General features: G+C 38.7%; 2 protein-coding genes across 4 annotated transcripts; one reads left to right on the top strand and one right to left on the bottom strand.

The window, feature by feature from the left end:
* Nucleotides 1–17070: 17070 nt before the first annotated feature.
* On the top strand, nt 17071–23867 carry LOC110696869 (NPL4-like protein 2). The gene is made up of 2 exons (XM_021874204.1): nt 17071–18231; nt 23157–23867. Exons 1-2 carry the CDS (start codon nt 17227–17229, stop codon nt 23412–23414), a joined length of 1263 nt encoding a protein of 420 aa, XP_021729896.1. The 5' UTR covers nt 17071–17226; the 3' UTR covers nt 23415–23867.
* A 1074-nt stretch (nt 23868–24941) lies between these two features.
* On the bottom strand, nt 24942–49465 carry LOC110696870 (CBBY-like protein). 3 transcript variants are annotated; one of them, XM_021874205.1, is made up of 11 exons: nt 49139–49464; nt 47348–47397; nt 47195–47258; nt 46791–46839; nt 38406–38474; nt 35906–35967; nt 35606–35686; nt 33212–33366; nt 33050–33134; nt 28077–28220; nt 24942–25372 (listed from the first exon to the last, which is right to left on the bottom strand). In XM_021874205.1, exons 1-11 carry the CDS (start codon nt 49390–49392, stop codon nt 25261–25263), a joined length of 1125 nt encoding a protein of 374 aa, XP_021729897.1. In that variant the 5' UTR covers nt 49393–49464; the 3' UTR covers nt 24942–25260. The 3 variants fall into 3 exon arrangements, with proteins under 3 accessions (XP_021729897.1, XP_021729898.1, XP_021729899.1); XM_021874206.1 differs by lacking the exon at nt 35606–35686 and having other exon boundaries at nt 49139–49465; XM_021874207.1 differs by lacking the exon at nt 28077–28220 and having other exon boundaries at nt 49139–49465.
* Nucleotides 49466–72089: the final 22624 nt, after the last annotated feature.

Below are 72089 nucleotides of genomic sequence, written 5' to 3' on the forward strand. Positions count from 1 at the left end.
AGTGAATTCGAAGTTGAAGCTCATACAGCTTCAGACGGGACCCTAAGGGCCCGACGTACCCGTCATACCGAAAGGAGGGAACGAGAGCATCTTCAAACAGGAAGCGAGCCAGCAGGCGCACCGCCTGTTCGGCAACAGCCGACTGATGGGTCTGCTCCCATCACAAGGAACGAACTCATGACCTTCATGAGGGACTTCAAGGGAGAGATTCAAGAGTTGATGAACAAGAAGCCGCCTGCTTCAGTCAAGGAGCAGTCAGCCAAGAAACCCTCCACTTCACTGAAGAGGAAGCCAGTTCAAGGGCGAGAGGCGACTCCTCATCCTAAATCTAGGAAGCGGGAGCCACCTGCCCTTGATTTCACAAAATTTCGTTATCCTACTGGAAATAGGAAACCTGTTCGTCATATTCAGGCGGACGGGTCGAAGAAAACATTCACAGATGCTCGGCTACTGCTAGAGTAGAAGAAGAGTGACCGGTTGTCAGAGTCGGCCTCTACTTCAAACTTTCAAGACAGTTTGCAAAATTCCTCGATGAGGCATACTCAGTCGTATCATGAGAGTCAGTCAGGCGGCACCTCCCGTCAGTCCGGCTTTCATAGCGACCAGGCGGTACCAAACTTACCATTTGTGCCGCAACAACAATATTTTTTACAGCCACCTCCGTTTGGTGGACCTGCAGCAAAAAACGTCCAACCTATGGACTGGCAGCTACGGTTGCTTAGACTTGGTGAACAGCCGTCGGCCTTCTCCAAGGAAATTACTGAAGCCGCTCAGCCGGCCAAAGTGAAAAATGTACTAGTAGGCGCCTATGACGGCACTACTAACCCAGAAGACCATCTGATGGCATTCACCAACCTGATGTACCTTCAAGGGTTGGATGATCCCACTTGGTGCAAGTGTTTCCCAGCGACTCTCAAAGGAATCGCACAGCAATGGTTCGGCAACCTGCCGACTGGTTGTGTAAATAGCTTCAGGACGCTTGCTTACTTATTTGCCTCCAACTTTGCCATGAACATCCCTGCGAAGAAAATGACCCTTGATTTGGGAACAATTCAGCAGGGCGAGAAGGAGGGGCTTCGTTCTTACATCAGGCGGTTTAACCTGATGAGAATACAGATTCAAGGGTTACCGGATGAGGTAGCTTATACTGACTTTTTCAGAGGTCTCAAAGACGGGTCTACCTTCAAATTTGATTTGGTTCGAAAAAGGGTGGCGACTCTTCAAGAGGCCTTGATTGAAGCAGAAGCCTATATACAGGCGACTGATCTTTGTACGATAAAACAGTCGGACGGGAAAAGGTTCGACAAAAGAGAAGGACGACAGAAACAGTCGTCAAACAAAGATGAGAAAAGAAAAGAGGTCTGGGCGGCTGATTCCTCTAAACAGCCGGCCCAGAAAAAGAAAAAAGAATTCAAACCATACTCCCCAAAGTATGCGTTTAACAAGGATAACCAGTTTATCCTAAAAGAAATCAAGGGACGGATCTCAATTGAGAAGCCGGTCCCCATGAAGGGTTCTGCAAACAACCGGAACCAAGATAAATTCTGTTCTTATCATGATGATGTTGGTCATCACACCAATGACTGCATCAGTCTCATGCGGTATCTAGACCGCCTGGCTGAGCAAGGTGATCTTGACACTTATGTCAAGAAATCTACGGGGAACACTTCCTCAAAAAAGCAGTCGGCCAAAAAGCATCAGCAGGCCGACAACACTGATACAGATGATGCAGTCGTCTACACCATTGCAGGCGGCTTCTCAGGAGGCGGCCCCACTATTAGGGGCAACAAAGACAATATCAGGCGGTTAGATATAAATTCCGTTCACCAAGAACGGTCGCCCAAATATTCATTTCCTGAGATTGTCATCACTGAAGAAGATCTAGGAGGGGTAAGAGGGCCGCATGACGACCCTCTCGTCATTGAATGTAAAGTGGCCAACCAGAGAGTTGGCCGAATCCTCATAGATACCGGAAGCTCCTCAGATCTCATTAGTAGCAAATGTCTGTCGAAACTAAAATATCAGACTGATTGCATACATCCGGCCTCCCACCCTTTAGTAGGGTTTGGAGGAGGGTTCGTCCACCCACTGGGACGAGTAGATTTACCCATCCGTCTGGGCGAAAAAGGGGAAGGACGACACATGGTAGTCCGGTTCCTGGTAGTAGAGGAACTCTCGGCCTACAACATGATTCTGGGTCGACCTACCCTGAATAATTCCAAGGCTGTTATAATCCCATCTCTTATGTTGCTCAAGTTTGAGAGGGATAATGGAACAGTCGGCTCCCTAAGGGGAGATCAGAGGATGGCCCGAGAGTGCTATCTCTCGGATGTCAAGCCCACTGTTATGGCCACTGGGTCAAGCGGTGAAAAAACAGACCTTGACAATGTCAAGGAGAGTGCGCCTGTTCAAGAAGCAGGCGGAAAAAAGAGAAAGGCATCCCAGACAGGGGCCGCAAGAAAAGAAAGAAAATAGCAATCATTGGCAGAGGAGCGGTCGGATGATTTCCGCCCTCAGCCGGCTGGTGAGCATACGGACCTGATCTTAGACGACTCACGTCCTGACCGAACAGTCAAAGTTGGGACGACTGCTCTGAGAGACCTTGGTGACGACTTTCACAAACTATTGAAAGAATACAAGGACATCTTTGCATTCGAAGTCCATGAAATGCCAGGCATTAGTCCTGATCTGGCGGTACATAAACTGGCTGTGGATCCAAAAAATAAGCCGGTACGGCAGAAGAAACGGAACCATGGCGAAGAAAGAAGTCAGGCGGCAGCCGCCGAAGTTAAAAAATTACTTGATGTAGGGTTCATTCGGCAATGTTACTTCCCAGACTGGGTTGCAAATGTGGTGCTTGTTAAAAAGCCGAATGGCACCTGGCAAATGTGTGTAGACTACACAGACTTAAACAAGGTGTGCCCCAAAGACAGTTACCCTCTGCCTAAAATTGATAACCTGGTCGACTCAACAGCCGGCCATGCCTTGATGAGTTTTATGGACGCCTATTTTGGTTTCCATTAAATTCCTTTATAGAAGAAAGATCAGGAGAAGACGGCCTTCGTCACTGATCAGGGGTTATACTGCTACACGGTCATGCCGTTTGGTCTTAAGAATGCCCCGGCTACCTTCCAACGAATGATAAACACTGTGTTCTTTGATCAGATTAGGAGAAACGTCGAGGCATACATTGATGATATGATTGTCAAGACTAAACTTCAGAAAGATCATCTGTCGGACCTCCGAGAAACTTTCGCCACACTCAGGCGGCACCATGTCATGCTCAATCCCAAGAAATGTGTATTTGGAGTTGAGTCTGGGAAATTTCTCGGATTCCTTATCAATCAGAGAGGAATAGAGGCAAACCCTTAGAAGGTGCAGGCGGTCATTGACATGCAGTCGCCTCGTACCATTCGAGAGGTTCAGAAGTTAACAGGTTGTCTGGCGGCCTTGGGAAGATTTCTAAGCCGATCAGGCGACAAATGCCTATACTTTTTCCAGGCAATTAAGAAAAAGGCAAGGTTTGAATGGGGGCCGGATGCTGAGGCCGCCTTCAAGAAATTAAAAGTTCACTTGCATTCCTTGCCGAGGCTGGTCAGCCCTTTGCCCAAAGAGGTTCTCTACATGTACCTGGCCGTCTCTTATCATGCGTTAAGCGCTGTTCTCCTTGCTGAAAGGGACGGCTGTCAGCTCCCGGTCTACTTTGTCAGTCACGTACTGAAAAATGCCGAGTTGAGGTATCCCCTAGTGGAGAAATTTGGTCTTGCACTCTTCATGGCTGTTAAAAAATTGAAGCCCTACTTTTTGGCACATGCAGTCGTCGTGTATACTGACCAACCTATCAAGCGGCCACTTACCATCATGGAGTCTTCAGGCCGCATGATCAAATGGGCCATAGAAATACAGAGCCTCGAAGTTACATTCGAGCCTAGAAAAGCAGTGAAGGGGCAAGCCTTTGCTGACTTTATTGTAGAGATGACTCGTCCTCCTGACTCTCAAGTTCCAGACCAAGTATGGAAGGTATATGTGGACGGAAGCTCTACTTCAAATGGTTGTGGAGCAGGCGTCATATGTCAGTCGCCAGAGGGCGACAGGTACGAGTATGCTCTACGCTTCAGTTTTCAGGCTTCAAACAATGAGGCAGAATATGAAGCTTTACTAGCCGGGATCCGCATGTGCAAGGCGGCAGGGGCAAGAAAAATAGACGCATGTTCCGATTCACAATTGATAGTGAGTCAGTACAATGGTAAATACGAAGCAACCCATTCGGCCATGATCAAGTATTTACAGGCGGTCCGACAAGCAGTCGGCTCCCTTGAGGATTTCCATCTGATCCAAGTGCCGAGATCAGAAAACAACCAGGCGGATGCACTGTCAAAATTAGCATCATCCGCCTCCTCTGATACTCCTCGAACTGTTTTTTGGGAAGTAATGGAGAAGAGAAGCATCGAGGAAAACCCTATTGGAATCCTAGACAGAAGCTCAACCTGGATGGATTCAATCAGGGCATATCTGACAAACGGTACACTGCCGGATGATGCTCAACAGGCGGCAGCACTGAAAAAACGAGCCACCTGTTTTGAAATGATAAAGGGAGAACTTCACAAAAAGGGGTACCTTCAACCCTTCTTAAAGTGTGTTACTCCAGAGAAGGGACGAGAGATACTAGACGATCTTCACTCTGGTTACTGTGCTTCTCATATAGGTGGTAGGATGCTTGCTCAAAGGGCAAGGCGGCAGGGCTACTTTTGGCCTACTTTGGAAGCAGATGCAATGGAGATGGTGAAAAAATGTGACAAGTGCCAAAGGTTTGGCAAACTAATTCACCGTCCGGCTACTGACCTCACTACCATTCACAGCCCACTACCGTTTGCTAAGTGGGGCATGGACATTCTGGGTCCATATACGCCTGCTACAGGCGCAAGAAGGTACATACTTGTTGCCGTCGACTACTTCACTAAATGGGTAGAGGCGGAGGCTGTAAAGGGAATCAAGACGAAAGATGTAATTTCATTCATTTGGAGAAATGTCATCACTCGGTTCGGGGTTCCCATGTCTATGGTTTTTGATAATGGTCCCCAATTTGAGACGCCTGTTCTCAAAAGCTGGTTGGGTGACCAAGGAATTGCAAACTACTTTGCATCTATCGGCCGTCCACAAGAAAACGGCCAGGTAGAAGCCTTTAATAAAATCATCTCAGACGGCCTCAAGAAAAAGATTGAACGAGCAGGCGGCCTATGGGCGGATGAACTACCACATGTTCTCTGGGCCATTAGGACGACTGAAAAAGGGGCGACTGGAGAAACTCCATTCCTCCTAACTTACGGTGCGGAAGCTGTTTTTCCAATAGAACACTACGAGTCGACTCTTCGAGTAATGCTATATGACGAAGAGGCAAACTGGGAAGCCATGCGCCTGGCATTAGACTCACTTCCTGAAAAGAGGGGTAATGCTGTCTTGCGCCATGAGATATATCGCCTAAGAATGACTAGATCATACAACAAAAAAGTACACAGGCGTCCACTCAAAGTAGGGGACTTTGTACTTAGAAAAATGGAAGCAGTTAGTAGGGCTAATGAGTCTGGCAAACTAACTCCCAACTGGGAAGGACCCTACCGAATCTATGAGGAAGTCAGGGACGGTACCTACCGTTTGGAAACACCAGACGGACAACCGTTGCCTCGAACTTGGAATGTAGATAATCTTAAGAAATATTTCTTTTGAATGATGTAAAGTAAAGAGCTACTTAATAAAAGTTTGCACTTACTATTCAATTTTGTACTACGAGGGGCATGTCGTCTGTACCTTTACAGTCGGTTACTCTCCATTGAGTTTTTCACTCTATCTTCAGAGGGGCATGCCGTCTGTACCTTTACAGTCGGCTACTCTCCATTGAGTTTTTCACTCTATCTTCAGAGGGGCATGCCGTCTGTAACTTTACAGTCGGCTACTCTCCATTGAGTATTTTACTCACAATAGGGGCATGTCGTCTGGGCATATAGTCGGCTACTCTCCATAAGAAGATGGCCGACTGGTTCCAAACACATAGCCACCCCCCTAATACTTAGCTAAAAAGATTAGGGCCTGGCCGACCCTGTGCCTAACAGGCGGCTACCCTCCTTTTACTTAGCACCTACGTTCACCAAGAACTTACCAAGGCCACAGGCCGAATGATCAGACCAGGCGCCAAGCCAACTGATCAAATCTACAAAACTAATACGACCTGTCCCAACATCATAGCAGGCGTCCGACGGCATCCCTCCGGATGAAATTCTTCGCAGAGAGCAGCTCCCTTTTGGGTGGAACATTTTTCTATAAACTAATTACACGGCACCTATACGACTGTCCCCAAGGGCAACCACGTAGCCGTTTTTGAGACAAGGATAACTCTATCACTAACCAAACCAGTGGTAGCAGTTGACATCTGAGTCAGATGACCGCCTGTATTACTTGGGATAAATGCAGGGGGTACCTCTTGAGTTAATAGCCAACATTGGCGAATCAAGGGGTCTAGCCGGCCTCCGCCGCCTGGTACCTCTACTACTCAATCAAGAGTGACGGCGACTGAGTAACTCCAACGTTAACTCATAGTCACTCCCTCAAATTTGGTATGGAACCTAAAAGGTTTGAGTAGACCGCCTGTTTTTTGACAAACAGGGGCACTCAAACCACTATTCCTACTAGGTAACCTATTGAGTTAATAGCCCACAAACATTGGCAAATCAAGGGGATCAGCCGGCATCCGCCGCCATGTACCTCTACTACTCAATCTAGATTGTGACGAAGACTAAGTAACTCCTATGTTAACTTAATAGTCACTCAACTTAGTTAAGGCCTAAAAGGTATGAGTCGTCCGCCTGTTTTTAACAAACAGGGGCTCTCAACCACTACTCTTGCTAGGTTAACAAATTATGAGTTAAAAGCCAACAAACAATTGGCAATAAAGGGAAACAACCGGTACCCGCCGCTTGTTATCTCTACTACTCAGTTCCTTGGCGACTAGGTAATACTCTATTTACTTGGTCAGACCACTTTCCTACTTGGTTAAATTTACAAATGACAGGACCACCTGCCTTAAAAGGATCCAGACAAAATAGTTCGAATACTGATTGGATAAATGGCCGACTGATCGTCTATCCTGGAAACAGACAACCAGTCGTCCAGGGGCATAGGCGGCGTACTAACTCTCCGTACCTGTCTGCAACGTTCGGCCATGTAAAACAGTCGGTCTAGTGAACAATTGGATATTAGATATGGAATACTTAGACAAATTTGAAGCAAAACAAAAATTCATTAAAAATAAGCCGGTCATTAAAGACCAGCAAAATATTCAAAGCCCCGGCCCCCTGGCCGGGTAAATACAAAGCAAACGGCATGCAGGCCGTGGAAAGAATACATAAAGCTTAAGAAGGGGGCAGTTCAGTATTAGCAGCTGCCGCCTGGTCAGCACTCTTCTTGCTGGACTCGGCTTCAGCTGCATCCTTTTTTGATGCCTTACCCCCAAGCGGCACAAGCGCCACTACCGGCTCCTCCTCCTCCTCCAACGCTTCCCCCAACGCCTCTTCTTCAGCAGCCGCCAGGATCTCTTGATTATATGTTTCCGAACACTGGCGGTACGTTCTTTCCCAAGAGGCAAAGTCGGCACTGGGGAAGAGGCGGCCCCAGGTCATGCGCTGGATTTGAGCGGAGTCTTCCATCATCTCCCGGACCAGCTCTTTCTTCTCTTGCTTGGCCTTTTCCGAGAGCTCTTGGGTAAGAGTCTTCTCCTGGGTCACCAGGCGTTCCTTTACGCTGGCCAAGGATTTCTCCATGGCTTCGTAAGAGTACATTTTCAGGCGAAGAGGTTTCAGCTCGGCCTTGAGATTTGTGATGGTCGCCTCCAGCTCGTCATTCTTCTTCTGGGCCGCCTCTAACTGAGCCTGAATAGCGGCGGTAGCCTGCGCCTGATAATAAAGAATATCAATGGTCAGTACTTCATTTTGGGCAATTTGAAACATTGTCTTATCACAGTCAGAGGCGGCCATAGCTTTTGCAGCCTTTACCTCTTTGTTCTTCCGATCAAGCGGCTTGCGAAGGCCGTTAACTCGGAGCAGGGCCTAAGTACAAAAAAACAGGCGTCAGTTTCCAAACAAAAAAGAAAACAGGCGTCCAGAAATTCAAATACTCAAAAATATGCTAAGTATACCTCAGCAAGGATCCCTGCAATCCCGTCAAGGTCAAGGGTGCCGACACCCCTGACCACCTCCCTTTCAGCTGGAGGAACTGCCCTGATCATAGACTTGGCCATCTCTACCAAGTCAGGCTCCTGGGGGCCGGCTGCATCAAGCATAAACAAACGGATTAGACTTAGTAACAAAGGGAGCAAGTCTAAAATTTACAAGGACAACTTCATACCTCTAGGCGGCCCAGTTGGAGTTTTAGAAGAAGTGGCCGGCTGTTTCTCAGCCGCCACCTGTTTCCTGGCAGAACCAGGAGAGCTCCCAACAGTCGTCTTCCGGGCCTTGGGGTCCGGCTGTTGAGAAGATGAAGCTCTTGGAGCACCCGTCTAAAAAAGAAGAAAAAAGTCAGTATATGCATAAACACTCTAAAAAGAGGGTGAAAGGTTCGGAGCTCACCAAGGGTGCCCCCTTCTTGGGGGAGTCGGTTGAAGCTTGTTGCATAATAGAGGCCCGCAACATGGCCGCCGCAGTCTTGGAGGCGGTGATTTTGCTCATGGCGTCAGCTGCAAAAACAAACAGCAAAGTTAATAAAAGATAAACAACAAATGTATGGAACAACAGAGTATTCGACAGGCCGACTACCTCTTGAGCACCGACTGCTGAGGCCGCAGGCGGCCAAAAAGTACTCCTCATAGAGCCACTTGAAGCTTGGGACGCAGTGCAGGGGTACTTGCTCTCGTACCCCTGAAGTAGAGTCGACCCTCGACTCTACTTTAAAGAGTCCTTTATCAAGGATCTCTTTCTTAGCCTTGGGGGGAACAGGCGGCATGCTACGGCCGCCTGCAAGAAGGGGCGGATTCCTGTTCCACCTGTTGAAGCGCTTGTTCTGCTCAATGTCAGAACTCTCAATGATGAGGAAGGTGCTCCGCCAGTCCTTCCACTTGTTTGCTTTACCTCTTGTCATGAGGTAGCCCCTGTGGCTTGTCAATTGATACCAGCCGGTACCGCCTGTCTTAGGGGTCCGGCTGAGATAGTTCATATGGGCGAAAGCCTCGAAGCTCGGCTCCACCCCGTGCAGTTCGCACCCGGCCACATAGCCGAGTATGTTGACCCAGGAGTTTGGGGCTAACTGCCATAACCCCAACTCATACCCATCCAAAATCCGCTGAACAGCCGGATGTAATGGGAAGCGAAGCCCTGCCCTGATGGCCGCCTCGTAGCAGCCAAAGCAGGAGCTTTCATAACTGGAACTAGCCGGCCAGACGACTGTGTCTTCTGGATCCGGCACAAACACTAGAAAGTCGGGGCCCATGGTGTGGTTTGCAATAAAGCTCTCCACTTTCTCTTGCATGGCTGTGATTCGGCCCCGAGGTACCGTGCAGTAGTAGGGGGTATTTAGCTCTCGGTAAGAGGCGGATGGTTCCGCCCAATTGTCCCCCTTCTCAACTGCGTGAGAAAGTCTCGCCTCTTGTAGGCGGCTGTTTTTCTCTTCTGTACCCAAAGAAGCATGGCCAGAAGAGCTTGACTCGGAATCGTCCTCCGACGAGTCCGAGGAGGACGACTCCTCCCCTCTCCCGGAGGGGCTCGCCTCCTCTCTTTGAAAAGGAGCAGATTTGTTAACTGTTAAATGGGAAGGGGTCACTATGACCCCCCCCCCCCCACAGAATTGCCGGCATCCAGGCCGCCTTGTTTCACTTCCACATCTGGCGCCTTGTCAGATGTTTCACTAAGCGGCACCCTATGGGAGGAGCCGTCTGAATTTGAGATCCTAGCTGTCTTTTTCGTTCTGGCCATCCTGCTCTGCATAGACACAGATACAATCGGAATTTGTATAAAGGGCAAAGATGGGTCCGGAAAAGGGCAGGCGGCACTCCTAGTCCTAGATTCAGCCGTCCCCGGTGACCGGCTGATCACTAACCTAGGTCGTGTCGTGTGCTTCCGTGGTGCCATTTCAAAAAATAAAAAGAAAATTAAGAGTAAGAGAACTGAGTTACCTGAACGAGTGACGGTTGATGAAGTTCTGAAAATCCTGTGCAGTCGGCTTGTCAGAACAGGCGGTAGGCAGAAAAGGTCCAAAATGTCATAGCAAGTTCAGGGGTCCGAATGTTCTCAAAAAGTTCTTAAAGTGTGAAAATGACTCAAGGCAACTCTCCCTTATATAGGCGAAGTGAGAAGGCGAAGGGTCACTTTCAGAATTCAAAATTTGGGCGGGAAAATCTCTCGTCCTTTCGCCAACTGACACCTGTAGCAGGCCGTCGCCCGTCACAGTGCGACACCTGTCACAGGTAACACGTGACCAATCACGTGCCACCTGTGAGGGGCAAATGATTAGGGGATTTTGCTCCCACCAATCGGAATGTGCCACGTGGACCAATCAGGTCCTGCCAAGTGTCCCCTAGTTGGAACTGTCAAGGCTTGCCACGTGGCACGCGCTTATTCGTCCACCTTGGACCTGTTATGTCACGACATGTGGCATAATCCATGCCTAATGGAGAAACCGGCCACCCAGGCCCAACTTCCGAGGGAAGCCCAATCGGCCCTAGGTTAACCTAAACCTAGGATGGGCACGTTTTTCCAAGGTTATAAATACCTCCCTTAATCCTCATTAAGGGGGATTACAAAAAAAAGAGAACAGAAACATTATGGAAAAAACACATTAATTACACACAGTAATAACCGGCTGATCTTGCTAACAAAGGAGATTACCTACGTTAATCACTCTCACCTAGAGAGACCTAATCACTTTAATTTCCGCATTAATTACTCCTTAATCAAGTACTAACTTGACCGTTGGAGGCGGAGCTCCCAGGAGTCTCCGTTATTTTGCAGGTACAGGCGTCCGGTTCCAGTCTCGGAATTGTAACTCTCCCGCAGGACATCAGAAAACCCCGAAACACTTTGAGGGTCATCACCAAGTCTAATAATATGTAAATAACGTAAAGTGAAAGAGATTACGCACCAAAACTCTTGGAACATATATAACTTGAGTATGAACATATGGGGGGAGTTATGTGACTTTATATTTGATCATAACTTCTAATGGAGTACAGAACGTTGTATATTCCTTTTTATTGTTATTATGCGCTGGGATTCCGCCACCTATGTGTGGCACAGGTTTGTTGCTGGCACGGTTAGCTCCCGTGTCAGTTAACCTCAATTTATTGGGGGAGGTATAGTTGGAAACCCGTTCGATGCGTAATCAACGCTAAATGAATTATTTAGTGTCTAGTTAAAGTGTGTTGTTGATTGTTGTGTGTGCTTGTAAACAGGTGCAATAAGGTAAGTGTGTGTGATGATAGGAGAATGCATGTTAGTGCGTTTAATTACGCTTATGTACTCAGCTTTGCTGATTGTGTGTGTTGTTTGTGTCTGGCCATGTCTTTATCTTGGCCCTATGATGATCCATTTTAATGGAGAGTAGTGGGGGCAAGTAGAGATACACTTTTCAGGTATTGAAGCATGTTCATGACGGGGCATGAGTGAAGAGAGAATCATACTAGCTTCCATTAGGATATGATGCGTTTTATGCATTGAATATTTTATTATATTACTTTATGGACTAACACAAAAGTTTGGTTGTTTCGGTTTTGAATAAGGGCCTTAAATGGTTCCAAGTTGTAGTGGATTTTATTTGACTTTGGTTTTGTTGATTTTCAACTTTACTTTCGTTGGTTTGGTTTTTAAATTGTGTTATTTAAATAGTTTTGGTTTACAAGTCTTCCGCTGTGTATCTTTGATAGTTGCCTTAGCCGTTTTCACGGTGGCGGTAATGTCTTAGATATTCCTAAAACGTATTTTAAAAAGAGTAAAGTGTGTATTTAAAGGAAAGGAATTTCTAGGGTGTTACAGGCGCGCCTCCGGGCGCCAGCCTCTTTGGCCGGGCGGCTCACTTGGGCCACTATTTGGACTATGATTGGGCTCCAATTCTTCTGGCCAATCTGGGTTTCCTCTTCCGGTCTAGAATACTCGGTCCAAATGCCCCGGTATCATCTATACCGAGCCCTTAATCACCGGTTCAAATGCTCTAACCGGCCTTGGGCTATAGAATCTGGTCGTGTTTCTCCAGTGCTCGCAATTGCTCCAAAATATGCCAGGAAAATACTCCAAAAGCATAAATCCCTGCAAAAGTCAACCAAATCTACGAAAACACTGAAAACACCAATTAGTAATAAAAGTGGCTCTAAAGAGCCAAAAACACTACCAATTATGACCAAGGGACGGGGGTAAAATACTATATAAAATAGACACATCATTTAGGTACCAAAAGAAACGAATTTAGTTTCATGTTTAGAGAACACTTAGATGAAAATTGTTTGGATATAAATTTAATTAATTCATGTGCTTATGTTTATGAGACAGGTTTTTGTGAATTGATTATGTTTGTATGGGATTATAGATGTAAGCATGTTGAATTATATTGGATTAATTGTTTGTACGGAATGTTGATACAAGCATGTTTTTATTGAGTTGATTTATTAACCATATTTTGATTATTGAAGGATTGAAATTAAATTGTTTAAGTGGAATGAATTTATTAATTATTCCACAAGGTCATTATTATTTTTTTTATTACTCAAGCATGACTTGTTATATGTTGAGTAAAAGTGGATTAAGCCAAAATGGCTAGGTGGGTTGACTATGTTCAACAAATTTGGATAATTTGGAAATTTAATGGAATTAAAGGTCAATTTGTGATGTGATCACCATTGTCCTAAATAAAATTTAAAGTGAATTGATGTATGATTGCTATGCATGGTCTACTTGAATGAGTCGGCTATTAGTTAAAATTGTAATCACGTAAAGTGAAAAATGAGTGAGCAATAAAACTCTGGAAAGCGTGCACTTCTAGTGTATTGACAATTATGTGTTGGGGTACACGGTGGTAGCCCGTGGCTTTTCGAGGTTTGTTTGATCAACATGTCCTCTTCTCTTTTGGTATTTACATTTTTATTCTATAATGAAAGTTAGATGAGATCCTAGACTAACTTTGTGAGAATGGAGTCACGCCCATTCTTGCATTGCGCTAAACTTTTATTTTAAATGGTTATTTGGTACCAAAATGATTTAGTGGGTTGGATAACCTCGTCTATTGCTTACTCCAAATTAAATTAAATTAATCAAATTAAATATAAAGAGTTAAGTGTTTGGAATTGATTAGTAAGTATGTTGAGTCAATTGAATTGTCTAAGTGTGGAGTCTTGATTAATGAATTCATGTTGTATGTTTATTTACTTTAATTAATTGAGCATGCTAGGTATTGTACGTTGTAGCTTGTATGTACTCAGCTTTGCTGATTGCGTGCTTTTGTGTGTGTTATTTTTGGTCATGGCCTTCGCCTTTCAATGACCCTGTGATGATCAATTATTACACTTGTATTGTTGGGGAGCATTATTGCACAGGTTAGCTTGATGATGTGAAGTTCGGGGATTTGACATACGTATTGTCAAGGGATTGATGTGATAAAGAGTATTTGTCCTTTATGTTGAACTTATTTATGTTTTACTATTTCAATTATGTTTTGGGATTTTGAATATTGGTTTGGTTTTAATAAGGGCCTTTATGGTTCCAATTTGTAAGCTTTAACTTATTGGTTTTCTAAATGATATTATTTTAAGATTTAATAAGTTGGATTTTCGCTGCGATACTTTGATAAAGCCTTAACGTTTTAACACATGGCGGTAACATGTCAATGGTTCTCCTCTATTTTATTTAAATTAAGTGGTTTGGAAAATGGAGAATTATTAGAGTGTTACACGTAGGAGAATAAAAAAGGTGCGGAAAGTAAAGAGTGTTCTCGGATTCCGAGATCAGGTGTTTTCTCTTATGTAAGAGAATGTAAGGTAGGTGTATAAATAATTGAATGTGTCTCAAAAATGGGGGATATCTCCCTATTTATAGTGTCGTTGGGAAAAGTGCCCTCTATTAGGTCACTTGACCTAGATTTGGCGGGCAGCGTCGTTTTGCGGCGTTCTTGGGAATTAGGCCTTCAAAACCGCAATTCTAGAAGGTATCTAAGGCTGACACGTGTTAGTTGGCAATTGGCTCAAATGGACCTGCCTAGGCTGGACACGTGGCCCTCTCTGATTGGTCCACATGGACAGGGTATTTTTACCGAAAACAGGTTCTATGATGAATTGTGCAAATAAAAAACACTATTCATGGTAGAACCGCTATTGGTGTTAGCGGTTTACGATGAACATTTTTTTTTTTGGCATTTATAAACAAATTTTCCATTTGATAAACAACTCATGTTTATCAAGGTGATAAATCGGGCAAGCCTCTATAAATATGTTGATATAGATAGATTAGATTGACTCGATTCCAACCCAAACTTGTCAAGCAAACATGTCTTGTCTTGTGTGGTACTCCATCAAATAAGCCAAACACTAAAACACCTATATAATCTATATCTGTCATAATATTAAAACTCAAAGGGACAATATGCTATCGCCATGTGTTACCGTTCCTACCATATGACTTGGCACCACATGAACAATATGTATCACATTATGTGTCATCATTAATTACTCTAAAACTCTTCATATGTGTAACCTTTTTACTTAATATTCCCATATAATGTAACTTCTAAATAATTGCACATTAAGACATTAATATGAATAAAAACTAGCATCTGTTAATCTTAAAATTATTATAATATTTTATTCACTTATAAATATTGTTGAACGCTATCCTTTTAAATTCAGTTTTAATCAAAACTTACAACTTTACATTGATCAGGGGCATTGCCTAGGCCAATAATTAGTGTTGTTGTAAATCATCTCATGTCTTTCGTTTCTTCTTACCCTCAGTAACACAAACTTTACGGCGAGACAAAGCAAGTACAACGATTAGACATTTTTCCTCTCTAATTTATATCAAATCTTTGAAAATAATATGAAACATACATAAAATAAGAATTTTATATTATATTTTAATAAACAATTCGAACATCATCCGAAAACAAAACTAATCATATCATATAACTAATATATAAAGCTAAACTTTTTAGCCAAGTCACGAGGCAGCGACACTTGGTGTTCTAACTTTTCGCCAAGTGTCACGCCACGTTGGCTAGATTTAAAGAGACTTCATAGGTAAAAAAGTTGGTTTATAATTTTATTTGGATAAAATTTTAGGATAAAATTATTAGTTTAGAGTTTTATTTTCGATAAAATACCAACATTTCATATTTATGTACAAATTAAATTATAATTTTATTCAAAAAAATTATTAGATTATAATTCTCAAAAATTATCATATGAATTTATTTTATATATCATAATATTTTTTTAGCGAAGAAAGTAGTTTAAATCATAAAACATCCATTTATAATATATACCAATCAGTTAAAATAATATATATACTTCACAATATAATTGAATTTATTACTATGTAGACCTGTCAATTAGTGTCGGGTCATGAGTCATCTCTAATTGAGTCACTTCAGGTTACGAGTTAAGAAATGTTCAACTTTGCCCAAAGTTTTGGGTTTGGGTCAACCCAACGGGCTTTGAACATTTATTTTATTTAATTTAGTTTTTGCTAATTTTTAATATTTTAATGTATTAATATAAACCCAACATTTTCACTAACATTATTATTAGTCATTACATGCCTACTAGATAGCAAATTATCACAAAAGCACATCAATTCCTAACTAATTTTTCATCAATGATATAATTTAAAATTTGGCATATAGATTAAAAATTCATCTTAAAATTCAATAAATAATCCGAGCATCGCACGGGCTCAAAACCAGTAACTAATATATAAAGCTAAACTTTTATCCAGGTCACGAGGCAGCGACACTTGGCGTTCCAACTTTTCGCCAAGTGTTGCGCCACATTGGATAAATTTAAATAGATTTCATAAGATAAAAAAAAAGTTACTTTAGATTTCTATTTGGATAGAATGTTAGGATAAAATTGTTAGTTTAGAGTTTTATTTTCGATAAAATACCAATATTTCAGATGTACAAATTGAATTATAATTTTATTCAAAAAAATTATTAGATTATAATTCACAAAAATTATCATATAAACTTATTTTATATCATAATATATATATATATATATATATATATATATATATATATATATATATATATATATATATATATATATATATATATATATATATATATATATATATATATATATATATATATATTTGCAGTGAAGGAAGTAGTATAAAGCGTAAAACATCCATTTATAATATATACCGGTTAAAATAATATACTTCACAATCTAATAGAATTTTATTACTATGTAGCTCTGTGAATTAGGGTTGGGTCATGAGTCATCACGAATTGGGTCATTTCAAGTTACGAGTCACGAAATGTTTAACCCTTGCCCAAAGTTTTGGGTTCGACGAGCGTTGAACATTTTATTTATTTTTTGCTATTTTTTTTTAATTTTTGATGTATTAAATCGAACATTTCCACCAATTCCTACTAGATAACAAATCATCACAACAACACTTCAATTCCTAACTAATTTTGTATCAAGATACATTTTAAAATTTGACATATAAATTAAAAATTTATCTTAAAATTCAATAAACCATTCGGAATTGATTGGTATAAATTAGTACTACGTATAAAATTAGTACTACGTATAAACTAGTACTCCTTCCATCTCTAAATTAAAATACTTTTTCTTTATATTATTTGAATAATTAAAGCTAAGAAGAGACTTTGTATCAATGGACGGAAGAAGTAGTAAATATGTTACAGTTGTAGATAGATTCGATTGACTCGATCCCTCCCCCAAACTCGTTTAATGGGTTATCCAACCCAAAAGTAATTCAACTTATACGTAGTATTAGTTTCATCAAAAGTAACTACTCCACCTGTCTTGGTTGGTACTACATCGGATAACCCAAACACCTATATAATGTTGGTGTAGACAATCTCATGTCTTTCGTTTATTCTTAACCTCAGTAACACAAACTTTGCGGAGAGAGAAAGCAAGTGTAAAGAAGCATTCAATAAATTAATTACTAATTCAGTCGAATTTCACAACCACTAATCCAATCCAATCAATCACTCTGTGAATTTGCCGGAAATATGGTGATGATCAGAGTTCGCAGCCGTGACGGTGTCGAGAGGCTTACAATCGACAACCCTAACATTACAATCGCCGAACTCAAAACCCTAATTGAATTACAGCTTCATGTACCACTCTCAAATCAAACAATATCGCTCCAACAGAATCTGCTGTTGGCCAAAACCCCCGCCGATCGATCGCGGTTTTCGGATATGGCGAATCCTGATATTCAATTGTCATCTCTCGGTATCGGGCATGGATCCCTTATCTATTTATCGTATGATGGGGAGCGTGAGATTGTTTCTGCTGCTCGTCGTCCGAGTATAACTCCAGCAGGGTCGTTCGGGAAGAAGATGACAATGGATGATTTGATTGCGAAACAGATGAGGGTAACACGGCAGGAAGCGCCCCATTCACAGCTTGTGTCGTTTGATAGAGATGCTGCTAATGCATTCCAGAGTTATGTGAATGAAACCCTAGCGTTTGCGGTGAAGCGAGGCGGGTTTATGTATGGGACCGTTTCGGAGGATGGGAAGGTGGAGGTGGATTTTATTTATGAGCCGCCGCAGATGGGGGAGGAGGAAAAATTGCTGCTGATGAGGGATAGCGAGGAAGAGAAGCTCGTCGATGCAATTGCCACGGGTTTGGGGATGAGAAAGGTTGGATTTATATTTACTCAGGCTATTGGGCAGGACAAGAAGGATTATACAATGTCGTATTTGGAGGTTGCTCAGGCTGTGGAGTTGCACGCTGAGAGTGGGTTGAAGGAGTGGGTGACAGCTTTAGTGAAGCTCAAGGTTAATGATGATGGTGTGGCTGATGTGCATTTTGAGGCCTTTCAGATGAGTGATATGTGTGTTCGCCTTTTTAAGGAAGATTGGTTTGATTTCGAGCGTGGCAAGGAGGGGGAAGAGGTTGACGCTAAGGTATCCCGGATGAAGAAGGATGTTGTTGTTGGTGGGAAGGATGTTAGGGAGGTGGATAATGATTTCTTCTTGGTTGTCGTCTCGATTTTCGATCATCAGGTTTGCCTCTAACTCAATCCTGTTTTAACTTCTCTTTTACCGGTACATAATTCTTTGGTTGTTTACTTGCTATGATGAAGTTATTATCTTCCTGTATTTTCTTTTCTTTTTAGTGTGAATGGTTATGTGTGTTCATTTTTATATGCAAAAAATCATATCTAACCATTTGGAACTATGTGATGTATAAGGTTAATGTATCACATATTAGTGAATGTTTATGGTATCTAAAACTACATATGGTAATTACAGAAGCTTGTGAATATAATGAATATCCTTATTGTAAGTGTTCAAGTGTTGTAATAATATTGGTGCAATAGTTTAGAAAATTTCAAGAGAAATCTATTTATCTTAGAAATTTTAAGGAACTTAGGCATATGGAGGTCAATGACAAAAGCAAACTACTAAATATATCATCTGAAATTCTAAATTGTACAATAGCTGCACTTTAAAATTTCCTCTATATTTAGTAAGAAGGCAATAAAAAAATACTATATCTACGAAAAGAAACTTCAATTATAAATTAAGTAACTTTATGTACTTGTGATGGTGGAAAAGTTTAGAATCTTGAGATAAAATTAGAACACTTAAATATGAAATATTAAATACTTCTAAAAACCTACAGATGTAAAAGCTATGCACAAATGCAAATACATTGGAATGAACTGAAAATCATAATTGAAAAAAAGGAAAGAAAAAGTATTAGTTTAATAATGGGAAAGAGCATTTAATATTTTGTGCACTATGATTGACCATAAGAGGGAACACCATAAAGATAATAAGATACATGCCCCAGATTTTACTCGCAGGTTTCCGTTTATGAGCTTCTTTGTTAAAATTCCATATCTTTGAAATATTTATGATGCATGAGAAAATAGAAGAAAAATACAGGGAAAATGAGCTAATGTAAAATTGAATTCTGAAAAATGGAATATGGGAAAATCAACTCATAAAGGTGTCAATAAAAATTAAAAAGCATATGTATCTATAAGACTTTGCAGGGAATAATTAAACTCCAATAGGAAATTAGTTTAGTAGAAGTAATAATTAGGATGAATTAATGTAAACCCTTCAGAAAACTACAAGAAGTGGATGCTTTAAGAAGCACTTATGATGATAATTTGTAAGGGTAGTAACATAGGTTCGGACATGAAAAGTAAAGTAATGGGGCACAAAATGCTGTGTTTAAAACAACGTTACAAGGTTCGCGGTACGGAGCCACGAATCGCGATCTGATTCGTGCGAACCGGAACGCGGAACAAACGCGACCTGGGTCGCTGGTGATCGCGAACCAGAACACTGAAGGTGGCGACTCCTAGTTGTGGCTGAGCAAACACGGTTGTTCTTCTTCTGCAACCTTTAATGGCTTGTTTCCCGACATTTTCAATGCAGTTTTCTCTCTCTTGCTTCTTTCACGTGTATTTACTTATTTAATTCATAAAGTTTTTGACTTTTTTCTCCCTCCTCTCTCCTGATTTACCTAGCAGTAACATTTTTTTTTTTTTAATTTTTTATATGTGCACACTGAGGGTGGCGGCTAGGGTTTTGTTTTAATTGGTAAAAAGAAAGGCCTTAAACCTATATTTGTCTATCAACAACTTGGGCTTTTTTTAAATAAACAACTTGGGCTTTTTATTTTATTTACTTTTTTTTAGCAATCCACTCACCTAGATATAAAAATCTATCAATAAAAATCACCTATATAATTTATTTATTAATTTACTTATTTCGTACCCAATTGTACCGGATTCACCACGGGTAGCGTTCCGCGTATTCGTTTCCGTACCACGTTTCGAATCGAATCCCGTCCCATGTAACGTTGGTTTAGAACAATCATGGGCAGTGGGCCATGGTAAACATAGAATTTTCATATACATTAACTAGTATTCACAATTTTAGAACTTCCTCTTCATTTTATTATTAAACATGTGAAAATAAAAATCCATCCACCAGTCTAAAGGAAACATGTGAAAAAAAAGCCCATCAAACAGCCTAAAGATGGTATCTTTTCTCTGTCCAAAATCCCCTGTTACCAAAGAAATTACATGTATAACTCTCACTTAAGAAATTCAAATTTTATGATTGCTTTTAAGTTAAAAATACCATTTCAATCAAATGAATCACATCACCTCAAAGGATTTCTTAAACTTTGATAACTCTAATAAAGGGGTTGTATGGTTAAGGGGTTTCAAAAAATTGAAGGGCGATCATCACCCACCAGTTCCTTACTATTTATTTGTTACATTATTTTCCATTTGGTTTTCCCTCTAGTTTGCAAGGTCGTTCCAAAAGCTCTGCTTTAATCCTCTACCCAAAATATGAGGTAGGAAAGAGAAAGAAGTAATGGTGATGTATGACTGACAAATTTGATCAAGACCACTGCCTTCCACCATCATAGCTACATTTTCCAGTCTACAAAACTTCTTACAAATTTTTGTGCATTATTTTCGATGTAAATTTTTTTGGTGTGACAGACAATGTGTTGGTGCACGTCAAGAAGGTGAAGGTGTAGGAGTTATGAATGTTAAGAGTGTTGTTTGGAATTTTGAAGAAGAAAGAACGTCAAAGGTTTCCTTTCATAGATAACGAAACATTTGTATTGTCCGCCTTTTTTTTTTTGTTTGCTTTTGTATTTCTTTTCCCTTTCCTTTCAATTCAATAGAACCAGAAGCCCCAAAAAATTATTGACAACTAACCTGTGTAATTGTGTGTAATTGCGCTATGTAGACTCTTCACGTTACCTCACGTTACCTGTCACAAACACATAATTCAAACTAGAAATTCCTATTGTGTTTCCATACAATACCCTTGCAAAATTCACCTTTGTGGAGAAGAAAAGACTATATCTGCTCACTGTAACCTACCTAACCTTTGATCTCAGCTAATGCTAAATCAACCTATCACAAAGTTGTCAAATGACTATTATGGAGTCTGCTATGTGATGAAGTGTAGGTGGAGGGTGGGGTTGTGTTGAAGTGTGGAACTTTCTTATTTTAAAGATTTGTTGGGGGATTTTCAGGGGTGGGGGAAGTAGAAAGGTAAAAGCCTTGCCTTTTTTTTTTTAGGTTAAAAAAATTTATTTTTTACCTTTAAAAGAGTAATAAGTGAGGAACTTAAGTTTATTGCCAAGTTCAGTTTTTTTTTATCAAATTGTCTGAGGTTATATTTCATTATGTTACCTCACAGCAGTTGCATAATTTAATGTTTTCATAAAAAATTTTACATAATGATGAGGGTAATGTGGTCAATGTAAATTCTCTCTACCAAATTCATCCCCTTCTCTTTTATTAACAATCGATTTGAAAAGACCTCTTAGCTGGTTGTTGGCAAAATGTTCTGCATTATTGAGATGTGTGTTTATATCATTCATGAAAACCATGTTACACAGACACGACATCATTGGTATTTGAGGTGAAATGAAGAGTCCGGGTAACATAGGTTGAGAGCCAGAGTACTAGTGTTGATACCCCTACATGTAATATGGATTGAATTTGGCAATTTGCACTTGCATACAATTAAATCATCTTGCCAGCTTCTCCATCGATAATAGAGGAGAGGTATATTTAAGTGGGAAACCTACTCCATTTTCCTCTTAGTTTATCTTCTACTTGTATATTTTAAGGAACAAAGAGGTATATCTTATGCTAACCTCCTGGGGTATAATACAACTGTCAACTTTTCCTTATATAACTCCCTCAACACTTTTTGCATCTTATCAACTCACAATTTCGAATTTTTGTATCTTTTACAACCAGAAAGGCAAAAAGTTACTATAATATTTATGGTGCAAGATCAATAGTAGAAAAAATAAAAAACATATTCAGTGACCTGGAGTGTTGAATACACAATTACTACTCCTAAAAAAAAGCACTTTTTACCAAAGAACAATTGTTGTTACTTGTTAGACATATTCGATCTGAAGCTTTTTTTTTTTTTTTTTATTATTATTTTTTGACGGGAGAAGCTATTTTTGGTTCCTTGGCATATTTGAATATTAAAATACTTGTGCAATCAGCCAACTAGCATCATATTCTTTCATATCATATTTATCTTCTTCTTTTCTTTTTTTTTTTTTATTGAAATGTTTAATGAGAAAATGAATTGTTGCATCTTGAATTTGTAAATGAATTTGATAAACTTATTCATCTACTTGCGAAGGAAAAGAGGAAGTGGCTAAAAAAAACATTTTATTGATTGAAGGAAAGAGGGTGAATATGATTAGGGGTTGTTATTTTTGTTATGTCATAAAAAAGGGAACTTAGGGGAATGAAACACGAAGGATATGCATGTTTCCCTCGAAAAAAAAAAAAAAACACGAAGGATATGCATGTCATTATTTCTTGCTAACTTTTTTCTATTAAATATTACTATAGATATAAATTTATTTTAAAATCTATGAATGTTGTTTCCAATGCACTAATTATTTTAAAGGAACGTGTCGTACACTTTGTACCAAACTTGTATCTGATACTTGTATTCATTATATCTAAACTGGTAAGATGATATACTGGTTTCCTCCACCCCCCTCATATCATGGCGGCTTGCTTAGTGAACTCTAACTCTGGATGGAATTTTGAATAGTTATAGTCTAGATGTCCATCACTAGAAAGTTGTTAGTTCACTTTTGGTACATGTCATAGAATCTTTGCGTAGGTTATTGGCTCTTTGTTTTACTAGCCTGTCAAAGTTTCTGAAATTATTGACTAGACTGGTTGAAAGCGATACATTACACCTTCAGGACCTAGAGGATTATACGCATGAAGTAGAACTTGTAATGTTTGTCCAAATTGATGACAAATGATATATGTCCAATCAAGAATGACTATATTGAATGGCTGCTCTTTCAAATTGCGTGTTTAAGAGTGAGAGTTGAAATGACATGTTGAAATGAAATTTGAGTATTGATGTCTGCTTATGGTGGTATCCAGGGCCCCCTTTCATCAACATTCCCAATAGAGAACAGGAACTTTCCGGTCACAACAAAGGCTGTGAAGACTCACCTTGAGCGAACTAAATCTCTTCCGTTTGTGAAGAGAATATCTGATTTCCATTTGCTGCTCACCTTGGCTAGGTTTCTGGATATAAATGCCGATATTCCAGCGCTAACCCAGTGTGTACACTCACAGACAGCTGTCCCTGAAGGATACCAGCTTTTGATAGAGTCCATAGCAAATGCTGGTGTATGATTTTCCCAGCAACAGAAGTTGGTTGCTTCATTCCACTGCACTAATCAAATGCTGTTTCCATGACTGTTAATGGGGCCTTTATTGAGACTGTCACCCTGTTATGCCTTAGTTGATGCAGAGTACAGTGGTTAATGGAGCAACTACATGGTCATATGTGTTCCAAAACGGACCGTGATCCTGCACTGATGTCTCACTTTATTGTTGAGAGTGCCGTGTTTATAACTTTATGAATTTGAGGATCAGAAAAAGGTCTTTCAAAATTTGCAACAATGTTGCTTCAGAAGTTGCACTTTCATGATGTCATTGTATAAATTATATTTTTATTGTATTTACTTGCCATTGCACAATTTAGAATCAGGTAAATATAACATAGCAAAATTTCAGGGAACTGCATGTTACACAACACGTTGAAGAACAGGTTTTTAATTGTACCTTATTCACTGAATTGCTTTATCATAGATCTGTGACAATTGTAGTTACCTAGCGTTGTCGGCCAGAGTTCACAACTGGATTGGACATCAGCGTCAACTTGTCTAACTATATTAGGAGACTTGACAATACAAGTACTAGTAAAATCACTATCATCAACAAATAAACTGAATGGTCATAGCTTGCCTCGTGTGCTTGAAATTTTTTTGAAAACAAATACACTGGTAGTTTGGTAAACAGAAACGAATTTAGAAAAATAAAATATTAAGGGGGCGTTCGGTTTGCAAACTGGTATGGGGTTGGAATCATGAATGATACCATAGTGGTATAGGTTTGGAACTTGATTCTTAATACCATATGTTTGATATAATTATAAAATGCAATGTTTTTATTTTATTTAATGCTTAAAATGTATGGGAATGAGCCAAACATACCTTGGGGGTTTGAGGTATAGGTTTGAAACTCATAAAATCATAAAACAAATATAAAGTATGGGTTTAAATCATTCTAAACTCATACCTCATACCTTAATTATGTGAACCAAACACCCTTTAAAGGGTTTCCCAAAATATACAGAGTAATAAAATGGAAAAAACTCAAGAGGCCTCTCAACATTATGAACAAACTTGAATGAGATACTAAATGAATAACGTGTTGATTTTTGTATATCCATATATTTGTATCCTTAGTCCTTTCACTTAAAAAGTTGTATAAAATAAAAGTTAAATGATATAACAAATTGAGAATGCGTTGATTTTTTTATGTATTTGAATTGGTCGCACTTCCATGTTTAATTCTTAGGTTCAATCTATTTTCTTCGTTAATATTCAATTGTAGATACAATATAATGGAGTTTTATAGAGTAAAGGAGGATCTCCATATACGTAGTTTTTGTTGATTTTCAAAGATTTCTCTGTTCTTTCATAAGTGGTCACACAAGATGAACTCTTTATTTATTTACCTTTTTTTTTTTTTCTTTTTTAATTTATTTATCGAGAATTATAAATTGCCATTAAATATGTAGGTATGTGAGCTACTACGATCCAATGACATGATCTATTCTCACATAATATGAGTTTCACATTGAGAGTTTCATTCTTATGTGAATTGGATTGCTTTCCCCTCATCGTGAACAAAACTGCTCAAAAATCCATCTAGCACTCGTAGATCTAGTTCTTTCTACTACTACCACAAAAGTTGAGTTCAAAATGCAATAATCAAATAACATAATAACACCACCTATGTGGCTGCATCAATGGTCACGACAATTATTACTCCATATTCATTAATAAACAACCTTCACTATTCCTGCTAATCAAACTAGGAAGGCAAAGATGTTGAAGATGTGCTGACGTAACATTTGGTAAAGATAATCAAGCCAGCAGCAAGATGTAACAGATTGCAATGAGAAGTGTCATCATTGGGACAATCTTAAAAGTGTCATTCGTAGTTTAGGTACTGTTAGGTCTGCATCTCCGAAACCATCCATGACAGCAACTGCTGATGGGAACTCTGCTCTGTATGTCAAGCTGAAATGAACATTGAAACACAGTTAGGTATGTCAAATAAGTAATGAGTCTAAATATACTAAACATTTCACAAAACTGTACTCAGACAACCAAATCTGAGAGTTGAGAAAGTAGTCTGAAGTTCTTAATTTCAATACAAACTCTAAAATTCATAGCTTCGCATGTTTCCATATAATGGTTGAACTTTAACTTTTCAAGCATGTCAATGAAAATCGAACAATAATATTTCAAATTATGCATATGTAAAATACTTGGTATTATTACTTGTATTATATACTTGAAAGCAAACTTTAAATATTATTATTGTGTTGTTAAAACTGTATTACAGCATTTTTATAACTTCAACCAGTACAACGACGAAAATGACATTGCTAAATATATTATTGAAGCATAGTAAAACCATCTTTATTGTTTTGAAGTGTGGGTTGTCGAATTGTGGCTATGGAAACAATATTGTGGTAAATGATTGGTGACGAATTCGTCAAATTCCACATTTTGATTTTCATTAGGAAATCATTGTTATGAAAGGATTTATTTGTGGATGTTAAGTTTTAGGATGAAAATCTAAACATGACTTATATAGGAGTATGTTACACATGGGTCATTAAAGATCTTCTCTTATAGCATTATTATTGAAGTGAATGTGTTGAAGAGACTACTCAATTACAACAACAATAGCCACCACCATCCATCCTTCTTGGGCACGAGGATGTTATCCGAATTCTGAAATCCCACCAAAGCCTTCATCCAAAAATGGGGTTTAATTAGTTACATAAACCAAATAATATCTCCGGTACTCACCGACCATGATCCTCTCACAAAGGGACTACTTATTGATTACTCCGTACTATAAAAACAAAAATGTGAAAAGTGTTTGAGTGACAAATGTTTATCTCATCCGGATTATAATTCCTTTTTGCCTCGTATTAGCATTCTTCACACCTTGTGATCAAGGTGACCTCCAGATGTGAAATTCTCGTGGCCTGTTAATCTAACTCCTTTTTAACTGGTATGAGCATTCTTCATACCTCACGATAAAGCCTTAGTGCATACCCTGATTAGTGATGTTAACTTAACAAAATTACAAGCATACTCACTGGGGAGCATGCTTAGACAGCAAATGTGTTTACTAAGGTCCTGTGTTCAAGCCAGTTCAATGAATTATTGTCCAATCTTGGCATGATTGATACCATGCCTAGTTGGAGGGAGGGTATTGAAGATATAAAAAAAGAGAGGCTGTACACGTGGAGATGAAGGCAGTGCAAGTTCGCATGATTTTTGCTGTAAACCATTAATAAATTATTATCAGAAAATGGAAGTGTAAACACAAATTTAAAGAGTGGGTAAGGTGGATTTTAAAGACTGCCAAAGTATGGCAGAATAGGTCTCTATATACAAATCATAAAACTTTATGACTGTTGGCAATTTAATTTTTAAAATTATTTTCATATGTAGTTTAAATGTACAAGTTACAACTTAAACACGCTAATTTCCATTGGTTAAAAGGCTGAGAGGGATACGCAGCGTGCCTTGACTGGTTACGCTGAGAAACACCTATCGACAGCGGCATTTATTTTAGGGAAATTATCAATGATACACTCCAGGTTTTGACTTTTATCAATGATATACCTCATTAAACTTTCATTATCAGCGGTACACCTAAACTTTTCCCTAAATAACTACAGTAACCTAAACGATAAGTAAACGTTAATTGTGATTAGTCAACGGCGATTTTGGTCTGACTTGACTAAAATATCCCCCCACTCCTTAAGACTCCCTCCAAGCCCAACCAACATCATTAAATACAAAATTTGTTATTGTTCATCTCCCTCACTCTTTCCCCGTTCTTCTTCTTCTCTAAAACCCTAATTGACGCTCGAGTGAAGCAAAATCCTTGAAGATTTAGCGATTCTTTGTGGATTTTAAAAGGTTAGTGCTTACTTTTGTTTCGAATATTGGCTTTTTTGGTTTAAATTGTTAGGTTTAAGTTAATGTATGCATCTTTGTGTAATTTGTTGGATTTTGAGTACAATTTGTAATTGTTGTTGGATTTTGCTCTAAATTATGCTCGATTTCCATATGATCATGTTTGCATGCTAAATTTTGTATTTTGTTAGATATAAAACTACATTTGATTGGGAAATTGTGTTTGTGTTTGCATGGAACAATGCTACTTTTTAAATGTATAACTTAGGTTTAAATTGAAAGAAAAAGGTAGGGGAAAATGGAAACGCAATACAACCAGGAAGGTCTATAAGTAGGGTAATTTTCACAAAAAGGGGGGGGCCAATGGAAGGGAAATTTGGAGGGAAATTAAATGAGAAGGGCGATCAGGTATTTTACCCTCCTAACCTTTAAAACGTTGTCAACTAATCATAATTAACGTTTACTTAACATTTAAGTTACTATAGTTGATTAGGGAACATTTTAGGTGTACCGCTAATAATGAAAGTTTAATGAGGTGTATCATTGATAAAAGTCGAAAAACTGGAGTGTATCTTTGATAATTTCCCTTAATTTTATTTATTCACTGTCAGCAATCAAACGGATAATCTCTTTGTCAATTCTGTTTAATGATTGAAGGATATGGTTATCAAATCCTAAACCATCCCTACTAACTAGAAATTTGCTGCCAAAGAGTATATGATCACCCATAGTCATGAGTATTTTCAATACAGGACATTAAGCCAAGAAAACACTATACCTGTTTCTGAGAACAATGCATGGCATGCGTGTAGACTCAGCAGCAGAAATTAAAGGTTGACTTCCAGCAACAAGCACACAATTGCAGACGGGTGCTTCTGCATTTTCAGCACCTGCTCGAAGTGCAGCAACAACCTCACGCAAACTGGTTAACACTCATCATATCAGAATATAAATTTTAAGGAATCCAAAGGCACTTTTTTGATTAGCAAGTGATAGCTAAGTACAATAGTTTTCATGTCAAACTTAAAAGAGAAAAGGAAAACCTAAACCCTTAGGAAAATAAAAAATTTGATTGGCACATAAATCTGGTGTTGCACACTCCACCGTCTTTGAAAGAGTGCCCACCTAGGACCTCAATGTCAAACTTTGAATGGTAATATGAAAAGAAAAAAATGTAAATTCATCATGTAAAATTACATTGTTAGACATAAATCAAATACACATGATTTTTTCATTAGAAAAAGGAAATGCTACTACATTAATGATTAGTAATGGTCAAATTTTTACACAAAAATCCAACATGGAGAAGCTTTCAAGGATCAAGAGAGGGTATAAAATATTACCCGTACTACACATGGATAACCGGATAAGTGAGTGTTAGGATGCATCAAATCCTCTCTACTCTACATATTGTCCTCTATTCCAATATCCTACAATAAATACATTGTACTCTAGCTCCCAATGGGGCACTAGTAATGTCACTTACTAGGGCCGATTTGAACATGGGAAAGGAATGTTTGCACCAATCAAGATTCAGCATCACTCCATTTGATTTGTTAGTTTGGAGTTTAGTATGTTCTATGCTAGTTATTTGACATTTGGTTTATGCTCTACTTGCTTGTTTTGGAAAATTATTGAATCTATAAACCACTATCTTATTTCATCTTGTTAGGATAAGCAATAAGCTAGCTTGGGGGATTTCAATCAATCAAAGCCTTAATCCCATAACTGGCTTAGGGATTTGATGGTGAATTTTAATCCACTTTAAGTAGTGTATATATTTCGTTTTCATAGTCTTTATTCTTATTTTACCCCTTTTTTAACTCATTTTGATACAATAGTAGTGTCTTTGGTCTTTCCATCCTTGTGTGTTTGCTCGTGTTTGTAGCTGTAAAGGATGAGTTGTAGTTTTGATTAAGCTAAAGATTACCCAAAGAAGTGCCCACCATCAAACAAAGCGGACACTCCTGTCTCCTGAGCCATGCTCCACCTAATGCCCACTTGTGCAAAGCTTCACTGATGCTTGTTGTGTTCAATTGACAATAGTCAATGCACATTCTCCAACTCGACTCGACTTGGGATCATTTGATGCTTGTTATTTTCCACTATCGTCATACTGCCCTTCTTAGGCACTAATTGAACCAGGGATAACCATTCCCTATGAACTATTGGGTAAATGATCCACACATCAAGTAGTTTGGAAATTTCCTTCCTCACAACCTTATTCAAGAAAGGGTTAACTTTCCTTTACCTTTGTTTACACGGCTGAGCACCCTCCTTTAGATTGACTCTATACATACAAAGCGCGGGAATAATAGCTTTGATGTCATCAAGAGTATGGCCCAAAGAAATGCATACCTCTGAAGGTAAATGTTTCCTTTATAATGCTTTATAATGCTTCCTCAAAACATCGAATGATGGGATAAGTGTCATTGGATTCAAGAAATGCATACCTCTGAAGGTAAATGTTTCAAGTATACCTTTAGTGCTTCCTAACCATGAAGGGCCAATTTCTTTTTTTCAACTTGGTAGAGATCGTGGATGGTGAGCTCTTGAACATCCTCTTCGATCTTCTCATCTAGTTCCTTCTTATATGCATTTAGTGTTCACTTACCTTGTATGTACTAAGGGGATCGGTAGTATGATGCAAATGCATATGATAGAAACCATCCATTACGGAATGTATGACGTCAACTTGATGGCAATCATCACAAGAAGAATGTTAGACGCAAGAGGATATTCACGATCGCTTGAGATGTTAATAGAGAATGTGGTGTGGTAAGATAATTTTTTTGCAAATGAGGATGTTTGCTTATAGGATGATTGTTTTGATGTGGTTGGTGATTTGGTGAATGTTTGTTAGTTGTTCCATAAAGCGTTAGTCGTATTGATGTGATGATGATATGACAATGGGTGTGATGTATTTCCCTCTTCTCTCTTGACGTTGAACTTTAATTCTCCATAGTCCAAATCCCCTTAATCCAAACTTGTGGATAGCTTCTTGTTCGTTCTTTTTCTATTTGTTTATAGTTTTAGTTCTTTTGTTCTTGTTTACTTACCATTCTATGTAGGATAATTCTTAGTGTTTTCTAATCTTATTTTGTAGGATACAATTGAAAGCTTGGAGTGGATCAACAAGGTGTAATGCTTTTGTTACATTCATGGTTCCTAGTTTGCTTCCTACTTAGTGAGATCGTCCTTGGTTAGCCTTCTTTTCTTACTTTTCTCTTTATGTGCTGTAATTAGGTTGTGTTAGGACGAAGTTGAATGGTTCGAGGTTGTATACATTGATTTCACGGAATCTGGTCGTCGTTGGCGTTGTGGTCGAACAACCTTTGTTTGCCTATTGGATTTAGTTGCTTTATATATTTCCTTGAATGTTTGGCTTTGTTTAAAAAAAGAAAAAAAAAATTCTTTTTATTCAAGACAAACCAAGTGAATTTTGTTTATTCATTTTCAAATTGAGCATAATATAAGATGGACTTATGTGTTTAAATGCCTCAAATCTTATGCATTAAGAGTTTGCACGCTCTTAGATTGCCTTTGGTCGGCTCTAGGCTATGCCTGTGCTAAGATAATTATGTTAAGAACTGGTAAGGTCCACCGAACCTAAATTCTCTTGTTTGTGTTTACATAATGTTGCTCTCATTAACGGATTTGAAGCCTAAAGGTAGTTATTGTAAATCGAAGTAAGTTCTTAGATCAAGAACTTAACGTCAAGCTACCAAAAGTCGCGATCGAACTAAATCTAGGGTAGAAAAAAGGCATTTCCTTTTAGTGACTTCTTTTTATATCTAGGACTAGGTTTTTTTTTTGTTTTTTTTTTGTTTTTTTTTTTTTTTTTTTTTTTTTTTTTGGTTTGCATTTTCCTACTTGGCTAACCAACTGAGCCTATCCCTCCTTCATTTTGAGCAAATTACAACCCTTTAGGCCTTCCTGTTTCATTTTCACCCTTAGTTTTTATGAAGATTTTTGGCCGCGTAAGTTTGAGTTGTGGGTTAACCTCTTTCGAAACACTCACGACAACATACTCGTCCTCATTGGTGACTTCGGGGTTTAAATGACTTGTTGTTTAAGCTAAAAACAACAGTGATTCCTACACAAATGACTTAGTGTAAATCCTTTTTTTCTTACATTCTTGTTTGAATAAATTCACCGTTCCCCTCGTGTTTTGTTCTTGTTTTGCTCGAGGGAGAGCAAAAGCTTAGCGTCGAAGAGTTTGATGAGTGACATTCAAAATGTCACTCCTTGGCTAGGTTTTATGTTTAGTTTTTCTTGTTTTCATAAGCTTTTTAGTTCAATAATACAATAATACTCTTGTAGCACACTTGTTTGTTTGATGAAGAATATGCATGTTTACACTCATTACTCGATGATTTTGATGCATTCTTTCATCATTCCCACTCTCCCATTAGTTTTGTTGCCTTTAAGTGGGTTTCATGGCATTCCCGAGCTTATGGAGGTTTTCTTGGCCAAGCTTGGAAGCATAGGAGAAGGCATAAAGCTAAAAGAAAGAGGAGAAGAATAGAAGAAGTGGCCTTCAAGCAAGAGCTTCGCCTAGAGGTTCGACCAAACCCCTAAGAAGTTCCATCTAATTTTTCCATAGGCTGCTTTGAAGGTTTTTGGTTTTGGGAGGTTCGACCAACCACCCAAGAGGTTTGTCGAACAAGGCACAAAACCTACCCTTTGCCAGAATCCAACCTCTTTTGTACGGTCTATATAAGCCTTTAGTTATGACATTTTTAATACAACTTAGACTAGCTTAATCCTAGGGTTCTTAGCTTGACTTTAGGAAGAGACGCTTATTTTAGCATTTTTGAGATGATTTTGTGATCAATTTTAGCACTTTTGAAGATTAATGAAGCTTTCTAAGTAATCTTTGTCACTCTTATCGATTATTTTAATACTTTTATGCAATCTCAATTTCTCTAGTCTTTCTAATTACTTGTTAATCTCTTTATTTAGTTCTTAATCATGTCTAGCTTTGTTTATTTGTTGATTAATTAACTTGATGTTCACCATGTTTAGAGAGTAGTTCTTCAAATAAGGGGACGGTGATGGCTTAGCTTAGATCTTAAGTATGTTAAGGGTTGGGATTAGGGTTTGTTCGTGATTTAATTCATTACTTTTCACAATCTTCTAATTATGTCTCTTGAGTGGCCAATTAATTGTTGTAATTAGGTGAGTTAAGCTTAATGATGACGATAGTATGATTGGGTATGGTTCATTAGATGATTTGTTCTTTATTTAACTCATTTCATGCTTGATTATGATGATAGTGTAATTGTGTATGCATGAGAAAGCAATTGGCGTTGATAGGAGGTTAGATTGTGCTTTTAATCATCGATCGTGAGTAGTTTCGTTCGCTGCCCCTTCCCATTTCTCATCCCTTGGTATTGCTCAAGTCGTTTGACCCATTTTCTTAGTATTTTTCCTATTTGATTTCTCCCTTTGAATTCGTAGCTTGCTTAGTATATAGTCGTCTTGATAAACTTTCGAAGTTAGCTTAATTATTGATAGTTTTTTGTGGTGTTTAGCTTCTCCTTGTCGTTTGACCCCTTTACTTGCCTTAGGCTCGATTTGGGTTTGTTTGGGAGATAAATTTTATTTGATTTAGGGTGAATGGTAAACACATATTTATCCCCTTAATTAGTGTGTGTCAATGAGTGTGTGTGTGTGTGTGTACATAGAGAGGAATTTTACAAAAAAAATAAAAAAATTAAAAAATTAAAAATTAATAAAAATAAAAACCTTTCGGATGTGCCGGTGTTGATATCAACGCGCAGCTTCAGCATGGATGCTACCTCCTCAACAATCCTTTTTTTCTCTGCAGCAACTATTCAACAGCAGACCACTAACACTTAAGCAAGCAACATCAAAAACTAACACATGAGATATAAATAGAGAAATCACCTGCTTTACTTGCTTCATTAGCAAGTTCCTCATCCAGACCCGAGAACTTTCCCAAACCAAGTATTAATTGCCCATACAAACTCTCCTCTATCTCTTTTTTCCCAATAACTTTTACCTTCAACATCCTTCCTGGGCCAAGCTTCTCAACAATTGCTCTAAGTAATAAGAAGACTAACTATCAACATTAGGCAGTCATAAACAGTAGGTCCAGGTATTCAAATAACATATTCATCATTTTCAAATATGTAATTTTTGAACTGCAATTGCGTATTCTTTTGGTTAACTTGAATATTTCTAATATAAATTTAAACAGTTTATGCACCTGTAGCTCAGAACTTATTCACCCTAAAAATGATGAAATACAACTTAAAAATCATGCACCTTAAGCAGAGAAATAATTTACCTACATTTCAAAAGTGTGTACACAAAGCAAGAGACATGCTAGGGGTATTCACGATCTAGTTTGGTACGATTTGGCATCTAAACCAAATCGTAAAAATATGTTTTGAGCTTTTTTAAAACCAAATCACATAGCAAAAACTGATTTGGTGCAATGAGGTCCAATTAGTGGTTTAATCACATTTTTTTAAAAAAAAATAAAAAAATTAATCCCACAGAGATAGCTTTTATTAAAATTCTTTTTACATGGTGATGGTTATAAATTTATAATGGATAGTAAGGATAACTGGATAAGTGGTAACTTTATCCTACGTTACTCGGACCTTCATTTCAACTCAAGTACCCATGTCGGACCCTTGCCACTTGGACATGGATATGACCCTCCTATGTCATTCTATACAATCATGGAAATTTTCCAATACATAGCCGGCTTGGACACTTATCTGTGTCGAATTGAGCAATTGATTCATCTTTAACAACAATTGTACAAACCATATTAGTGGTCTAAAATGGTTTGATGATTCATCATGGTTTTATAAGGATGATTGTGTACTAATACTATCTAGGGTACACAGAAGTTTCATCTTCAATAACACAAAAATGAACCATATTAGTGTTGTTGAAGATGAACCAATTCAAAGAGCCTAGGATTCCCCCGGAAGATGAGGCAAGATAAGCCAATCCGCTATTCTGCCTTAGCGCAGACAGATCACTCGCGGCACACATGTTATATGCTCGATGATTCCAATGTGCTTTGATTTCATTTCTTCGCTTTCGGAGATTGTCTTACTTTCATAACATTTGACACTAAATATGTTCAGATCATTTTTTTAAAATACGACCAAGAAGAACAACGAGGGGGGTATTCCCCCTTGGAAAGACTGCAGATAGGGCTCATATACCAAAATGAAGATCCAAGGCCTTCCCCCTACCCTGATTATATTCAGGACAGGAGAACCAGAATCAAGATCCAAGGCCTTCCCCCTACCCTGATTCTATTGGAGAACGAGAAGGTCTAGTCCCAGGTTTGGCAAAACAGTCTCGCCGAAATCAGGAACCAGGGATAAGCAAAGTGAGTGTGTAACCATTATAAAATGAAAAGAATAACCATTATATTAGAATGGAGGCAGTGATCTACATTCATAAACATTTGGATAAACATATACAGGAATACAACAAGAAAGTGAAACGAAAGTAATTAAACGGGGCATGGAGGGTGGGGTAAGGGGAAGCTAGAGAGATAGAGACTACTGGGCTAACCAAGAAAAAGAACACGGTGAAGACTAGGTGAATCCAAAACATTATTAAATTTAATGAAAGGGCAAGGATGATTAACTTCGTGGCCTTCACTGAAATTTCATATTTCAACAACAACAATACAAAGTATAAGATCAAGTCATGAGCAAGCTGCTTGAAAACATTGAAAATTAATTGCAAGAAACTATACCTATTAAATTGGTAGACAAATCATATAGTTTGAAGTACCAAACATTGTGAATGTTCTTCTACAGTTGAATATACAGTTTCTAACGACTTTCCTTTTTCATCCGTTTTGTTCACTTAGCCTCATCGTCGCTTAGAATTTCATAATAATTGAAACACTTCCTTATTTGGTAAGGACCCGCTAATATTTTACTATTATTCTCTCCTACCAACCCCACTTATACTACTTTTTAATTATTTCTCTCTTCCATTTACAATTAATTATACTCCATTAACTTTAATTTATATTACAAAATTTCTTCCGTACAAAAATAAAATAAAATAAAATAAATTCTCCTTTGGTCCCCATCCTATAATTCTCCTAAAACTTTGTGCCTTCCCTAGTGTTGCGATTATTATGAAACGAAGGGAGTACATCATTTTCAAAGTTTCTGGCATTGCTCTAAGAGTGTATGCACAATCTAGACAACAAAAATGACTTCTTGAAATATCATTCTTGACTCGATAAGCTCTAAAAGATTCCACAAAGCTTATAAAGAATGGAAAACAGACCTTGCTGTCTCTTCCCCAAACTTACTAGATGCTGTCAAAATAACAACGCATATTTCTTCGTCACATGCATCATCAATAAATCTGAAAAAAAAATAATAAATAAACAAAACAAAACAAAACGTAAAAAGGAACCAGAAGCAGTATTATCCTCTAAAAAGAAACATTAGGAGTTGCTTTCGAATCTCTAATTCACATATTCACATAAATTAAGCTAACATCTAGCATGGATTCATTATTTTGACATTCACTCATCAAAATTCAAAAGAATTTAAGATGTAATCAAAAGACTAAGATGCTTACTTTTCAACCCCAGGTCGTAAAGGTGTATTCTTTGAACTCATAAATTCAGCCAACGCCTTCTTCTGTGAATTGTAAGTCAATATCATATTCAGCATGTGTTGCAATCAACATGAAATAATTATATATTAAGGGAGCAAATCAAAATATACATGAGCATAAGACTAACAGCATCTAGTGTTTCCCATGATAATAGGACAAAAAAATCCTTTGGCTCTTCAATTGTTATCATGACAACTGTATACTATATCTCATTATGTGTGAAGCTGAAAATTTTATCAAATCAAGATATGAACTAAATAAAAACAAGCCATATGGTAAACTAAAAGTCACTTCATAAAAAAAAAATGGATGCATGATACCTTAAAATTCCAGAAACTTAAGTTTAACTATTAGAGCACTTTGACGGATTTTGATAAATGGTAACAAAGACTTAAATTTTCCAAACTATTATGTTAAATACTTCATACATTAATATTTTCAGATATAAAAACACTAATTTTTAATAAATATATTTACAGTAGTATTATTACAGCATTAGAACAATATCTTAAAACTCATAATCTACTTTGATCAAATACTCCACTACTTCATTATGTTTTATTATCTCTATATATAATTGAAGTGGAGGTGAAGGTGTCCACCTAGAAAAACTTATTTTCCCCTCATTGTTATTTAAACACTACTATAATAAACACTTTTCCCATAATAATTAAGATATCTCTTGCTTTTAATTCACATGGCTCCAAAGAAGGCAAATCATCAAAATATAAATCATAAAAGTAATTTATCAATCTAATCCACGTGAATCACTCATTTAATATCGAAATGGAACATAGTCTCAACTTGTCAATAAACTAATTTCACTTTTTGAGAAGACCTTAAAACATGGATTAAGATCTGATTGTACACCTAAAAGTTATTATATTTGGATGTATGATATTTATATTTTGAGAAATTTTACATGGTAACCTCCTAGAGTGAATATTCTATTTGGACAAACCTTTTTTTAGTTCTCTTTAGTGACACTCTAGCTTCGTTACACTCACTAAAGTGGCTTAATTGTCATTAAATCGACTAACCAACACTTAAATGGTTCATTATCTAACCTAAAGTAATTAAAAGACTAACATCCCTCAAATTTATCCTTCCTTCAAATAAATAAAAGTAAACCCACCATCCCCCCAACTCCCACCCCCACTCCCACCGGCCAGCTACCTCCTTTCTCCCCTTTCACATCAGCGACCTACTTGCACCCTCATCCCTCCTCTCTTCCCAACGACCCCCAACCCCTCCCATAATCCCTAAACCCACCGCACCTCTTCCCCGACCACCGAATAGCCCTTCCTCCCTTTCTTCCACCTCGAAACAACTTCCCTCGCCATTCAGGGGTGGGTAAAAGGGAGGGGGATTTTTTGGTGGGGGAAGAGGTGCGGCAAAATTTAGGGTTTAGTGAGAGGTTGGAGATCATCGGCAAGGGGAGAGGAGGGCTGGGGAAAAAGTAGGGTTAGGGTAAAGGGAAAAGGGAGGAGTGGGTCGCCGGCAGGGGAGAATGGGTGGGGCACGCAGGGCGGGGAAGGTCGATATTGATTGGAATAGGTGGCGACGGTGGTTCTGGTGGTGGTTTTTCCTTTTTTTTATTGCTAATAAAATAATTTAGTTATTTTTTTATTAAAAAATAAAGTAAGGTTAACCAATTTAATTATAAAGGTTAGCCATAAAACTAAAAAAGGGCACTATGCTTTATTTGTCAAGATTTAGAGTATCACTTGATAGAATTGGAAAAAATTTGTCTTCCAAATAAATTTTTGTTTCTAGGAGGCCACCATATAGAAATTTCCTTAATTTATGGGGAATACCATGTTGCTTAAAAAACAACTAGTATGATTGTAAAATTAGATGTTAATACATCATACAATTTGACGTTAATTTTTATTATGTTTCATATTATGAAATAACAATGTGCTTCAATGTTATCTTAACACTTTTGAAATAACTTTAAAAATTTTCAAACTTTACACATTAGCAAATGTATCACATGCATATACGGCTAACATTACAATTTACAACTAAGAGCTCATAATTTTTAACATGTTTCATCAATTCGAATAAAAATGTGTTAAATAATCAATCTCAGCGCTTTGAAAATAATTTTAAATAATTTTAAACCTTACAATTGGCACATGTATCACGTCCATATTACGTCTTATATAACAATAAAGGCAAGAGAGGAATAAATAATGCCAATTCTACAAGTGATATTTGAGTACCATAAACATTATTACTTCCTTAATTTTGATTTCCATAAATTTTACACACACATCGTGTACATATAAAGGTAATATCATATATTGCATCATATATGGAGCAAAGAGGTTTAAAGAAACAATTATGGGCAACCTCATGAAACTTCAAGCAAATAGATCATATCCATTCATAAACGTACGTAGGATAATAAAAGATAAAAAATAATAAAAACAATTTATTTTTAAAAACAAAGCACCTTTTCCTGTAAAACACTTTTCATAAAGGTATCCTTATCACTTGTAGGCAGAGATGTAGGCCAACCAATCTGTCAAAAAAAAGGCAAGAAATACAAATATAAGATAAAATAAAATTAGAAAAGAGGGACAACTGAAAATGAACAACTTAACGAGTAACCATGCAATATATGTTAAAAAGACAACCAAGAAACTTTATATCTATATTAGGCACCCCTTGATGTCAAGCTTTTGATCTTCCTACCTACGTACTCAACTCAATTCACTTAGAATAAAAAGGAAATTATTTTCATAGCATATATCAACTAACATATATTACTTGCAATGGAAAAAAATAATAATAATACGATAACAATAATTCCCAACATACCGCAGCTTATTTTTCATAACACATAACCCCTCACAAATGATACATGCAATGACTTTTTGAAAGAAAAAAATAAAAGAAAGAAAGAATAGAACAACTTGAATAAGAGAGAGCCAATGATAAGCTACAATGCCTCATAGCTTGCTTTCCCACATAACTTTTTAAAGCTACTACCCTTTTAACTAGAACCTACTCCAATTGTAAGCTACAAGATGTAGCTTGATTTGCCACATTATTATTTCGTAGCTGCAAACTACTCTAGTAATTATACTATAAAGTCTTGTAGCTTGTATGTAAATTTTACTTATATGGTATATGAGGAGCTGAAAATCTGCCCATATGTGAATTGAGAATTTCAATATCAAAAATTAACATGCGATTATAGTACTTGGTATTTTAGTTTGAGCATCAGTTACTTTATAAGTCCCCACTATTATTAAAATCTACTTCGTTTAAATAATTACACATGTTGTAATTCTCCGGTATTTGTATACTTGCAGCGTGAAATGACATACTTGCAATATGAGCTTAGAATAGATATTTTAATCAAGAATATTGAAAAACTTTCTCCTTAAATAGTGATTTATTCATGTAGTTTGCAATCAACATTTGGTAACATTATATAAACAAATTATAACAAAAATAAAGCTAATTTTAAATTTCACAAACAATACAAATGATGGCTTCTAAAACGAAACTGTATATGCCTCGAAATTCATTCATACCCTTGATGAATATCCTCAACAACGCATGGTTAAAATTCCTTGTCAAAAAAGTTTACGTTATAAGTGTGATGCTCGTCATCAACAATCGTATTGTATCATATAATACATGTATCCATATATCGCATATATTATGTTTATGCCAATAACATGAAAGCCCACGAACTATAGCAAAAGGATAGAGTATTCTAAATGTTCATCAAACACCTTTCCTTGCATTCTCATGCTTTTCCCTAAAAAGCCTCTTCAAGTCCATAGGATGCGAAATTTTTTTAACTAATGTAACACACTCGTGATAGATATAGTCTAGAAACTATTATATCTAGTTCATACCCGATGCCATTAATAATGAATGAACCTCTACGATTTTTCGTGAAACAAATTTCATGTGCTTAGCACATTAAGGTTGTTGTTTGATCTGACAATACAAAATCATGGGTTCCATATCCAAACGGTCTTCCCTTTTCCACTGTAATACTCTACAATCTTTTTCCAATAATCCACCTTTACTTAATGCCTTTGTTTGAATCAAATATGAATTTTAAACAACTCATGCATAAATTTTCTTCCATGTATTGGCTCCACGTAATCATTTTGTCGACATGTGCCTTGCACATTGACCTCTTGTACATTCTCTTTGCGACCCTTGAAGTGGAGATTCATGCTGCATGAATGAGTTCGCTACACTTTCTCTTCTTGTAGCATCAAGAACCACATAAGATTCTCTCAAAAGTGGAGGTTAAGGATAGTAACTCGACATATTAGGTGCATATTAGGCCTTGTCGTTAAGGGTAACAAAATTGAGGAGGTAGTGCATTTGAGGATCATAAATATGTGGTTGCCTTAAATTATAAGGGGGGTAAAAAGATTCATGGTGATTTCAAGGATTCAAAGCGTAAAAGGGCAAGTTTATTTGTTGGTGAAGGAAAGTCAACAAACAAGCTCAATTCTAAACTCTCCAAACTCTCCACTATGTACCTGCCCTCAATCAGCCAACAACACCCACTCTAGTACCCACTTCATGGTGATAAAGCTAAGAATACTCAAAGTGTTTAATTATATTTTCATACTCAAAAGCAAGAAGCTAGTTAATACAAGAACCTAATTATTGTTGAATTTTGATATTGCCGAGATAAGGCGAACGACTAATTGCTTTCTTTAGTGAGAAACTCAATAAGTCAATACGAAAATACTCAAACATACGAGAAGGAATTCTATGCCATTGTACGAGCCTTAGATCATTGGAGTCACTATCTTTTGGCTATAGAGTTTTTGCTCACTGAAGAATCTTCACAGCCAACAAAAACTCCAACGACGTCATGCAATATGGAGCGAATTTTTATCTCCTTTCACTTCGTCCTGAAGCACAAAGTCGGACGCAAAACAAGGTTGTTGATGCCCTAAGTAGAAGACATGCCTTGCTCTCTACTCTTATTGGTATGAGGTCCCCACACTTATAAGAAGATGATGAAGACTTAGGAGAAATTTGGAAGAGTTGTTCAAAAGTCCCTCACCGCCAGTTTCATTGACAAGATGACTACTTAAACAAGAGAAATCAATTGTGCTTGCCAAGATGTTCACTATGCGAGATGATACTACATGAGTGTCATGCTAGTGATCTTGCTGGCAAAATTTGGTCGTGATAAGACATTGAGCATTCATAAAGAAAATTTCTATTGGCCACATATGGTTTGTGACATCGATCAATATGTGTCAAGCCTAAAGTAAAAAATATTGGTCTTTTCACACATTGCCTAATTCTCCTTGGGAAGATGTGTGTATGGATTTTGTTGTCGAGTTACCCCGAACCCAACGCAACAAAGTTCCATAATGATCATCTAAGGGATTGTAAATTCTTTCACAATTAACTCCTAAACACCACAATTAAACTCATGTGTGAGAAATGAGAAATCGAACATTATGAGACATGGTTCAATCCATGATGAACATTAAGATGTCAACTATACAATATAATATATACATTATAATATGATTGTAATGGTGAGAGTTTGAGTCAAGAGATTTACTTGGCAAGATATTCAAAGCATTGCGATATGATCGTAATAATGAGAATTTAAGCCAATACCTTAATTAAGATCCAAGCGTTGTGAAAATATTTTACAACAAGCTCCCAAAGAAAAACCTTGTGAAGTGTTTATAAAAGGAGGTATCAATCTATATAAGATATAGTTTGATAATAGATGAAAATTACCTATCTTTTGACCATTATTCAAGAGATATACTTTTAAGATGAGCTATAATACTAAACAACCCAACATACGTCAAATCAAAATGTAGCAAAGGCTTCATTTGTGATATGGATAAGAAAAGTTCTTATAAAGTCCTTTTACAAAACAAGGATAAAAACTGCATTAAATCGTTTAATGCACGTTTGATTCCTATATAAAGCACAAGATAAAACTACACAATTCATACTTAGCACAAAATGTTTGTTGCTGAAATAGGTGCCCTTATGGAAAAGATGTCATTTCCAAAAGGCAAAGTGGATGGGTTTCAGAAATGCTTTCTTGAAATTGTTCATGAAAGAAGATTTGTATGTGATACAATTAGTATAGTTTTGAAAATCCAATAATCCTAAGGATGCATAAAAGGTTCATTTATGGACTAAAGTAAGCATCATGGAGTTAGTATCTTCAATTTAATGAGTTGATCAAATTGTTTGATATTCTCATAAATGAAGATCTTGTGTATACAAGATATAGTGGGAGCTATGCAGTCCTCTTGGTATACTACATAGAGCGATTATTCCAAGCTTGAAAGATCAAGTGATTGCTAATGCATTTTGTATGAAAAACCTTAAAGCAAAATATGAGTACATTTGGGAATCAAGATCTATAAAGATAGGTTTCGAATGGTAGAGCTTAGTTAAAAAACTTATATTGATAAGATTCTTATGAGGATCAACATTATATTGAAAAGAGTTTCAATCCTATATAACATGACACATTGCTTAACAAGATTCAATGCTTTGAGAAAGGTTGATGAATTTAAGGGTTTAAGTGATGCTCCTTGTGCATTTTGCAAAGGACGCATCATGCGCGTCATGGACTATAGTCACCCATTTGATTCACATGTTTAAAGAACATGTGGTGATTATTTCAATCGAAAACCAATATAACATTGAAATACAATTTAGAAGTTCCTAAATTCTTTGTGGAAGGATAAAGAAATATTCTTAGTGTATGGAGATGAATATTATTATGAAATTTAGAAGTTACAAAATTCTTGTTTATGAGAATGTCTCATGAAATTTATTGACTAAACTATTTCAATAGCCTAAAGACACAAAGGCTCATTTGAAATTAACATGATGGTGGATGGTTTTGATTGTGTACTAGGGAGTCACAATTGAAAAATCATTAGTCATGTTTCCCTATGTTAATCAATTCAAACAAGGTTTCAATCTTATTTAATCATGGTTTAGCATAAATAAAATGAACAAAATAATATGAATTGTTGGGATCATCAAATACTTAATTCGGTAAATGAAACCCCATAAGTGAACTGAATTCATAAATTTATGTTCCTAATTCGAAATCATTAAATTGGACATAAATGATTTCAATTAATGGACTAGTATGTAAGATTGATTGATAGCGCAGTTTCATGGGCTATAGGAACATAGAGATGTTCAGTTAATTACATGGATACGTATGAATGATGCATGATTGAACGCATCATGGATTCCATTGACATGAGTGAAACATTGTTTTCATTCAATGATTGTTTTAACTATGGGACATCAAAACGTCATGCCATAAAAGGAGACTATAAAGGGTGTTTCCTTGGTTAATTCAAAAGTTGAGAAGGAGCTTTGGTTGCCACAAGATTGGATTGTGTCTACCTATTTAATTGGGAAATTTGTCATGGCCTTTAAAAGGAGAATTGAGAAAATGCATGGCCGTGCTCAAACAGATTACATAGTAATCATTTTTTTGCAATTCCAACTCAGATTTCAAGAAATGATTTGTAGATTAATGTGATCTCTGATAACCATATGTCAAATCGACACTAATTAACTTAAGGAATTTGAATATTTTACAATTGTCTAATACAAGTGGGAGAAGATTTTATGTCTTCGTTAAATGCAATTACTAGATATATAAATAGATCAAATTATGGAGATAATTAAGTTCGTTTATTTGGGTCGTCATTTTATCATATCTAGAGGTACTAACGATCTTTGGACTAGTAAAATAGGTCGAATCTCAATTAAGCGGATCCTATAAGATCATACAAAAGGGCTAGATTGAGCATAAGAAGAAGAGGCCTATGATAAACCTTCTCCCTCTAGGTGGTCGTCCATACGAGGAGTCATAACGGGTTTGGGCTTTGCTTCCTAGTCTAATTATAATATGATTATAAATAGACTAGGTGCCAAGGGTTAGAACATAACATTCGGTGATCAGTTTATCAAACCTTAATCCGCAAACACAAACCAACCCCTCTCACACTCTTTCTCACACATCTCTCTCTCCTCCTTGCGCCGGTGGTAGTGTCGGGATGGTGGTGGTTTGTGGTGGTTGATTGTCCGCAAAGGTGGTGATCGTGGTGCATTCCTCCTTCATCCGACTAATATAGCATTGGTGGACAGCTCATTCGAATTTTGTGAGCTAATTACATGGCTTTATTATCTCCCTAATTAATAGTCCATCGCATTGTGGAAATCATGCGCTAAGGTATGAACTATACAATTCTTTATGTAATATGATTGTAAATCTTTATTAGGTGTGAATGAATATGATTCGTGAAATTCCGCAATATAGTACCTATTTCCCTACCGTCTATGTATCAAAGGTTTCTCTCACTTATTCTTAGTGGGGTATGTGTATCTAGGAATAAGTAGAGTGGTATCATTGGAGTAGCTGACTGAGTGACTGACGTGGTGTATTTGGCTAATTCCATCCGACCCAATAGCTAACAACAGAGGGCAATGATTGACACCTCTACCATAATACCAATAGAGAGAGGGAGGTAAAAGCAAAATGATAAGCATGTTGAAACTGAGGCGGCAAGGGAGATCTCTAAAGGTGGCAGTTCGCCGGTAACCTATGACACTGGTCAAAGTTTTTGGAGAGGAGGAAAACTACCATTACACCCAATGTATAAAAAGGCTAACAGTGCAATGAGGCAATGAAGGTCCCGGTGCGCCTAAGCGTTCCTTGGTCGCGCTTTGGTGCGCCATTTTGAACAATAAGAAAACTGCCAATGTGCGCCTCTATGAAGCAAAAAAAAAGCTCTACCCTAATTGCCTAGTGCCTAGATGTGTCTAATGCGAGCCTTTAATTATACTGATGATGCCAACCTAAGGCGACATCTAGTCAAACAAGCATCTAAGGATATGGAATTAGCATATATTGCATCATTTGATAACTTATATTGACAATTTATTAACAAATATCAAAATTCTTGATTTATCGACAATTTATTAACTAATATAAAAAATCAGATAACTTATATCAAGATTTAATAACTAATATTTATCAATCAACAATTGATAAACACAACAGCAACACAAATTCAATAGCTAATATCAAATTTTAATAATTGATATAAACTTAGTATTAAGTACTCCCTCTGTTTTTAAATACTTGCTCCATTTCTCCATGTGCAGAGTTTTAGGAGAAATTTGAGAGAGTAATAAAATATGGAGGTAGTGGGGTAGGTGGTAGAATAAAAAATTAAAGTAGTGGAAAGAATTGGAGGAGAAAGAATATGAAATTAATAAAATATGATTTATGTTGGGTCCACTAGGGTGAGAGAAATGAATTAAATATTGTAAAAGTATTCCAAATAAGGAAATAAAGCAAGTATTTAAAAGGAAAAATTGCTCCCATTAATCTGAACTTTGCCTTGTCCGCCGAAATTAATCTCAACTTTCGTTTATTATCTATCACTCCCAACATTAGGGGGTATTAATTTTTATTGCACCCAAATGACTTGCAACCGGTAAATCAGGTAAACATTTCTGAATTGTTTTTTTTGCACACGTGTCAACATGTAATTGGTTGAAAAAAATAGAAAAAAAAAATTAAAAACATATTTAATAAAAAAAAAACCCCAACAGCCACCTCCCCTTAGCTTCTCTCAGCCACCTTCCACCACCGCCACCTCCCTTAGCTTCTCTCAGCCCCAACCTCCACGCCGGAACCCCTGGCCCACCTCGGCTTTGCAACCCCTGGCCCACCTCGACGCCGGAACCACCCCCAGAAACGCCCAAAAATCACCAGAAACGTACCCCCATTTCTCCCTGAAAATGGCCATAGAAATGGGTGAAAACGGCCGAAATTGGCCGATTTCGGGTTGAATCGTTGGTGTTAACCCTAAATCGGCCGATTTCTGCCATTTTCGGCCAATTTCGTGGCCTCCTTGCTCGTGATTTGGGAAACTATGGTGGGGAAGGGAAGGGGTGGAGGAGGGGTTTCCGTGGGTGGGGGAGGGGATTTCGGGGGTGGGGGAGGGGTTTTCAGGGGTGGGGGAAGGGAAGGGGTGGGTTTTGAGGGAGGGGGAAAGCTGGGCGGTGGTTTCCGGCAGCAGGAGAGGGGTTTTTCGAGGGTGGGGGTGATTTCCCGGCGGGGTGGAGGTGGGGGTGTGGTGGCAGCCGTTGGCATGGGTGGTTTGTGGGGTTTTTATTATTTTTTTGTTTTTTGTTTTTTTTTTTTTTTTAAAAATTAAGCCAATCATACGCTGACACGTGGCTAGGTAACCTGCTACATCAGGTTAGATGACCTGTTGACCTGAACAAAAATTAATACCCCCTAAAGTTGGGAGTGATAGATAATAAACGAAAGTTGGGATTATTTTCGGCGGACGAGGCAAAGTTCAGATTAATGGGAGCAAAGTTTCCTATTTAAAAACGGCCGAAAAAGGAAAGTGGAGCAAGTATTTAAAAAACAGAGGGAGTAGCTGATACCAAAAAAAAAAAAAAAAAAAAACAAAAAAACAAAAAAAAAAAAAAAACTAATATCCTATTTTAATTGCTCTATCAAAATTCCAGTAATTGATTTTAACTTTGAAACATGGTGTAAAACAGGGCTGCATCATTTTGGTTAGGTCATATTGTAAGGGATTTTCAATTAGAAAAACTTCTTTTGCATCAAACTTAAAACTTCTTAATTACGGCCGCATCAAAAACAACGCCACACAAACCAAAAACCAGTTCACTACAAGTAGATTATCACTTAATCAAAAACTTTTTAGAGCAGCACCACAACAAACAAAATCAACACACATCGCATACAGCACGTGTTCTCTTAAAGGAAGTGAGTATTACTAACCCGATTAAAATATAAAGCAAGCATTTTTTCTTCATCGCCAACACCCTTCCTGTCAATGGTACAATAGTCTTGAGTAAATCCTGAATAATCTTATCATTAATCTTAAACAGCAGAAAAGTAGAGCATATTTATCTTGGATATGCACAGTTAAAAACGTAATTACTTCAACTACCATTTCCGCATCCAAAGCCAGTTATATACAGTAGTGTCCCCCCCCCCCCCTTTATACCTGGTCCAGGGATTGGGAATCTGGGACTACTAACAGCAATTTGCTTCCTCTTCCTTCCCAGCACCAAAGACCACACCTTACTGCCTTACCATGACCAGCCATGCTACCCCCACGGCCCACACACATTCCACCAAAAAAACTGATGTAAAAACCAAAAGAAAGAGCAATCTCATACCTCGAAAGGTCTGAATATATAGGCTCTGTCCATTTTGCACAGTCCAGTCCGAGCTTTTGAAAAGCTGACAAATATCAGTATAATAGGAAAGTGAGGATTTACATCACCCACTCAAAAAAAGCAAGCTAATACTCTTAGTTGCCTCTTCCGCACCTACATTGAAGGCCTGACGGCTCCCTGATCGATAAGCGTCAATGAGGACCCTGAAACAACGAAAGCAACCATTGTTGGTCAAATCTTGTACTTTGTTAATATAAGACAACCTGAGTCAATTTTATCTCAACAATCACCGAAAACAAATTATGTACATTGGCCTTATAATATGGGCCTTTTTTTCATATTCTTGTTAACGCTTTTCTGAATGACTTCAAGTTACTGTCAACCTAAAGCTTGCCTCTACAGTGGGGGCAGTCAACTATTGACCTTTGTTGACGTGTAATCATAAGTAGCTCTCACCAAATTAGTAATAAATATCATGTTTAAGGTTTGTGGTTAGCCTTATGGGCGCATTTGACCAAAAGATTGAGGCCAAGAGGGTGCTATCATGTTCACAACTCAAGCAGCAGTACTTACAGAACCTGATACAGGAAAAAAAAAGGCTATTTACGTTCGCATAAGCATACTACTCAGGGGGCGTATGGTTGGGGGTACCTAACAAAGGGAAAGGCAATAAACTACCATAAATCCTTTTGATGATGTTTGTTAGACAAATTTAAAATATTTTCTATTATCTGACTTAGTATATTTACTGCCCTGTATCTTCTTGTGATGGTGAGATATATAAAGCATAGCATTGATATATGCTGCCTACGTCTCTAAAAGATAATCCCAAATTCTCCAATTATTAATTTTAAGAAGCAAGTTCAAATTTGTGCGCATGGGTAGGCTCGATTATGGACGAGGAGATAGAAAAAAAAATAAGAGAGGTGCACGGGAATATATATTAATTTAAGATATGGAGCAATCTTTTAAGGACATCTATTTTACAATATATGGGGGCAATCTTTTAGGGATATCTATATATAAGTATATTAGACAATCTTTTAGCAAAAGGCGGAGTAATGAACGGTTAATGGTATGTTCATTTTAGTTTTTTTTTTTTTCCTTCTTATTCTAAAAACTAAACGGAAAAAAAAAAAAAAATTAGTAACCAAGTAGTTTGCACCTGGTTGTCAATTTCTAAAATTTTGATATTTTAATAATTTAGACTAAATTTTTAATCTTTTTATCAAATGAATGATATGATTTTCAAAACATAAAACGAAAAATTGAATACTACAATGATACCTCCTAACTAGCCCGAACAATCAACAACTAATACTCCTCTCTCTTGCTTTATGGGCCTGTTCCGATTTACTGAAAACAAGTAAACTGAACTAATTGGGGTTGAACTAAACTAGTGATTGGGGCTAACCTAAACTGGATTGAGCTAAAATGAATTGTTTATGAAAGAAGGAAATTAGGAACTAAACTGACTGGAGCTAAACTGAAATGAATTGAAATTAATCTGAACACAACAGACCTACCTCTCATTACAAATGGTGCATTAAATTGTTGTACATGCAATAATACAAACTAAAGTGGAAAAATTATCAAGGTTTACTCATTGCGGTCCGATGAACTAATGAATACAATCTTATAAAAAAGAAATCTAATGAATATAGTGGGAAGAAAATATTATAGTGATCAGCCCACACTAACAAACACTACAACTGCTGTAGCTCTGTAATCATTTTTCATATTTTCCATTTGTTCATTTCATGATTTAATCAGCAACCCAATAACTAAAATCCAATAACTCACATAATCGCACTCTTACCAAACAATAGCAAAATCGAAAATGAAAATTAAGAATTACGGAAGGGATATAATTCATCAATTTCAAGAACAATCTCTTAACAAACAGTAGCAAAATTCAAAATGAGTGATAAAAAAAAAAATTACCCATCAACTTCAAGAAGAACAGCAATTCGATGAGATGAGGCGTCATCAGCAGACCTCTGAAGGGAATTGTAAGAGACTAATCGTTGGGAGAATCGACCTTTGAGACGTAAATTGAAGCTACTGAGATGAACAGATGAAATTGACGGCCATGACTGACGATGTTTTGTGGAAACATAATGAGAGAAATCGCCATTGATTGAGGATTTAATGAAGGACAAATAGCATAAAGTTGGAGTTGCAGTGACGACCTCCATTGATGAGCGCCAACAAAATTTGGTTGGATTCTTGAGTCCTCAAGTCCGCAATCTACTCTGCTAGCTTGTCGTGGATTAGAGTACCAATAGTATACTAAGGTTGTGCACCGGTCCAAAACTGGACAGGACCAGGACCGGAACCCGGAATTGAATTTTTTTTGGGACCAGGACCAGATCGTAATCAATCGGTCCGGGTTTCGGTCCAGACCTGTTTATTCCGGTCTGGTCCGGTTTTTGACCGGTTACATTATTTTTTTATTTTTCTTTTTCATTTTAGTATCTTAATATATACATACATTTTTAACATCTTGGTTTTGTTTGCGTGCTTTCCTATTTTGCACCTAAAATTTATAAATTACAAGTTTTGTACCTAAATTTTTTAGAAATTTAAACATAAAATTTAAAATTTTAATCCAAAAAATTACAAAAATACACTTTCCGGTCCGGACCGGAATATTTCGGTTTTTACCTGGACTGAACCGAAAACCCGGAATTCTCAATTTGTGAGGACCGAAGACCGGACCGGAATCAACAGGTCCGGTCCAATTCTGGTCCAGTCCCGGTCGGTTTTCCAATCCAGGTCCATTTCTGCACACCCCTACTACCTGTGCAGTTGCACGGTTTTAAAGGCCACAATTATCAACTTTGAAAAAATCAACGAAGTTTAGCTTAGTGCATAATAGTGAAATACTTTTCACTGTTGTGAAAATAAGGGGAAATATCATAATTGAGAAAGAATTAATCTATGTATTCTACTGGTCAATAACAATATAATAAAAGACACACCAGCAATATCACGTGTCATCTTCTAGTGTGTCCTTAGTATATATATATACATTTTTTTAAAAAAAAAAACTTTATAAAAATTAATAGATATATACGCAAAATATTTACTTCCAAAATTTAGGAAAAAAAAATCGTAGAATAATATATTTATAAACTTAAATATTCAACCATATCTTTGTATAAATAAATTCCTATATTAGTAATTATTTTTTAATATATAATGACTATTTATAGTAAAAAAAAATCATGAATATATATTTTTTAACTTAACATAGTTGGTGAATGAAAAACTATCATATTTGAAAAAAAAAATGCCATCAAAGTTCAAAATAGAAGAAAGCAATATAATATGTATTTAAAAAAGATAAAGAAAAATATTTTAAGTAGCTTGTTTGAGATTTAAAAAAAAGGATTTTAAATTGATACTTCGTGACAAAAGATTAAAAACATGCACAGGATCTAACCTAGTATTTTATATGATGAAGATATATATATATATATATATATATATATATATATATATATATATATATATATATATATATATATATATATATATATATATATATATATATATATATATATATATATACAGTACAATTGATAGGGTTTGCTTGGAGAATGATAAACCCTAAAATCTAGAAAATTCTAGAATGATACAAGATGGACATCCACAAATATCTTTAGAGAAGAATAAATTCTATATCTAGAATATTTTATAATGATATAAGGAATATAATTGTCATCCACACAATATTTCATAACACTCCCCCTTGGATGTCCATTATCGAAGACGGTACCTCGTTAAAACCTTATTAGGAAAAACCCTGTGGGATAAAAACCTAATCAAGGAAAAAAAGTACAACATTCTTCGTAATACGTTTGGGATGTTGCCTCATTTAAAACCTTACCAAGAAAATCCAATGTGGGACAAAACCATGGTCAAGGGAAAAATAATGCATCGTGTATTTTCTCCCCCCTGATGAATATATAACTTGAGATCTTCTAGTCCTACATCAATGAATCCAATATAGTTGACTATCTTCTCATATGCGGTAAAATAACATTCCTTGATCTTCATCCTCCCAAACTGAAATTGCATCTTTAAGTCTTCAAGTGAACATGTGAAGTTTCTTCATTTCACCATACATGTGTTTTTCTCTAATATCATTATTTCAAATCTCTGTTTAACAGTTGATTTAAAAGTTAAACTTATGTGGTTACAACTTCTTTTAGAAGTCGTGAATAATAGAAATTGATGATTATTATTTAATAAAACATTCATTAATAATAATTTGATGACAAAACTTGATATTATTAATGTCGTTGTTCAATCTCATATGAATTATAATGTAACACATGTAATTATATACATTGATCATGGTTCTTCTGGACCATAAGAAAACATCCTCAAGCATAAGTGTTTAGGGTAAAAAATACCCCCAAGTACGTGGTCCAATCCCATGATGACGCGTGGCCCAATAAATGGGCGACACGTGTCATTGTAGGAAGATGACACGTACTATGAACAAGGAGAGCACCTGAAATCAAATATGTCATAAAGGCCCTTACATCAGGAAGCCCAAAAAGCAACTAGAATGCCGCAAAACGACGCCTCCAGAGGACACATGTCCTTCGCTGAACGCAACCAATCAATGGCCCTAAATTCTAGGTCACTTACCCTAAAGGGCACAAATCCCCTCCCCTATAAATACCCCAATCATTGCTGATGGGAGGGGTGGATTTTGACATAACATTTAATAGAGCACTAAAAGCTCCAACTTCTCTCTACTTTCTATCTCTACATTTATTCCGTTTTCGGTCACTAACTTGATAATCGGAGGCGAATCTTCGATAACTGGAGATTCGTATTTTGCAAGTGTCCGCGTCCCATTGCCAGTTCAGAGCGTGACCAGTATCCGAGGGATTCCAAAATCACCCGAAACATTTGGTGCCGTCTGTGGGGATACTCGTCCGTCATGGCAATGGATGGCCATACACCAAGTGTCGGCCCTTGCCCCGGCGAGGATGGCTTTGTTGAGAACATAGTCACAACAATTCATTCTAGCGACCCTCTGACCGCTTCATTCCAAGAGGTAGAGGACCGTCCAGTTACCACTGGTTCGCTCTTGGTTGCTTTAAACAAGCTTCGTGATATGTCCAATTTACATAGTGTTTTACCCCCGTCCCATGGTCATAATTAGTAGTGTTTTTGGATTTTTAGGGCCACTTTTATTACTAATTTGTGTTTTCTAGTATTTTTGTAGTTTTGCTTGAGTTTTGTAGGGAAATGCACACTTGGAGCGTTTTCCGGGTTTTTCAAGAAGCAACTACGAGAGTTAGGAGGACACGGCCATCCTTGAAGCCCAGGACCGGTGAGAGCCGGTGATTAAGGGTTCGGCATGTGATACCGGGGCTATTGGATCAAGTAATCAAGACCCGATGAGGAAATTCGGATTGGGCCGAGGAATCGAGCCCAATCGAAATCCAAGCCTCGAAGAGGAAGCCGGGCCCGATCGGGCAAGCATACGCCTGAACGTGCGGGCGCGCGCAAAGCAACATCAAGGAAGAAGCGCGCTCGATCGGGTGAGCGTAGGCTCGATCGGGCGCAACACACCAGGAAGAGGCATAGTAAAAAGGCGGGCCCGACCGGGCGGCCCTTCGCTCGATCGGGCGCGTGCTTTTCTAAGTACCTGATTTGTTTTGTTTTAGTTTTTGTTTTAGGAGTGTTTAAGTATGAATTATGTACGTAATTTTTTATTACTTTTCTCTTTTAGATTTTCTCTCTCTACTTAGAATATTCTTTCTCTCTTAAATTCTCTCTCAACTTTGTTCTTAATTACATTCATTAATCTAGATTTCTTTTGGTAACAATTTCTTCTCTTTTAATTTCAGTTATTATATTTAATTCTTTCATTATGTCTTGCTTTATTGATTTGATTAGTTTAGATTTAATTATGCTTGAGTAGTTTTATTTCTAGGGTTTATGGGGATCTAATAAATAATATGAAGGGGTAAATTTGTGATTGTTGATTATCAATGCTTGGTTAATTCCCTATTGATTGATTTAATGCTATGCAATTAGGTTTGGCCAGATTTAATTGTATGAGTTTAGCAATATTAATTCGAGATTCGACAGATGAGAATTGTTGTTTAGGCTTAGTTTCAATAGGCGGACTAATTTATAAATGGCTAAGTCGAGATTCAACAGATGAGATTTAATGTCGGTAAATTAACTCTGTGATTATAATACGTAGCGAAAACCCTTTATAATCTGATTAATCAATGTTTGATGATTGCTTATTATGATTTGCCCTGGAATATTGCTTATTAGTGAACCTATGCCTTAGGACTTTTAATATTAAATTTCTCCCTACTTTATTTTCTCTGATCATATTCTCCGTAGTATAGTCTTTAATTACAACAATATTGGTAACCTTGATAATTTAGATTATAATAATTAATTCGGAATAGAAAGACTTGTTTCCCTTGGGATTCGACCCTACTTCCCTATCTGCATTAGTTAGAGGACTTAGGTAATACTTTTGATTAAGGGATACGACTTTACCCTGTCAAAATTTGGCGTCGTTGCCGGGGAAACGGTGTTATTTTTATTTTCTGATTATTTTTTTGTAGTCTAGATTATCCCCTTTTGTCTCAGAGAACGTTAGTTCTTTGAGGCAATTCTCATATTTGTCTTTTAGTTCCTTGTTTATGCCCAGGTATTCCAGATCAGGTTACATCCCATTCGATCCTGAGATCGAGCGGTCGTTTCATAGGCAAAGGAAAATCTATAGACAAATTTTGGCGGGTTCTGAGGAGGACAACAGTTGAAGAGATCCTCCCTCTGATTCTAGTGACGCAGAAATTGCTTCAGATTCAGAATCAGAGATGACGGCCCAAAAGAAACTTAGTGGCAACTCGCAACCGAAGCTCACATATTTCCCGCACCTTACTCCCACTCCGGCTCTAGATGGAGCTCACATTGCAGATTTCTGTCAGTATTGTAACACCATTAGACAAGCCGGGGTCACGCAGGACCAAATCAGGGAGATTCTTTTTCCCTTTTCATTATGTGGCAGAGCTAAATTATGGTTTAATGGTTTGAATAGAACTGCACTTGGTATTACTGATTGGGAAACTCTTGCTTTGAATTTCTATAATAAATATTATCCTGCAGAGAGAACAGCGGTACTAAGGAGTGCTATTCAGAACTTCGCTCAAGAGGCCGATGAAACGCTATATGAGGCTTGGGAGAGGTTCAAGGATCTACAGAGAGAATGCCCCCACCACAATCTAGCACAATGGCAATTGATCCAAGCTTTCTACAATGGACTTGGAAATTCTTCTAGATCAGTTCTAGATTCTGCAGCCAGTGGGAGGTTCATGAATTTAAATGTGGATCGGACGATGCAGGACAGGTTATCGAAGACATGGCAATACACAATTCCCAATACGGGAATTCGAGAGGGTTTGCAAATAAAGTAAAACATAATGTCGATTCCGTATCCTTTTTGCAAGCTCAATTAACGTCTATTTGTCAAAAATTAGATAATCTTACTGCTACTCCTAACTCTGTAGCTAATGTTTCTGCTGTTGCTAACAATGAAGCTTTTTGTGAATATTGTGGAATTGTAGGACATTGGGAGCAAGATTGTAGGAGTTCCATGGAACAAGTTAATGCCTTTCAAACCTATAGGCAGAATTACCCATATTCCAACTCCTACAATGCCGGTTACCGGAACCATCCATATCTTTCGTACCAGAGTACCAATGTACAAAACCCTCCACCTCCACAACAACCACAACAGCAACCCCCACCACAACAAAAATATTACCACCCAAATTCCAGCCAAAATAGCCAAGCATCACCCTCATCATCTTCCGACCCTGCCATGACAGAAATTAGAGCAATGCTTACCAATATGCAAAAGCATATGGAGAGTAGGGATGCGCAAATTGATTCTATTTTAGCCCACAATAAAATCATGGATAATCAAATTGCACAACTTTCATCTACCCTACAATCGCGTCAGCAGGGAGCTCTACCATCACAACCTATCTATCCAACAGATCATGCCAATGCAATCACACTAAGGAGTGGTTCACTTTATGATGGACCTCCCATGCCAAAGGAAGATGGACCAGTTCCTAATATAGATTCCTCTTTACCAAACGCTAATCCTGCTAACCTTGCAGGGATACAAATAGATACTAACCCTTCTAATGTTTCTATGCAGGGTAAATCTCATAATAAGGGAGGAAACGTGCAGAGCTCGGTTATCAAACTACCATTCCCTAATAGACAATTGAAGAGTAAGTTTGATAAACAATTTGGTAAGTTCTTAGAGGTTGTGAAAAACCTGCAGGTAACAGTTCCTTTCATTGATTTAATCAATTAATCACTCAGGTTCCTACTTATGCTAAATTTATGAAAGACATTCTGACTAGGAAAAGGGCCTTTAATGAAGTAGAAACTGTAGCTTTCACAGAGCAGTGTAGAGCTCTATTGAAAAATAAATCCCCTCCTAAATTAAAGGATCCCGACAGTTTTTCTATCCCTTGTCATATAGGGAATGTTTTTATTGATAAAGCTTTGTGTGATTTGGGTGCTAGTGTTAGTGTTATGCCATCGTCTGTCTGTGCTAAACTTAATATGGGAGAATTAAAAGTTACTAATATAACTTTGCAAATGGCAGATCGTTCTGTAAAATATCCCTTAGGTATTTTAAAGGATGTCCCAGTCAGAGTTGGTAAATTTTTTATTCCTGTTGATTTTGTTGTTTTAGACATGGCAGATGATACGCAAATACCCATTATATTAGGTAGGTCTTTTCTCCATACTGCAGGAGCCATTATTGATGTTAAAAATGGCAAACTAACCCTTTCTGTTGGTGAACGATAATGTTACTTTTAATCTAGGAAAAATTTTGAAAGGGCCTATGTTAAAGGAAAATTGTTGTTATATTGATATAATTGATATAATGGATGATATTTGTGATGATAGCTTGCCACATGTTCTTACAAGGGATCCCCTGGAGGAAATTCTTTGCGGGAATTTATCTATAGATAATGCAAGCGTTTGAGGTAATGAGGTACATGATATTGAAAGAGCTCTTTCCTTAAAAGAGTTAAGCCCCAAGGAAACAATGAAGGTAGTAAACTTAGTTCAGGAATCAAAACCTGCAGAGGTCAAGAAACCTGAACTAAAACCTCTCCCTTCTCATTTAAAATATATTTTTCTGGATGAACAGGAACTATACCCCGTGATCATCAGTACTGCACTTAATGACCTACAAACTTCCCAACTTCTAGGGGTTCTTCAAACCCATAAGAAAGCTATTGGGTACAGTAATGATGATCTCAAGGGTATTAGCCCTGATTTTTGTATGCATAGGATACATCTAGAGGATAACTATAAGCCCTGCATTCAACCCCAAAGAAGATTGAATCCTAACATGCAGGAAGTAGTCAAGAAAGAGGTTATGAAACTACTTGATGCAGGTATTATCTATCCTAATTCTGACTCCAAATGGGTAAGTCCTGTGCAGGTAGTGCCTAAAAAAGGTGGGATGACTATGATAACTAATGAGAAAAATGAATTAATTCCCACTAGAACTGTAACAGAGTGGCGTATGTGTATTGATTATCGTAGACTAAATATCGTCACTAAAATGGACCACTTCCCTCTTCCCTTTATAGATCAAATGCTTGAGAGGTTAGCTAACCATAAGTTCTTTTGCTATTTGGATGGATATTCGGGATTTTTCCAAATTCCGATTCACCCTGAAGATCAGGAAAAAACAACTTTTACATGCCCTTATGGCACTTTTGCATATCGTAGAATGCCTTTCGGTTTATGTAATGCTCCCGCTACCTTTCAACGTTGTATGATGAGTATCTTTTCTGATTTCATAGAGTCTATTATGGAAGTCTTTATGGATGATTTTAGCGTGTATGGTTCTTCATTTGATTCATGTCTAATTAACCTCGCTAAAATTTTAAAACGATGTGAAGAATGCAATTTAGTTCTAAATTGGGAGAAATGTCACTTATGGTGACAGAGGGAGTAGTTCTAGGTCACATTGTATCTGATAAGGGCATACAAGTAGACAAAGATAAGATTTCAGTGATTAAGCAATTACCTCCCCTAGTTAATGTTAAGGGAGTTAGAAGTTTCTTGGGTCATGCGGGGTTTTATCGTTGCTTTATCAAAGATTTTTCTAAAATTGCTAAACCACTGACTCAGCTTTTGCTCAAGGATGCTCCTTTTATTTTTACTGATGAGTGTCTTGAGGCTTTCAACAGGATTAAGCATGCTTTGATATCGGCACCCATCATATGTGCTCTCGATTGGAATCTTCCTTTCGAGATCATGTGTGATGCAAGTGACATTGCACTAGGAGTCGTGCTCGGACAAAGAAAGAACAAGGTTTTGCATGCTATTTATTATGTAAGCAAAACTTTGGATGAGGCCCAAGTCAACTATGCCACTACGGAGAAGGAGTTTCTTGCTGTTATATATGCTTTAGAAAAATTTAGATCATATCTTGTTGGTTTTAAAGTCATTGTTTTTACTGACCATGCAGCGTTGAAGTACTTGATAGCTAAGGCGGAATCAAAGCCAAGGCTACTCCGATGGGTTCTTTTGCTCCAAGATTTCAACATAGAAATAAAAGATAAAAAGGGAGAAGAGAACGTAGTGACATACCACTTGTCACGTATTAGGTATGATGAGAGTAAGGATTCTCTTCCTATAGATGATTCTTTCCCTGATGACAACCTATATGCAGTTGTAGAGCAACACCCATGGTATGCCGATTTTGCTAATTATTTAGTGGGTGGTACTCTACCTCTTGACTTGTCCTACCAACAAAAAAAGAAATTCCTTTCGGATGTTAAACATTATTTTTGGGATGATCCTTTTTTGTTTCGTGAGATGCAGATGGATTATTTCGCAGGTGTGTTTCCGAATGGGAAGTCCACAGTGTGTCGAGTTTTGATTACTAGTTGCCACACCTCACCATATGGAGGACATCATGGCCCCACTAAAACGGTGGCCAAGATTAATGAGTCGGGTTTTTATTGGACTACAATGTTTAAGGATGCTAACAGGCTTGTGACTCTTGCCAGAGGACAGGCAACATCTCGCGGCGGCATGAGATGCCTCAAACCGGAATTCTAGAAGTTGAAATTTTTTATGTTTGGGGTGTTGATTACATGGGACCGTTCCCTTCTTCAAAAGGGAACCGCTGTATTCTTGTCGCCGTCGACTATGTATCTAAGTGGGTTGAGGCCATCGCTACTTCTACCAATGATGCCAAGGTGGTCCATAGACTTTTCAAGAAGACCATCTTTCCAAGATTTGGCGTGCCTAAAGCGATAATCAGTGACGGAGGATCTCACTTTCATGAGCGAAAGTTAGACACCCTCCTAAAAAAGTATGGTGTCTACCATAGGACAGGTTTAGCCTACCATCCCCAAACTAGTGGCCAAGTTGAAGTTTCTAACCGTGAGATCAAGGCCATTCTAGAGAAAGTGGTGGCAAAGTCAAGGAAAGATTGGAGCGACAAATTGGATGACACCCTTTGGGCGTATAGAACTGCATTCAAGACCCTTATAGGTACTACTCTGTAAATCATTTCATCTCCCGGTCGAATTAGAATATAAGGCATATTGGGCTATTAAGGAGCTCAATTTGGACGCAAAACTAGCGGGAGAAAAGAGGTTACTTCAACTTAACTAACTCGATGAGTTTAGGTTGACGACCTATGATAGTGCTCGAGTCTACAAGGAGAAGACAAAGAGGTGGCACGACAAGATGATCCTTCCGAGAGAATTAAAAGAGGGTGATAAAGTGTTAATGTTCAACTCTCAACTTAAACTATTCCCAGGAAAGTTAAGGTCAAGGTGGTCGAGTCCTTTTATTGTAAAAAGGGCCAATAAATTCGGTTTTGTGGAGGTTTTCGATGAACATGGTAACGAGTTCAAGGTTAATGGCCAAAGACTCAAGCTATATCATGAGGGGGATACGATTGGTGCAGTTGAATTACTTCACCTAAGCGGTTCCGATTCACTTTGAGCTTCAATGTGGTAAGAGGGTCGTGCGAGACCTAGATAAACCAGCGCTTTGCGGGAGGCAACCCGTATTTCTTGCTTTCTAGACTAAATTTTTTCATTATTTTTATTTTTATTTTTTTTAGAGAGGTGAGGAGAGTGAAATTTTACCTTTCATGAGTGTTTTGTACAGGTTTTAGATCACAAAGTACGGAGGTTTCAAGAGAAAAAGGCGAAGAAAAGAGAAGCTCCAAGATTGGGTACGGGCCCGATTGGGCGCGCACCTAAGGGTCAAAATTGAGCATTATTTCGCCTGATCGGGCGCGAAATATGGATTTTATCGGAGCATATAATCGCCCGATCGGGTGCGCAAGTGAGGAAGAAATTCAAGGGAATCTTCGCCCGATCGAGCGGAAATTTGGAGAAATCGAGTGCCACAAAAAGAAATATCGGGCGAAGCTCGCCCGATCGGGCGAGCAATTTGGCGATTTTGAAGTTCGTGTTTGCGCCTGATCGGGCGGAGGTTGCCCAATCGGGCACGCAGTTCACATTCCAGAAGGAACTACCTTCGCCCGATCGGGCGCGCCTATTTATCCGGAGGTTTTAATCCTCCTTCGCCTCTTTTCTTTCCTTTTTCTTTCATACTTCTTCTTCCTTATTCACACTTTCTCTCTCTAAAACCACCATTTTCAAACCTTCAACCTCACCTTCTTTCCAAGGTCCTGACGAGTGGCATTGATGCCACTCTTTTATCCTTTTTCTCTAAGGATTCTCCCCTCATTTGCACTTGTTTAGCCCTTTTTCTAAGCATTTTTACTTAGTTTTGCTTCCTCTTTTCTTTTCTCCCTTATATTCCCTTCTCTTAGTCTTCTCGCTTTGTTTTTATTTTGATCTCCATGCTTTGGTTTTTTAGGTATTATGTGCCGAAAAAAAGAGGATATCAAGAAGCCAAGCTAACTGTTGTGCGCGGGGTGTTGTGCGGCTTCTGTGCGGGCGCACATGTTAGGCTGTGCGGGCGCGCAGGCACTGTCAGAACCCGCACAACCAGACTGAAGAAAAAGAGCCTAACTAGAGAGTTTACGCGACTTATGTGCGGGCGCACATACTTGATACGCGGACGCGCAGGACCAATGTGCGGGCGCGCTTAGTTTACCCGTACCCTCAAAGTTGCGGCCGCGCACGACGATGAGAGGGCGCACACACCTACTGCGCTGGCGCGCATATGTCGTGTGCGGGCGCGCACGGTGGGTTTCCGATTTATTTGCGCCTTGTTCTCCAAGTCTCTTTCTTTTGGGGGGAGCCACATATATATAGACGGGACTCTTTGTAATAGAAAACACTTAGTACTAATTCCACAGAACATTAGACTAATCTAGAGAGATAAAATAGATTGTTATTAAAGCTTCCTTTATTGTATTCAACTTTTCTCAAGCTTTAATCTTCCATTAATCAAGCAAGTATCCAAGTTTTCATCTTTCTTTAATCCTTTCTTTAGTAATCTCTTCTCCTTTCCTTTAATATTATTTATTTGTTTTATTGTTACTTATTTTTGTCAATCTTATTAGTTTATCTAGTTATTATTGATTTCATATATTTCAATCATATTTTGTTTTGAGTTTCTTATGTTTATTTCTAGTTTTGATATCATGTTTAATCTCCCTTCTCTAGGCTAAACTTTTAGCTAGGGGAAGGGGGTGGAAGATATGATTTGATATTGGATAAATGATGATGGTTGGATTGAACTTATGCCATATATTAATGAAAGACATGATTTTTATTAGCTTGGGATTATTGTTGCACTCTATTTGATGTTTTCTAGTTTAAATGCATGAAAGTGATTTGAACTAGATTAGGATCACCTCTATTTTAATGATTGCATGAGAATGAGTTATTAAAGTGGAGTTTTTATGGATTGTGCTTCTTTATTCTCTTGATTTGATTGTAACTAATAGGAATCATGAGAATAATCCTTATTAGTGTAGACCTCTTTCATTGATTTGCCTAGACTATTGCATGAGAATGAATTGTTTAGGTAGAACCTTGTGTTCTTTGGCATATGTTTCATGATAATCACCATTATTCTCCTCTTTCTAATCATATTGAACACCCCCGTATCCCTAGCGTCATTTTCTATTGATTTTAATCATCATTTTCTTGTTTACTTGTAGTTTTAGTGTTCTACTCAACAAAACCACCAAAAACAATCCCCTTTTCACTCTTGCATTAGTGGCATTTGATGTTGAATTAGCGTGATTCCCTAGTGATTCGACCCTTTACTTGCCACTAACTAGTTTAGTGTAGGTTTAGGTATTATAAATGATTAATTTGGTTAAGGTGGTAGCATAACGACCTATCTATCCTGTGATCAAATTTTGGCGCCGTTGCCGGGGAAGCGGCTTGTTTGGCGTCTATTATTGCTTTTGTTAGAGTCATTTTGCTTTCTTTTCTTTTTGGTTTTTTTTATCATCCTTGTCATTGCTAATTGTTTGCTTAGCTTTGGTGAATGCTTAGGAGGTCTCAAGGAGCACCCTCACATCAAATTGACCACGAAATCAACCGAACCTTTAGACAAGTCCGTAGGCTTTATCAAGATGAGGGAAGAGGTTTTGGTGATATAGTTGATAGTGAGAGTGATACTTACTCTTCAAGTTCACCACGCGAATCAATGGCGGGACAAGAGAATGATGTCTTGTTTCGTGAGTTCGGAAATCCGGAGGATTATGAGCTCACGGGAGGGATTTTGATACCCGTTACGGAAACCAACTTCTCAATCCATCCACAATATACTCGAATGGTCCAATCGGAGCAATTTTCCGGAAGTGCAAGTGAACATTTGGATCGATTCCTTGAATTGTGCGCAATGATGCAAACCAATGAAGTGAGTCAAGACTACATTCGTATGCACCTTTTCCGGCAATCTCTCACCGGACGAGCAAAGAAATGGCTAAAGCAAGTATAGCCTAACACTCTCACAACATGAAGGGAGGTTTTAAAGGCGTTCTTGAAGCGCTTTATTTCCGAAGAGAAGACCGCCGAAATGAGAAGGAAAATTGCATCATTTGAGCAAGAGGCCGATGAAATTCTTGGTGAAGCATGGGAGAGATTCAAAGAGTTGGTGCAAGCATGTCCCCACCATGAGTACAATCAAGGGTTGCTTATGCGGTTTTTCTACGACAGATTGGAGCCCATGTCAAGAGCCAATTTGGATGCGGGGGCGGGTGGTCAATTAATCAAGATCCCTCAAAATCAAGTTGAAGCCACAATAGAAGAGGTAGCAAAGAATTACTCTTGGGGGGGCCGAAGAAGAAACGCTCTAAAGAGAGGTGGTATTTACGAATTGGAGAAAGTTGATCAATTACAACATCAAATTGATCAACTAACAAAAGGGCTTTCCAAATTGAAAACGAGTGTGAATGAAAGTTCAAGTGGTGGAGCAAGCTCTTCTCAAGTTAACTCTTTCTCTTGTCAAAATTGTGGAGGAACAAACCATGATACATCCTATTGTGGAGGTTTAAGCCCCGAACATGTAGCAGCATACAACACAAGGTAAGAGGGATTTAGAGGAAGCGGCGGTGGAGTAGCTTGGAGACAACCACCACCCGGGTTTGTACCTCAACCTCAACAATGGAACCAACAAGCTCAACCTTCCAATAACTCCAATCCTCAATATCAAAATCCACCTCCATATCAACCCCAAAACCCAAGAGAAATCTATCCAAGGAACAACCAATACAACAATCAAACCCAAGCACCTCAAAGAAACCATCAAGAACAAGCACCTCAAGCGGAGCTAACTCAAACTCAACTCCTCCAAGCCATGCATGCGCAAATGCAATCTTTTGGGCAACAAATGCAAGAGATAAGAGCTCACAACAAGATGGTTGATTCACAACTAGCTCAATTGGCCGAGAGAACTCCTTTCAATTCACCATCCACTCTACCCGGACAACCACAACCTAACCCATCTCACAATCCAAAACCCGATACATGAAAGGCGATCACATTGAGGTCGGGAACTTCCTATGAAGGACCAAATGAAGGGGATAGTGAGGAAAAGAAGGGAGGAGAGGAGAGTGTGAATGAAAACAAGGGAGGTGAGAAAGAAAAAGGTGATGAGATAGAAGGAGGTTCGGAGAAGAAGAAGATTGATAATGAGAAGACAACTTCAATTCCTAGTGAGGCTAGGAATCTTGATGGACCGGTTCCTTTTCCCGGTCGGCTTGCGGAGAGGAAGTTGAATGACAAGTTCACAAAATTTCTTAGTGTCATGAAGAATTTCCATATCAACCTCCCTTTTCTTGAAGTTGTGACACAAATGCCATCTTATTCCAAGTTCCTCAAAGATATTCTCACCAACAAGAGGAAGCTCAATGATGAGCTTATCACCCTTCCACATCAAGTGAGTGCTCTTGTCCAACATAAGATGTCTAAGAAGGAAAAAGACCCGGGAATTTTCACTTTGCCGGTAAAAATTAGAAACATGGAAGCTAAGGGCACATTAGCCGATCTTGGAGCAAGTGTTAGTTTAATCCCTCTATCCATTGCTCAAAAACTCAATATTGAGATGATCCCTACAAGGAAGACAATTCAATTGGCCGATCGATCGGTGAAATTACCTTGTGGAGAGCTTGAGGATGTTCCAATTCAAGTGGGACACATCTACGTGCCTTGTGACTTTGTAGTGATGGATATGGAGGAAGATGTTGACACTCCTTTGATTTTGGGACGTGAAGCTCTTAAAACTTTGGGGGCGGTCATAAATTGCAAGAACAACACCATCACTTGTGAAGTGGCCGATGAAAAAATTGTCTTTGAATTTTCGAAGTTGCTTAAGACCCCCATGGTTGAAAAATGCTATAGAGTTGATGTTGTGAATGAAGAGCTAGATCGTTTAGGGAGGGTCAATATGAGGCCTCAGGATCCAATGATAGAAGCCCTTACATGCAAAGAAGAGTTCCACTCTCAAGAGGCTAAAGAATTTGTCATGGCAATGGAGGAATCCTCAAAGGAGGAAGTTGAACAACAAGTTGAGACCGAGCTTGAGTCGAAGGAGGAGAAATTGGAGGAGAGTTCTAAACCTCCTCCCAAGGTAGAACTCAAGCCCCTTCCCCCTTCTTTGAAATATGCTTTTCTTGATAAGGAGGGAAAATACCTTATTATTGTCAATGCTACCCTAGATGGTCTTAATTTGGAAAAACTTCTTGATGTTTTAAGGAAATATAGGGAGGTATAACATTGATGATATTAAAGGTATTAGCCCTTTTTTATGCATGCATTGTATTCATCTTGAAGATGATCATTCCACCTCCATTGAACCTCAAAGAAGGTTGAACCCCCACCTTTAAGAGGTTGTGAAGAAAGAAATTTTGAAACTACGTGAGGCGGACATCATCTATGCTATCTCCGATAGCAAATGGGTTAGCCCGGTTCATGTGGTTCCAAAGAAGGGTGGAATGACCATAATCAAGGATGAAAAGGGAGAGGAAATCTCCACCCGGACGGTGACCGGGTGGAGAATGTGCATTGTTTATAGGAGATTGAATAAAACACCAAGAAATATCATTTTCCTCTCCCTTTGATGGACCAAATTCTTGAAAGGCTTTCTAACCATGATTTCTTTTGTTTCTTGGATGTGTATTCCGGAATTTTTCCAAATCCCTATCCATCTAAGTGATCAAGAGAAAACTACTTTCACATGTCCATATGGGACATTTGCATACCGAAGAATGCCATTCGGATTATGCAATGATCCCTATACTTTTCAAAGATGCATGACTTCCATTTTCTCTGAGATGCTTGAAAAAGAAATTGAGGTTTTCATGGATGATTTTAGTGTTGGTGGCTCGTCTTTTGACACTTGTCTTTTTAACCTTGAAAAAGTTTTGAAAAGGTGTCAAGAGACGAGTTTGGTTTTATATTGGGAAAAGTGCCATTTTATGGTTAAGGAGGGCATTCTTCTCGGCCATAAGGTTTCAAAAAATGGCATTGAAGTAGATCCGGCCAAGGTTTCGGTGATTGAAAAGTTGCCCCCTCCTACTTCCATCACGGGGGTATGGGCTTTTCTTGGGCATATCGGTTTTTACCAAAGGTTTATCAAAGATTTTTCTTCAATTGCCAAACCCTTGACCGAATTACTCAAAAAAGAGGTTGTTTTTTACTTTAATGAGGCTTGCCTTGAGGCGTTTCGTAAGCTCAAGGAAGCTCTCATTTCTTCTCCCGTTGTGCAAGCTCCAGATTGGAGCTTGCCTTTTGAGCTAATGTGCGATGCTAGTGACTTTGCAGTAGGTGCCATTCTTGGTCAAAAGAAACAAGGAAAATCATGTGTCATCTACTACGCAAGTCGGACTCTAGATGAGGCTCAAAGGAATTACACAACAACGGAGAAAGAGATGTTAGCGGTAGTGTTTGCATTCGATAAGTTTCAGTCCTATCTCATATGCTCAAAATTTATCGTGTACACGGATCACATCGCGGTGCGGTATCTCATGACCAAGAAAGAAGCAAAGCCTCGCTTGATCCGTTGGGTTCTCTCTCTCCAAGACTTTCACATGGAAATGAGGGGCAAGAAGGGAGCGAAGAACTATGTAGCGGATCATTTGTCTAGGCTACCATTTGAGAAAAAGGAGGATGTACCGATTAATGATGAGATAGGATTCGAGGCTCTCATGGCTTTGGTGTCAACTTCTACCCCTTGGTACGCGGATATAGCCAATTATCTTGCGTGTGGAGTCGTTCCCCCGGAGTACTCTTCTCAACAAAAGAAGAAGTTTTTCAAGGAGGTGAGAAGATACTTTTGGAATGACCCATACCTATTCAAGCAATGTGGAGATGGCCTTTATCGGAAGCGCGTTCCAGATCATGAAATTCAAGGTGTTCTTGAGCATTGCCACTCACTACCATGTGGAGGACATGGTGGTGTTGACAAAACAGTGGCAAAAACCTCTCAATCCTTATTGTGGTGGCCGACAATGCATAGAGACGCCCACCAATTTGTTGCGCAATGTGATAGATGTCAAAGGAGCGGAGGCATTACCAAGAGGGACGAAATGCCCCAACAAAGTGTTTTAGAAGTTGAATCCTTCGATGTTTGGGGGGTGGATTTTATGGGGCCTTTCGTTTCTTCTTGTGGGAATCTATATATCTTGGTAGCGGTCGATTATGTGACAAAATGGATTGAAGCCATACCCTCACCTACCAATGATAACAAGGTTGTGCTTAAGCTCCTAAAGAAGATCATCTTTCCTAGGTTTGGAGTTCCGAGGATGCTAATTAGTGATGGAGGCTCCCATTTCGCCAAAAAGAAATTTGAAGCTCTTCTCAAGAGATATGGCGTTCATCACAAGGTTGGATTACCTTACCACCCTCAAACTCAAGGAAAAGTGGAGGTCTCGAATCGTGAAATCAAAAATCTTCTTGAAAGGATGGTGAACAAATCAAGGAAAGATTGGTCTCTCAAACTTGATGACACGCTATGGGCTCTAAGGACGGCGTACAAGACTCCAATCGGCACGACCCCCTATAGGTTGGTCTATGAAAAGGCTTGTCACTTGCCGGTTGAGTTAGAATACAAGGCTTGGTGGGCCATCAAAGAGCTCAATATGGATTTATCGTTGGCCGGTGAGAAGAGATTGCTTAAGCTCAATGAACTTGAAGAGCTTAGAGATGATGCTTATGAGAGCTCAAGGTTATACAAGGAGAAGACCAAAAAGTGGCATGACCAACATATTCGAAACAAGAACTTTAAGGTTGGAGACAAGGTTTTGCTTTTCAACTCAAGGCTTCGTTTGTTTCCGGGTTAACTCAAGTCAAAGTGGTCGGGTCCTTTTGTGATATCAAAGACTACTCCTTATGGCTCCTTTGAGTTAGATGCAGATGGTAACAAGTTTATGGTTAATGGTCATCGCTTAAAGCATTACTTTTGCAAAGAAGAAGTTGGTATCATCGAATGTATATTGGTTGATCCTTTGGATCCAAGCCTCTCACTTGAAGGATTTTTCTCATGGTCAAGCTAGTGACCTCATAAAGAAGCGCTTCTCGGGAGGCAACCCGAGTTTCTAACTCCTTTCTATACCTTTTTTTAGAGTATTCCGATTTCACTTTCTCCTTTTTGAATTTGAATTTGAATTTGATTATTTTTTTCAACTTTTTGGTTAATAGGTGTTTAGATGATGAAGGAACAAGGATTTTCTATTTTGAAAATGTGAGGATAAATCGAAATTTACTCTGTGCGACCCTGTGCGCGACATCTGTGCGGGCGTGCAGGCACTGTTAGAACCCGCATAGATTTATTCATAAATCAAAGCTCGAGGATGAAAGTTTGCGCGACTTGCTGTGCGATCTATGTGCGGGCGCGCATGGTTTCTGTGCAAGCGCGCGTTCACTGTCAAAACCCGCACAGATTTAATCAAAAGTTGAGGTTCAAGACAGAGAGTTTGCGCGACCTAGTGCGCGACTTTTGTGCGGGCGCGCAGCTCATCTGTGCGGGCGCGCAGAGCAGGAAAATCGGGTTTTAACCCTCTTCTTCCCGATTTCATTCTCATATTTTCAAAACCCAATTTTCATGCTCTATTCTCTCTCCTCACAAACCCAAACCCTAACCTTCAAATTTCACCCATTTCTCACAAATTCCATTGATTTTCTTTCAAATCCATCAAAAACTTTCACTATACTCACAAATTCACCCACTATCTCTCTCCAAAATACCCAAAAATCCCCCATTTTCATGGTTTGTGATTAGGGGATTTTTATCCACCAAGCACCGTTTGACAAGTGGACCAACCAGGTTCCGCCACGCGTCCTCCATGGACCACTTAAGACACGCCACGTGTCCACCCATGCCAAATGGGACAACCGGCCATCAAGGCCCATTTCAGTCTAGAAGCCCGATCGGCCCTAGGTTTACCTTAAACCTAGAGAGTTGCACGCTTCCCAAGGCTATAAATACTCGATTAATCCTCATTAATCAAGAGACCGAATACATTACGGAACACATTAATAACCGGCTGATCTCGCTAGCAAAGCAGATTACCTACATTAAATACTCTCACCTAGAGAGACCTTATTACTTTAATTTCTGTATTAATTACTCCTTAATCAGGTACTAACTTGACCGTTGGAGGCGGAGCTCTCAGGAGTCTCCGTTATTTTGCAGGTACAGGCGTCCGGTTCCAGTCTCGGAATTGTAACTCTCCCGCAGGACATCAGAAAACCCCGAAACATTTGGCGCCGTCTGTGGGGAGAGTACTTCAGAGATGGCATCCAAGTCTGTACCGACCCCAGAAGAGAGGCGTCCCCTAGACGACCCTCAAGTTCAGTCGGACCATGATACCGAAAGTGAATTTGAAGTTGAAACTCATACAGCTCCAGACGGGACCCTAAGGGCCCGCCGTACCCGTCATACTGAAATAAGGGAACGGGAGTATCTTCAAACAGGAAGTGAGCCAGCAGGCGCACCGCTTGCTCGGCAACAGCTGACTGATGGGTCTGCTCCCATCACAAGGAACGAACTCATGACCTTCATGAGGGGATTCAAGGGAGAGATCCAAGAGTTGATCAACAAAAAACCGCCTGCTTCAGTCAAAGAGCAGGCGGCCAAAAAACCTTCCACTTCACTGAAGAGGAAGCCAGTTCAAGGGCGAGAGGCGACTCCCCATCCTAAATCTAAGAAGCGGGAGCCGTCTGCTCTTGATTTCACAAAACTCCGTTATCCTACGGGAAATAGGAAACCGGTTCGTCATATTCAGGCGGACGGGTCAAAGCAAACGTTCACAGATGCTCGGCACCTGCTAGAGCAGAAGAAGAGTGACCGATTATCAGAGTCGGCTTCTACTTCAAATTTTCAGGACAGTTTGCAAAATGCCTCGATGAGGCCAACTCAGTCGTACCATGAGAGTCAGTCAGGCGGCACCTCCCGTCAGTCTGGCTTTCATAGTGCGCAGGCGGTACCAAATTTACCATTTGTGCCGCAACAACAATATTTTATGCAGCCACCTCCATTTGGTGGACCTGCAGCAAAAAACGTCCAACCTATGGACTGGCAGCTACGGCTGCTTAGACTTGGTGAACAGCCGTCGGCCTTCTCCAAGGAAATTACTGAAGCCGCTCAGCCGGCCAAAGTAAAAAATGTTTTAGTAGGCGCCTATGATGGCACTACTAACCCGGAAGACCATCTGATGGCATTCACCAACCTGATGTACCTTCAAGGGTTGGATGATCCCACTTGGTGCAAGTGTTTCCCAGCAACTCTCAAGGGAATTGCACAGCAATGGTTCGGCAACCTGCCGACTGGTTGTGTAAACAGTTTCAGGACGCTTGCTTACTTATTTGCCTCCAACTTTGCAATGAACATCCCTGCGAAGAAAACGACCCTTGATTTGGGAACAATTCAGCAGGGTGAAAAGGAGGGGCTTCGTTCCTACATCAGGCGGTTCAACCTGATGAGAATACAGATTCAAGGGTTACCGGATGAGGTAGCTTATACTGACTTTTTTAGAGGTCTCAAAGACGGGTCTACCTTCAAATTTGATTTAGTTCGAAAAAGGGTGGCGACTCTTCAAGAGGCCTTGATTGAAGCAGAAGCCTATATACAGGCGACTGATCTGTGTACAATGAAACAGTCGGACGGGAAGAGGTTCGACAATAGAGAAGGACGACAGAAACAGTCGTCCAACAAAGATGAAAGAAGAAAAGGGGTCTGGGCGGCTGATTCCTCTAAACAGCCGGCCAAGAAGAAAAAGGAATTCAAACCATACTCCCCAAAGTATGTGTTTAACAAGGATAACCAGTTTATCCTAAAAGAAATAAAGGGACGGCTCTCAATTGAGAAACCGCTCCCCATGAAGGGTTCTGCGAGCAACCGGAACCAAGACAAAATCTGTGCTTATCATGATGACATTGGTCATCACACCAACGACTGCATTAGTCTCATGCGGTACCTAGACCGCTTGGCTGATCAAGGTGATCTTGACACTTATGTCAAGAAATCTACGGGGAATACTTCCTCAAAAAAGCATTCGGCCAAAAAGAATCAACAGGCCGACAGTTCCGATACAGATGATGCAGTCGTCTACACCATTGCAGGCGGCTTCTCAGGAGGCGGCCCCACTATTAGGGGCAACAAAGATAATATAAGGCGGTTAGATGTAAATTCCGTTCACCAAGAACGACCGTCCAAATATACATTTCCTGAGATTGTCATCACTGAAGAGGATCTAGGAGGAATAAGGGGGCCGCATGACGACCCTCTCGTTATTGAATGTAAAGTGGCCAACCAGAGAGTTGGTCGAATCCTCATAGATACTGGGAGCTCTTCAGATCTCATCAGCAGCAAATGTCTGTCAAAACTGAAATATCAGACGGACTGCATACATCCGGCCTCCCACCCTTTAATAGGGTTTGGAGGAGGAGTCGTCCACCCACTGGGACGAGTTGATCTACCCGTCCGCCTGGGCGAAAAAGGGGAAGGACGACACATGGTAGTCCGATTCCTAGTTGTAGAGGAACTCTCTGCCTACAACATGATTCTGGGTCGCCCAACCCTGAATAGTGCCAAGGCTGTTATAATCCCGTCACTTATGCTGCTTAAGTTTGAAAGGGACAATGGAACAGTCGGCTCCCTAAGGGGAGATCAGAGGATGGCCCGAGAGTGCTATCTCTCGGATGTCAAACCCACTGCTAAGGCCACTGGCTCAAGTGGAGAAAAAACAGACCTTGACAATGTCAAGGAAAGTGCGCCTGTTCAAGAAACAAGCGACAGAAAAAGAAAGGCGTCCCAGACAGAGTCCGCCAGAAAGGCAAGAAAATAGCAATCATTGGCAGAGGACCGGCCGGATGAGTTCCGCCCTCAGCCGGCTGGTGAGCATACGGACCTGATATTAGACGACTCCCGCCCTGACCGAACAGTCAAAGTTGGGACGACTGCTCTGAGAAACCTTGGTGATGACTTTCACAACCTGTTGAAAGAATACAAGGACATCTTTGCATTTGAAGTCCATGAAATGCCAGGCATTAGTCCTGATCTGGCAGTACACAAACTCGCTGTGGATCCGAAAAAGAAGCCGGTACGGCAAAAGAAGCGGAACCATGGTGAAGAAAGAGGTCAGGCGGCCGCCGCCGAAGTCAAAAAATTACTTGATGCAGGGTTCATTCGGCAATGTTACTTCCCAGATTGGGTTGCAAATGTGGTACTTGTTAAAAAGCCGAATGGCACCTGGCGAATGTGTGTAGACTACACAGACTTGAACAAGGCGTGCCCCAAAGACAGTTACCCTCTGCCCAAAATTGATAACCTGGTCGACTCAACAGCCGGCCATGCCTTGATGAGTTTTATGGACGCCTATTCTGGTTTTCATCAAATTCCTTTGTGGAAGAAAGATCAGGAGAAGACGGCCTTCGTCACTGATCAGGGATTATACTGCTATACGGTCATGCCGTTTGGTCTTAAGAATGCCCCGGCTACATTCCAACGAATGATAAACACAGTGTTCTTTGATCAGATTGGGAGAAACGTCGAGGCATACATTGATGATATGATTGTTAAGACTAAACTTCAGAAAGATCATCTGACGGACCTCCGAGAAACTTTCGCCACACTCAGGCGGCACCATGTCATGCTCAATCCCAAGAAATGTGTATTTGGAGTTGAGTCTGGGAAATTTCTCGGATTCCTTATCAACCAGAGAGGAATAGAGGCGAACCCTGAGAAGGTACAGGCGGTCATTGACATGCAGTCGCCTCGTACCGTCCGAGAGGTTCAGAAGTTAACAGGTTGTCTGGCGGCCTTGGGAAGATTTCTAAGCCGATCAGGCGACAAATGCCTATACTTTTTCCAGGCAATTAAGAAAAAGGCAAGGTTT

This window comes from Chenopodium quinoa, unplaced genomic scaffold, assembly GCF_001683475.1.
Source record: "Chenopodium quinoa cultivar QQ74 unplaced genomic scaffold, ASM168347v1, whole genome shotgun sequence".
Lineage (NCBI taxonomy): Eukaryota > Viridiplantae > Streptophyta > Magnoliopsida > Caryophyllales > Amaranthaceae > Chenopodium > Chenopodium quinoa.

Excerpts from the sequence above, each read along its gene's own strand:
- LOC110696869 (XM_021874204.1), top strand. The coding sequence starts at position 17,227 with ATGGTGATGATCAGAGTTCGCAGCCGTGACGGTGTCGAGAGGCTTACA. Across the intron at positions 18,232-23,156 it reads TCTCGATTTTCGATCATCAG|GGCCCCCTTTCATCAACATT; the intron begins GTTTGCCTCTAA and ends GGTGGTATCCAG.
- LOC110696870 (XM_021874205.1), bottom strand. The coding sequence starts at position 49,392 with ATGGAGGTCGTCACTGCAACTCCAACTTTATGCTATTTGTCCTTCATT. Across the intron at positions 46,840-47,194 it reads ATATATTCAGACCTTTCGAG|GAAGGGTGTTGGCGATGAAG; the intron begins GTATGAGATTGC and ends TACCATTGACAG. Across the intron at positions 35,968-38,405 it reads AAAGTGTTTTACAGGAAAAG|AAGAAGGCGTTGGCTGAATT; the intron begins GTGCTTTGTTTT and ends TACAATTCACAG.